General features: G+C 42.0%; 3 protein-coding genes across 3 annotated transcripts; all 3 read left to right on the plus strand.

The window, feature by feature from the left end:
* Nucleotides 1–23,220: 23,220 nt before the first annotated feature.
* LOC121143089 (olfactory receptor 6C4-like) lies at nt 23,221–24,270 on the plus strand. The gene has a single exon (XM_040754296.1). It carries the CDS (start codon nt 23,221–23,223, stop codon nt 24,148–24,150), a length of 930 nt encoding a protein of 309 aa, XP_040610230.1. The 3' UTR covers nt 24,151–24,270.
* A 4,222-nt stretch (nt 24,271–28,492) lies between these two features.
* LOC121143090 (olfactory receptor 6C4-like) lies at nt 28,493–29,640 on the plus strand. Its single transcript, XM_040754297.1, has one exon. It carries the CDS (start codon nt 28,493–28,495, stop codon nt 29,420–29,422), a length of 930 nt encoding a protein of 309 aa, XP_040610231.1. The 3' UTR covers nt 29,423–29,640.
* A 9,477-nt stretch (nt 29,641–39,117) lies between these two features.
* On the plus strand, nt 39,118–40,053 carry LOC121143352 (olfactory receptor 6C4-like). Its single transcript, XM_040755213.1, has one exon. It carries the CDS (start codon nt 39,118–39,120, stop codon nt 40,051–40,053), a length of 936 nt encoding a protein of 311 aa, XP_040611147.1.
* The last annotated feature ends 32,036 nt before the right edge of the window (nt 40,054–72,089 follow it).

Below are 72,089 nucleotides of genomic sequence, written 5' to 3' on the forward strand. Positions count from 1 at the left end.
ATGCCAGAATACTAACAACAGGACTCAGTTCTCTTCTTCCATAAAGTGGGTCACAGGGACAGGAAAGAAGTCATCAGGCTTGGAATAAATTGTCTGTGGTGGTTCAAAAGAAAATGCGGATCCAGAAGACCAGCCCACACAGGAAAGACATCAGCCCTTCCAGGCCCCAAACACTGGCAAGCCAAGCTTCAGGTGAGATTGGGTCTCCGGCAGGGACACCCCCCATCCCCTGCCCAACACACATCCCCTCAATCTTCCAGGGCTGCTCCTGGCATCCAGAAGACCGGCCCACACAGGAAATCCCTTCCAGGCCCCAAACTCCAGTAAGCCCAGCTTCAGCTTAAGCTTCAGTGTCAGCATCCTGAGCTACAGCTTCAGGAAGGAAGGAGACCAGTGGAGATGGAAAGACCCCTACCAGCACCCACCGGAAGAAGAGATGGGAAGAAGACAGAATAAGAGCTCACTCAACAATAGAAAGACCAACATGACTCCACCAGAATCTAGGGAACTAACACCAGCAAGACCTGTAAAGCACTGCATAGACAAGGCAGAGGAGACAATCCTTAAAAATTATTTTTGAAGATGATAGAGACCCTCAAAGAAGAAACAATGAAATCCCTTAAAGAAATAGAAGAAAAAACAAACAAAAAAATCCATGAAATGGGGGAAAAATTCAAGAAATAAACAAATGTCTCAAGGAATCTAAAGAGCACCATGAAAAAACAACCAAACAAATGAAGGAAACAACACAAACAGTTGAAGGATTGAAAGCTGAAATAGAAACGATAAAGAAAACACAGAAGGAGGGGAAGCTGGAAATAGAAAAGCTGGGTAAACAATCAGGAACTACAAGTTGCAAGTATCACCAATAGAATACAAGAGATAGAAGAGAGAATCTCAGGTGTTGAAGATTCATTAGAGGATATACAGTCGTCAACCAAAGAAAATCTCAAAACCAACAAATCCTTAACACAAAATATCCAGGAAAGCAGGAAACGAGAGGAGGCTGGGAGTACAGGGAAGTAGCTGTCCCTCCAGCAGCATCAGGTAAACAGGCCGGCTTCCCGGCCTGTTCCAGAGCCTGCAGATCACATGGGAACTGCACAGAGCTCCCAATCCCGGCTGGAGCCAAGCACCCCAGACTCCAGATCTTCTCTTCCACCAACGAGACCAGGAAACTAGAGGAGGCTGGGAGTACAGGGAAGTAGCTGTCCCTCCGGCAGCATCAGGTAAACAGGCCGGCTTCCCGGCCTGTGTTCCAGAGCCTGCAGATCGCCTGGGAACTGCACAGAGCTCCCAATCCCGGCAGGAGCCAAGCACCCCAGACTCCAGGTCTTCTCTCCAACCAACGAGTCCAGGAAAGGAGAGGAGGCTGGGAGTACAGGGAAGTAGCTGTCCCTCCGGCAGCATCAGGTAAACAGGCCGGCTTCCCGGCCTGTGTTCCAGTGCCTGCAGATCGCCTGGGAACTACGCAGAGCTCCCAATCCCGGCGGGAGCCAAGCAACCCAGACTCCAGATCTTCTCTCCCACCAACGAGACCAGGAAAATAGAGGAGCCAGGGAGACCAGGGGAGTAGGTGTTCCGGATCAGGTACAACAGGACCCAGCATAGGGTCCAGGGGACCAGGTAGGAGGCTAAGCGCCCCAGATTCCTGTTCTTCTTCTCCACCCACGGACCACCATTTAGACAAGGTATAGAAGAACCAACAGATTATTGGACTTGCTAGCACCCATCAAAAGGGAACTCTGGTCCCCAGACCAGTAAGGGGCTCTTTCTGCACCCACTAGAAGAAGAGATGGGAAAGAGACAATACAAAAACACAGTCAGCAACAGAAAAACAAATATGACACCGCCAGATTCTAGAGACTCCACACCAGCAAGACCCCAACATTCCAATCCGAAGGAAGCAGAAGAGAACGACCTTAAAAGCACTTGCATGAAAATGATAGAGGCCCTAAAAGAGGATATTGGAAAATCCCTCAAAGAAATGGAAGAAAAAACAAACCAAAAAATGCAAGAAATGGAAGAAAAAACAAACCAAAAAATGCAAGAATTGGAAGAAAAAACAAACCAAAAAAGGCACGAAATGGAAGAAGAAATGAAGCAAAAAATTCAAGAAATGGAAGAAAAAACAAAGCAAAAAATGCAAGAATTAGAAGAAGAAACATACCAAAATAGGCAGGAAATGGAAGAAGAAACAAAGCAAAAAATGCAAGAAATGGTAGAAAAAACAAAGCAAAAAATGAAAAAAATGGAAGAAGAAACAAACCAAAAAAGGCAGGAAATGGAAGAAGAAACAAAGCACAAAATCCAAGAAATGGAACATAAAGCAAACCAAAAAATGCAAGAAATGGAAGAAAGAACAAACCAAAAAGTTCATAAAAGGCAACAAACGGACGAACAGATAAACAGAAAATTGCAAGAAGCAATGCAAACGCTGCAAGGGTTGAAAACTGAAATAGAGACATTAAAAAAAACACAATCTGAAGAAAGGCAGAAAATAGAAAAGCTGGACAAACAGTCAGGCACTACCAATACAAGCATTACCAACAGAATAGAAGAGATAGCAGAGAGAATCTCAAGTGTTGAAGATACACTAGGAGAAATGGATTTATCAACCAAAGAAAACCTTAAATCCAACAAATCCTTAACACAAAACATCCAGGAATTATGGGACACCATGAAAAGACCAAACCTAAGAATAATAGGTATAGAAGAAGGAGAAGAAATCCACCTCAAAGGGGCAGAAGGCATATTCAACAAAATCATAGAAGAAAACTTTCCCAACCTTAAGAAAGACATGCCAATGAAGGTACAAGAAGCCTACAGAACACCAAATAGAGTGGACCACAAAAAAAAATCCCCTCGCCACATAATAATCAAGACCCCAAACATACAGAATAAAGAAAGAATATTAAGAGCAGCTAAGGAAAAAGGTCAAGTAACATATAAAGGCAGACCTATCAGAATTACACCTGATTTCTCCATGGAAACTCTGAAAGCCAGAAGGTCCTGGATAGATATTCTACCTACACTAAGAGACCATGGGTGCCAGCCCAGACTACTATACCCGGCAAAGCTCTCAATCACTATAGACGGAGAAAACAAGATATGCCATGACAAAACTAGATTCAAGCAATATGTGTCCACTAACCCAGCCCTACAGAAAATTTTGGAAGGAAAACTCCAACCCAAGGAAGCTAACTACAACCAGAAAAACATAAGCATTAGAGAACCCCTCTCTACCAACAGCCAAAAGAACAAAGGGGTGAAATTCCACCCATAATTCCACCAACAACAACCATCGCAAATCGAAGAAGGATGAGCAATCAATGGTCATTAATGTCCCTCAATATTAATGGCCTTAACTCACCCATAAAAAGACACAGACTAGCAGAATGGATTCGAAGACAGAACCCTTCCTTCTGCTGCATACAAGAAACACACCTCACCCTCAAAGACAGACATTACCTGAGAGTTAAAGGTTGGGAAAAAATTTTTCAATCAAATGGACCCAAGAAACAAGCTGGGGTAGCAATCCTAATATCTAACAAACTAGACTTTAAAATAAAATCAATCAAAAGAGATAAAGGAGGTCATTACATACTCATCACAGGTGAAACTCACCAAGATGAAGTGTCTATCCTGAACATCTATGCCCCCAATACAAAGGCATCCACATTCGTTAAAGAAACATTATTAGAACTTAAATCTCATCTAAAGCCCCACACAGTTATAGTAGGAGATTTCAACACACCACTCTCACCACTAGACAAGAATACCAGACAGAAACTCAACAAAGAAGCAAAGGGTCTAATAGAAGTAATGACCCAACTGGGATTAACAGATATCTATAGAACATTTCATCCACATAAAAAAGAATATACCTTCTTCTCACCACCACATGGAACCTTCTCAAAAATCGACCACATACTTGGCAACATATCAAACCTCAGCAGCTACAAAAAAATTGGAATAATTCCATGCATCTTATCAGACAACCATGCCTTAAAATTAGAATTCAACAACAACACAAATTGCAGAAAACCTACAAACTCATGGAAATTGAATAATGCTCAACTACACCATCCCTGGGTCAAAGAGGAAATAAAAAAAGAAATTAAAGACTTCCTCGAATTCAATGAGAATGAAGACACAACATACCCAAACCTATGGGACACCTTGAAAGCAGTACTACGGGGGAAGTTCATAGCACTAAGTGCTCACATGAAGAAACAGGAAAACAGTTATACCAGAGAATTAACATCACAGCTAAAAGCTCTAGAACACAAAGAAGCAAACTCCCCCAGGAGGAGTAGACGCCAGGAAATAATCAAATTGAGGGCTGAAATCAACAAAGTAGAAACCAGGAAAACAATACAAAGAATCAATGCAACGAAGAGTTGGTTCTTTGAGAAAATCAACAAGATAGACAAACCTTTGTCCAAACTTACCAAACAGCAGAGAGTGAACACGCAAATTAACAAAATCAGAAATGAAAAGGGGGACATAGCAACAGACTCTGAGGAAATCCAGAGAATCATTAGATCATACTTTGAAAACCGGTACTCCACAAAATTCGAAAATTTAAAGGAAATGGATGACTTCCTGGACAGCTATCATTTGCCAAAACTAAATCAAGAACAGATAAGCAATTTAAATAGACCTATAACCCCTATGGAAATAGAAGCTGTCATCAAAAGTCTCCCAACCAAAAAAAGTCCAGGTCCAGATGGCCTCAGTGCAGAATTCTACCACAAATTCAAAGAACAGCTTATACCAATTCTTCTCAAAGTGTTCCACACAATAGAAGCAGAAGGGTCTTTGCCAAACTCTTTCTATGAGGCTTCAATAACCTTGATCCCCAAGCCACACAAAGATACAACCAAGAAAGAGAACTTCAGACCAATATCCCTCATGAACACTGATGCAAAAATACTCAATAAAATACTGGCAAATCAGATCCAAGAACACATCAAAACAATCATTCACCAAGATCAAGTAGGTTTCATCCCAGGGATGCAGGGATGGTTCAACATACGAAAATCCATCAACGTAATCCAACATGTAAACAAGCTGAAAAACAAAAATCACATGATCATCTCACTAGATGCTGAAAGCCTTTGACAAAATCCAACACCCCTTCATGATAAAGGTCTTGGAGAGATCTGGGATAACAGGGACATACTTAAACATATTAAAAGCCATATACAGTAAACCAACAGCCAACATCAAACTAAATGGACAGAAACTCAACGCAATTCCTCTAAAATCAGGAACAAAACAAGGCTGTCCACTCTCTCCATACCTTTTCAACATGGTACTTGAAGTTCTAGCTATTGCCACACGACAACAAAGGGGGCTCAAGGGGATACAAATTGGGAAGGAAGAGGTCAAACTTTCACTGTTTGCAGACGATATGATAGTTTACATCAATGACCCAAAGAACTCTACCAGGGAACTCTTACAGCTGATTAACACCTTCAGCAAAGTGGCAGGCTACAAGATCAACTCAAGAAAGTCAGTAGCCCTATTATATACAGATGATAAAAGGGCTGAAAGAGAAATCAGAGAAACATCACCCTTTACAATTGCCACAAACAACATAAAATACCTTGGGGTAACGCTAACCAAACAAGTGAAAGACCTGTATCGTAATAACTTTGAATCTTTAAAGAAAGAAATTAAAGAAGCCCTCAGAAAATGGAAAGATCTCCCATGCTCTTGGATAGGTAGGATCAATGTAGTAAAAATGGCAATCCTGCCAAAAGCAATCTACAGATTCAATGCTATCCCCATTAAAATCCCAGCACAATTATTCACAGACCTTGAAAAAACAATAATCAATTTTGTATGGAAAAACAAAAGACCCAGGATAGCCAAAACAACCCTGTTCAACAAGGCAACGTCCGGAGGCATCACCATCCCTGACCTCAAGCTCTATTATAGAGCTATAGTCCTGAAAACAGCTTGGTATTGGCACAAAAATAGACAGGTAGACCAATGGAATCGAATTGAAAATCCGGGTATTAACCCACACACGTACAAACATCTGATCTTTCACAAAGAAGCTAAAAATATACAATGGAATAAAGAAAGCATCTTCAACAAATGGTGCTGGCATAATTGGAGACTGGCATGTAGAAGAATGCGGATCGATCCATGTTTATCGCCATGCACAACACTTAAGTCCAAATGGATCAAAGACCTCAACATAAATCCAGCCACACTGAACCTCATAGAAGAGAAAGTGGGTGGTACCCTTGAACGAATTGGTACAGGAGACAGCTTCCTGAACATAACACCAGTAGCACAGACAGTGAGATCAACAATTAATAAATGGGACCTACTGAAACTGAGAAGCTTCTGTAAGGCAAAGGACATAGTCAGCAAGACAAAAAGGCAGCCCACAGAATGGGAAAAAATATTCACTAATCCCAAATCTGACAGAGGGTTGATCTCCAAAATTTACAAAGAACTCAAGAAGCAAGTCTCCAAAACAGCAAAGGACCCAATTAAAAAGTGGGCTGAAGAGCTAAATAGAGAGTTTTCAATAGAGGAGTCTAAAATGGCTGAGAGGCACTTGAGAAAGTGCTCAACATCCTTAGCCATCCGGGAAATGCAAATCAAAACAACTCTGAGATACCACCTCACTCCTGTCAGAATGGCTAAAATCAAAAACACAAATGACAATTTATGCTGGAGAGGATGTGGTGAAAGGGGGACACTCCTCCATTGCTGGTGGGAGTGCCAACTGGTTCAGCCACTTTGGAAAGCAGTATGGAGATTCCTCAGAAAAATGGGAATAAACCTACCACAAGACCCAGCAACTCCACTCTTAGGCATATATACAAAAGATGCCCATTCATACAACAAAGATGTCTGTTCCACTATGTTCATAGCAGCTTTATTTGTAATAGCCAGAACTTGGAAGCAACCTAGATGTCCCTCACCCGAAGAGTGGATAGAGAAAATGTGGTACATCTACACAATGGAGTACTATTCAGCAGAAAAAAATAATGGAATCATGAGATTCGCAGGCAAATGGATGACACTAGAAGAAACCATCCTGAGTGAGGTAACGCAGTCACAAAAAGAGAAACATGGCATGTACTCTCTCATATATGGATTTTAGACATAGATCTGGGGAGTGCCAGCCTACAATCCTATGGCCAGAGAGTCTGGGAAACAGAAACTACATTTAGTGGCTGGTTAAGTACTGAGCTGAACTCAAGAAAGCCAGTATCAGAGAGGGAGGACTGATGATCAAAGGGATTAAGACTGGGCTGGTTTAAACCCCAGAAACAGCTGACCAGACAAAGGTTAACTCTTGAATCCCAGGCATCAGCCTGGGAATCCAGCATGGGACTGATCAAGACCCCCTGAATCTGGGTGACAGTGAGGAGGCCTAGGTAATCTATTGAGCCTTGGGCAGCAGATCAGTACCCATACCAAGTATACACACAGACTTTGGACTCCCATAGAAAAATGTGAGGTGCACTCTCACCCCGAACTCTTGGGGAAGGGTATAGGCCCTGCCCTATATGAAATGACAGACTATGGACACCCCCATGGAGGGCCTCACCCTCCCTGGGGGAATGAGGGGATAACGGGGGGGGGGATGAGGGGAGGGCACGGGAGGAGGGGAGGGAAAAGGAGAGGGACCTGGAACTGACTTGTGAAGCAACCTTGTTTCTTATCTAAATTTTAAAAAAAAGAATAAAAAAAATATCCAGGAAATATGGGACACCGTGAAGAAGCCAAACCTGAGAATAATAGGTATAGAAGAAGGTGAAGATATAAAACTCAAAGGTACAGAAAACATATTCAACAAAATCATAGAAGAAAACTTCCATAACCTAAAGAAAGATATGCCTATGAAAATACAAGAATCTTGCAGAACACCAAATAGGCTAGACCAGAAAAAGAAGTCACCTCACCATATAATAATCAAAACATCAAACCTACAGAATAAAGAGAAAATATTAAGAGCATCTAAAGAAAAAGGTCAAGTAACATACAAAGGCAGACCTATCCGAATTATACCTGACTTCTCAATGGAAACGATGAAAGACAGAATATCCTGGATACATGTCCTACAAACACTAAGGGAACTAGGATGCCAGCCCAGACTACTATATCCAGCAAAGCTTTCAATTACCATAGATGGAGAAGACAAAATATTCCATGACAAAGCCAGATTTAAACAATATGTATCCATGAATCCAGCTCTACAGAAAGTGCTGGAAGGAAATCCTATATCCAAGGAAGATAACTACACTCACAAAGACACAGGCAATATATAATCCCACTTTACAAAACACCAAAAGAATAAGGGAGGAGAAACTACACAAAATAACTTCACTAACAATAAATCAAGCACAAACAAGAATCATCAATCAATGGTCATTAATATCACTCAATGTCAACGGCTTCAACTTGCCTATAAAAAGACACAGACTAACAGAATGGATACAAAGACAGAATCCTTCCTTCTGCTGCATACAAGAAACACATTTCAATATCAAAGACAGATGTTATATCAGACTAAAGGGTTGCAAAAAGATCTTCCAATCAAACGGTCCCAAATAACAAGCGGGTGTAGCAATCCTAATATCTAACAAACTAGACTTAAAATTAAAATCAATCAAAAGAGATGAAGAAGGACACTTGATATTCATCAAAGGAAAAGTACATCAAGATGAAGTCTCAATTTTTAACATCTACGCCGAAATACAAAAGCACCTACATTCATGAAAGAAACATTACTAAAGCTCAAAATGCACATAAAATCTCACACACTAAGCCGGGTGGTTGTGGCGCACGCCTTTAATCCCAGCACTCGAGAGGCAGAAGCAGGTGGATCTCTGTGAGTTCGAGGCTGGGCTGGACCGATAGCCTCCAAAACAATACAGAGAAACCCTGTCTGGAAAAACCAAAAAAAAAAATCTCGCACACTAATAGTAGGAGACTTCAACACTCCACTCTCACCGCTAGACAGGACCTCCAGACAGAAATTAACAAAAGAACTAATAGAAGTTATGAACCAACTGGGTTTAACAGACATCTATAGAACATTCCACCCAAACACAAAGGGATACACCTTCTTCTCGGCGCCACATGGAACCTTCTCTAAAATTGACCACATAATAGGAAACATAGCAAATCTCCACAGATACAAAAAAAATTGAATAACCCCTGTATCTTTTTTTATCATTTTTTATTTTAATTTTAAATAGCTTGTTTTACATGTCAATCCCAGTTCCCTCTCCCTCCCCTCCTCCCGCACTCCCCTTCCCCCCTCCCTCCCACCCTATTGCCAAATCCTTCCACATAGGGGATATCTAGAGTCTGTCATTTTACTCTTGGTAGGGTCAAGGCACTCCCCTAAGAGTCCAGGCTGAGAGAGCATCTCTCTTTGTGCTATAGGCACATGAAGACAGTTTGTATACCAGGGATAGACACTGATCCACAGCTCAGGGCCCCATAGGTTGCCCAGGCCTTCTCACTGACACTCACATTTGGGGGGTCCAGATCAGTCCCATGCTGGACTCCCCACTGTCGGTCTGGGGTCCAAGAGCACTCCGCTGTTCAGATCAGCTGTCTCTGCTGGTTTTGCTAGCCCATTCTTTGCCAATTTGCTCATCACTCCTCTCTCTCTGTCACTGGGTTCCTTGGGTTCAGATCAGTGCTTAGTTGTGTGTTTGCCTCTGCTTCCATCAGTCACAGGATGAAGGCTCCCAGATGGTTATAGACATCAAGTTCATTATCAGGGATGGGCATTCGAGGTGATCCCTCCACTATTGCTTAGCTTGCCAATTGGAGTTATCCCTTTAGATCACTCGAGGTCGCTCTGGTGCCTGATCTGTATTCGATCCTATGATTCCCTCTTCCCCCTATTATACCCCCACCCCCTCAACTTCCTGTGCCCCCATGACCTACTCCCTTCCTCTTTACCCCCTCTATTCTTCCCAGGTGCCACTCCCCCCCACCCCTCGCGGTGTTCCCCATCGGAGGACCTTGTCTCCATCCTCTTCTCTTGGGAACTATGCATATATGCATATCTTTTAGGTTCTTTCCTGTTTCCCAGACTCTCTATCTGTGGAAGTGCAGACTGGCACTATCCTGATCCATATCTAGAATCCATATATGAGTGAGTACATACCGTGTTTGTCTTTTTGCGACTGGGTTACCTCACTCAGGATGATTGCTTCCAGTGCTATCCATTTCCCTGCGAATTTCAAGATTCCATTGTCTTTTTCTGCTGAGTAATACTCCATTGTGTAAATGTACCACATTTTCTCTATCCACTCTTCAGTTGAGGGGCATCTAGGTTGCTTCCAGGTTCTGGATATTACAAACAATGCTGCTATGAACATAGTGGAGCAGATGCCCTTGTTGTATGAACCTGCCTCATTTGGATAAATGCCTAAGAGTGGAATTGCTGGGTCTAGTGGTAGATTAATTCCCATTTTCCTGAGGAATCTCCATACTGATTTCCAAAGAGGCTGTATGAGTCGGCACTCCCACCAGCAGTGGAGGAGTGTTCCTCTCTCTCCACATCCTCTCCAGCATAAATTGTCTTCGGTGTTTTTGATTCTAGCCATTCTGACAGGAGTAAGATGGTATCTCAGAGTTGTTTTGGCTTGCATTTCCCTGATGGCTAAGGATGTTGAGCACTTTCTTAAGTGTCTCTTGGCCATTTTAGCCTCCTCTACTGAGAATTGTCTATTTAGCTCTGTACCCCACCTTTCAAGTGGATCCTTTGGTGTTTTGGAGACTTGTTTCTTGAGTTCTTTGTAAATTTTGGAGATTAGCCCTCTGTCAGATGTAGGGTTAGTGAATGTCTTTTCCCATTCTGTGGCCTGCCTTTTTGTCTTTTTGACTGTGTCCTTTGCCTTACAGAAGCTTTTTAGTTTCAGAAGGTCCCATTTGTTAATTGTCGATCTCAGTGCCTGTGCCACTGGTGTTATGTTTAGGAAGTGGTCTCCTGTACCAACTCGTTGAAGAGTATCTCCCACTTTCTCTTCTAAAAGTTTCAGTGTGGCTGGATGTATGTTGAGATCTTTGATCCATTTGGACTTAAGTTTTGTACAAGGCGATAAACATGGATCTATCTTCAGTCTTCTGCATACCAGTACCCAGTTATGCCAGCACCATTTGTTGAAGATGCTTTCTTTTTTTCCACTGTACAGTTTTAGCTTCTTTGTCAAAAAGCAGGTGTTCATAGGTGTGTGGGTTAAAATTAGGGCTTTCGATTCGGTTCCATTGGTCTACCTGCCTATTTTTGTGCCAATACCAAGCTGTTTTCAGGACTATAGCTCTATAATAGAGCTTGAAGTCAGGTATGGTGATGCCTCCTGAAGTTCCTTTATTGTATAGGGATGTTTTGGCTATCCTGGGCCTTTTGTTTTTCCATATAAAGTTGATTAATGTTCTTTCCAGGTCCTTGAAGAATTGTGATGGAATTTTGATAGGGATTGCATTGAATCTATAGACTGCTTTTGGCAAGATTGCCATTTTTATTATGTTGATCCTACCAATCCAAGAGCATGGGAGATCTTTCCATTTTCTGGTATCTTCTTTGATTTCTTTCTTCAAAGACACAAAGTTCTTGATATACAGGTCTTTCACTTCCTTGGTTAACATTATCCCCAGATATTTGATGCTGCTTTTGGCTATTGTAAAAGGTGATGTTTCTCTGATTTCTTTCTCAGTCACATCATCATCTGTATATACTAGGGCCACTGATTTTTTTGAGTTTACCTTGTATCCTGCCACATTGCTGAAGGTGTTTATCAGCTCTAGGAGTGACCTTGAAGAGTTTTTTGGATCACTTATGTAAACTATCATATCATCTGCAAATAAAGAAAGTTTGACTTCTTCTTTACCTATTTGTATCCCCTTTATCTCCTTTTGTTGTCTTATTGCTGTAGCTAGAACTTCAAGTACAATATTGAAGAGATATGGAGAGAGTGGACAGCCTTGTCTTGTTCCTGATTTTAGAGGAATTGCTTTGAGTTTCTCTCCATTTAGTTTGATGTTAGCTGTTGGTTTACTGTATATTGCTTTTATTATATTCAGGTACGTTCCTGTTATCCCTGATCTCTCTAGGACCTTTATCATGAAGGGGTGCTGGATTTTGTCAAAGGCTTTTTCAGCATCTAGTGAGATGATCATGTGGTTTTTCTTTCACAGTTTGTTTATATGGTGAATTACATTGATAGATTTTCTGATGTTGAAGAATCCCTGCATTCCTGGGATGACGCCTACTTGATCATGTTGGATGATTTTTCTGATGTGTTCTTGAATCCGGTTTGTGAGTATTTTATTGAGTATTTTTGCATCAATGTTCATGAGGGAAATTGGTCTATAGTTCTCTTTCCTAGTTGTGTCTTTGTGTGGCTTGGGTATCAAGGTAATTGTAGCCTCGTAGAAAGAGTTTGGCAGTGAGCCTCCTGCTTCTATTGTGTGGAATACTTTGAGGAGTATTGGAATGAGCTCTTCTTTGAATTTATGGTAGAATTCTGCACTGAAGCCATCTGGTCCTGGGCTTTTTTTTTTTGTTTGGGAGACTTTTGATGACTGCTTCTATTTCATTAGGGGTTATAGGTCTGTTTAGATTGTTTATCTGTCCTTGATTTAGTTTTGGCAAGTGATGTCTATCCAGGAAATTGTCCATTTCCTTTAAATTTTCGAATTTTGTGTAGTACAGATTTTCAAAGTATGCCCTGATGATTCTCTGGTTTTCCTCAGAGTCCGTTGTTATGTCCCCTTTTTCATCCCTGATTTTGTTAATTAGCATGTTCTCTCTCTGTCTTTTGGTTAGTTTGGACAGAGGTTTGTCTATTTTGTTGATTTTCTCAAAGAACCAACTCTTTGTTTCATTGATTCTTCTCAGTGTTTTTCTGGTTTCTACTTGATTGATTTTTGCCCTCAATTTGATTATTTCCTGGTGTCTGCTCCTCCTGGGGGAGTTTGCTTCTTTTTGTTCTAGAACATTCAGCTGTGCTATTAATTCTCTAGTATGACTGTTCTCCAGTTTTTTCATGTGGGCACTTAGTGCTATAAACTTTCCTCTCAGCACTGCTTTTAAAGTGTCCCATAAGTTTGTATATGTTGTGTCTTCATTCTCATTGAAATCGAGGAAGTCTTTAATTTCTTTTTTTATTTGTTCCTTTACCCAGGGATGGTGCAATTGTGCATTGTTCAATCTCCATGAGTTTGTAGGGTTTCTGCGATTTGTGTTATTGTTGAATTCTAATGTTAATGCATGGTGGTCTGATAAGATGCAGGGAGTTATTCCAATTTTTTTGTATCTGTGGAGATTTGCTATGTTTCCTATTATGTGGTCAATTTTAGAGAAGGTTCCATGTGGTGCCGAGAAGAAGGTATATCCCTTTGTATTTGGATGGAATGTCCTATAGATGTCTGTTAAACCCAGTTGGGTCATAACTTCTATTAATTCTTTTGTTTCTTTGTTAAGTTTCTGTCTGGAGGTCCTGTCTAGTGGTGAGAGCGGAGTGTTGAAGTCTCCTACTATTAGTGTGTGTGATTTTATGTGCATTTTGAGCTTTAGTAATGTTTCTTTCACGAATGTAGGTGCCTTTGTATTTGGGACGTAGATGTTTAAAATCGAGACTTCGTCTTGATGTATTTTTCCTTTGATGAATATGAAGTGCCCTTCTTCATCTCTTTTGATTGATTTTAATTTGAAGTCTAATTTGTTAGATATTAGGATTGCTACGCCTGCTTGTTTCTTGGGGCCGTTTGATTGGAAGATCTTTTCCCAGCCCTTTACTCTGAGATAACGTCTGTCTTTGTTGTTGAGATGTGTTTCTTGTATGCAGCAGAAGGAAGGGTTCTGTCTTCGTATCCATTCTGCTAGTCTGTGTCTTTTTTTAGGCAAGTTGAGGCCGTTGACATTGAGGGATATTAATGACCATTGATTGGTGATCCTTGTTTGCGCTTGATTTATTGTTAGTGAAGTTATTTTGTGTTGTTTCTCCTCCCTTTTTCTTTTAGTGTTTTGTAAAGTATGATTATATATTGCCTGTGTCTTTGTGAATGTAGTTATCTTCCTTGGATCTAGGTTTTCCTTCTAGCATTTTCTGTAGATCTGGATTCATGGATACGTATTGTTTAAATCTGGCTTTGTCATGGAATATTTTGTTTTCTCCATCTATGGTAATTGAGAGCTTTGCTGGATATAGTACTCTGGGCTGGCATCCTTGTGCCCTTAGTGTTTGTAGGACATCTGACCAGGATCTTCTGGCTTTCATCGTTTCCATTGAGAAGTCAGGTGTAATTCGGATAGGTCTGCCTTTGTATGTTACTTGGCCTTTTTCTTTAGCTGCTCTTAATATTTTCTCTTTGCTCTGTAGGTTTGATGTTTTGATTATTATATGGCGAGGTGACTTCTTTTTCTGGTCAAGCCTATTTGGTGTTCTGTAAGATTCTTGTACTTTCATAGGCATATCTTTCTTTAGGTTAGGGAAGTTTTCTTCTATGATTTTGTTGAATATGTTTTCTGTACCTTTAAGTTGAAGTTCTTCACCTTCTTCTATACCTATTATTCTCAGGTTTGGCTTCTTCATGGTGTCCCATATTTCCTGGATATTTTGTGTTAAGGATTTGTTGGTTTTGAGATTTTCTTTGGTTGACGACTCTATATCCTCTAATGAGTCTTCAACACCTGAGATTCTCTCTTCTATCTCTTGTATTCTATTGGTGATACTTGCATCTGTAGTTCCAGACCATTTACCGAGCTTTTCTATTTCCAGCATCCCTTCATTCTGTGTTTTCTTTATCGTTTCTATTTCAGCTTTCAATCCTTCAACTGTTTGAGCTGTTTCCTTAATTTTCTTGGTTGTTTTTTCTTGGTGCTCTTTAGATTCTTTGAGAGATTTGTTTATTTCTTGAATTTTTCCCCCATTTCATGGATTTTTTTGTTTGTTTTTTCTTCTATTTCTTTAAGGGATTTCCTCGTTTCTTCTTTGAGGCTCTCCATCATCTTCATGAAATAATTTTTAAGGTCTGTCTCCTCTTCTTCATCTATGTAGTGCTTTTCGGGACTTGCTGGTGTTGGATCCCTGGATTCTGGTGGGGTCATGTTGGTGTTTCTATTGCTGAGTGATCTCTTATTCTGTCTTCTTCCCATCTCTTCTTCCAGGGGGTGCTGGTGGGGTCTTTCTGTCTCCACTGGTCTCCTTCCTTACTGCGGGCTGAAGCTGGGCTCCCTGGAGTTGGGGTCTTGGAGGGGCTGATCTCTTTCCTGTGTGGGCGGCTCTTCTGGCAGCCGGGGGCGTCCCCGAAGATGGAGGGGGATGGGTGATGGGCGGGCGGTCCCAGCCGGAGACCCAATCTCACCTGAAGCTGGGCTCACTGGGTTGGGGTCTTGGAGGGGCTGATCTCTTTCCTGTGTGGGCGGCTCTTCTGGATGCCGGGAGCAGCCCAGAAGATCGTGGGGGGATGGGTGATGGGCAGGCGGTCCCCGCTGGAGACCCAATCTCACCTGAAGCTGGGCTCCCTGGGGTTGGGGTCTTGGAGGGGCTGATCTCTTTCCTGTGTGGGTGGGTCTTCTGGATGCCGGGAGTAGCCAAGAAGATCGCGGGGGGATGGGTGATGGGTGGGCAGTCCCCACTGGAGACCCAATCTCACCTGAAGCTGGGCTCCCTGGGGTTGGGGTCTTGGAGGGGCTGATCTCTTTCCTGTGTGGGCGGCTCTTCTGGCAGCCTGGGGCGGCCCCGAAGATGGAGGGGGATGGGTGATGGGCTGGCGTTCCCAGCAGGAGACCCAATCTCACCTGAAGCTGGGCTCCCTGGGTTGAACCCCTGTATCTTATCAGATGACCACGCATTAAAATTAGAACTCAACAATAACACAAATAACAGAAATCCTACAAACTCATGGAAATTGAACAATAAACAATTGCACCATACCTGGGTAAAGGAAGAAATAAAAAAAGAAATTAAAGACTTCCTGAAATTCAATGAGAATGAACACACAACATACACAAACTTTTGGGACACTTTGAAAGCAGTGCTGAGAGGAAAGTTTATAGCACTAAGTGCCCACATGAAGAAACAGGAGAACAGTCATACAAGAGAATTAATAGCACAGCTGAATGTTCTAGAACAAAAAGAAGCAAACTCCCCCAGGAGGAGCAGACACCAGGAAATAATCAAATTGAGGGCAAAAATCAATCAAGTAGAAACCAGAAAAACACTGAGAAGAATCAATGAAACAAAGAGTTGGTTCTTTGAGAAAATCAACAAAATAGACAAACCTCCGTCCAAACTAACCAAAAGACAGAGAGAGCATGCTAATTAACAAAATCAGAAATGAAAAAGGGGACATAACAACGGACTCTGAGGAAAACCAGAGAATCATCAGGGCATACTTTGAAAATCTGTACTACACAAAATTCGAAAATTTAAAGGAAATGGACAATTTCCTGGATAGACATCACTTGCCAAAACTAAATCAAGGACAGATAAACAATCTAAACAGACCTATAACCCCTAATGAAATAGAAGCAGTCATCAAAAGTCTCCCAAACAAAAAAAAAAGCCCAGGACCAGATGGCTTCAGTGCAGAATTCTACCATAAATTCAAAGAAGAGCTAATTCCAATACTTCTCAAAGAACTGCACACAATACAAGCAGGAGGCTCACTGCCAAACTCTTTTTATGAGGCTACAATTACCTTGATACCCAAGCCACACAAAGACACAACTAAGAAAGAGAACTATAGACCAATTTCCCTCATGAACATTGATGCAAAAATACTCAATAAAATACTCGCAAACTGGATTCAAGAACACATCAGAAAAATCATCCACCATGATCAATTAGGCTTCATTCCAGGAATGCAGGGATGGTTCAACATTAGAAAATCTATCAATTTAATCCACCATATTAACAATCTGCGAAAGAAAAACAACACGATCATCTCACTAGATGCTGAAAAAGCCTTTGACAAAATCCAGCACCCCTTCATGATAAAAGTCCTAGAGAGATCAGGGATAACAGGAATGTACCTGAATATAATAAAAGCAATATACAGTAAACCAACAGCTAACATCAAACTAAATGGAGAGAAACTCAAAGCAATTCCTCTAAAATCAGGAACAAGACATGGCTGTCCACTCTCTCCATATCTCTTCAATATTGTACTTGAAGTTCTAGCTACAGCAATAAGACAACAAAAGGAGATAAAGGGGATACAAATAGGAAAAGAAGTCAAACTTTCACTATTTGCAGATGATATGATAGTTTACATAAGTGACCCAAAAAACTCTTCAAGGTTACTCCTAGAGCTGATAAACACCTTCAGCAATGTGGCAGGATACAAGGTAAACTCAAAAAAATCAGTGGCCCTAGTATATACAGATGATGAAGTGACTGAGAAAGAAATCAGAGAAACATCACCTTTTACAATAGCCAAAAGCAGCATCAAATATCTGGGGATAGTGTTAACCAAGGAAATTAAAGACCTGTATATCAAGAACTTTGTGTCTTTAAAGAAAGAAATCAAAGAAGATACCAGAAAATGGAAAGATCTCCCATGCTCTTGGATTGGTAGGATCAACATAATAAAAATGGCAATCTTGCCAAAAGCAGTCTATAGATTCAATGCAATCCCTATCAAAATTCCATCACAATTCTTCAAGGACCTGGAAAGAACATTAATCAACTTTATATGGAAAAACAAAAGGCCCAGGATAGCTAAAACATCCCTATACAATAAAGGAACTTCAGGAGGCATCACCATACCTGACTTCAAGCTCTATTATAGAGCTATAGTCCTGAAAACAGCTTGGTATTGGCACAAAAATAGGCAGGTAGACCAATGGAACCCAATCGAAAGCTCTAATTTTAACCCACACACCTATAAACACTTGATTTTTGACAAAGAAGCTAAAACTGTACAATGGAAAAAAGAAAGCATCTTCAACAAATGGTGCTGGCATAACTGGGTACTGGTATGCAGAAGACTGAAGATAGATCCATGTTTATCGCCTTGTACAAAACTTAAGTCCAAATGGATCAAAGATCTCAACATACATCCAGCCACACTGAAACTTTTAGAAGAGAAAGTGGGAGATACTCTTCAACGAGTTGGTACAGGAGACCACTTCCTAAACATAACACCAGTGGCACAAATGGGACCTTCTGAAACTAAAAAGCTTCTGTAAGGCAAAGGACACAGTCAAAAAGACAAAAAGGCAGGCCACAGAATGGGAAAAGATATTCACTAACCCTACATGTGACAGAGGGCTAATCTCCAAAATTTACAAAGAACTCAAGAAACAAGTCTCCAAAACACCAAAGGATCCACTTGAAAGGTGGGGTACAGAGCTAAATAGACAATTCTCAGTAGAGGAGGCTAAAATGGCCAAGAGACACTTAAGAAAGTGCTCAACATCCTTAGCCATCAGGGAAATGCAAGCCAAAACAACTCTAAGATACCATCTTACTCCTGTCAGAATGGCTAAAATCAAAAACACCGAAGACAATTTATGCTGGAGAGGATGTGGAGAGAGAGGAACACTCCTCCACTGCTGGTGGGAGTGCCGACTCATACAGCCTCTTTGGAAATCAGTATGGAGATTCCTCAGGAAAATGGGAATTAATCTACCACTAGACCCAGCAATTCCACTCTTAGGCATATATCCAAATGAGGCAAGTTCATACAACAAGGGCATCTGCTCCACTATGTTCATAGCAGCATTATCTGTAATAGCCAGAACCTGGAAGCAACCTAGATGGCCCTCAACTGAAGAGTGGATAGAGAAAATGTGGTACATTTACACAATGGAGTATTACTCAGCAGAAAAAAACAATGGAATCTTGAAATTCGCAGGGAAATGGATAGCACTGGAAGAAACCATCCTGAGTGAGGTAACCCAGTCGCAAAAAGACAAACATGGTATGTACTCACTCATATATGGATTTTAGACATGGATCAGGATAGTGCCAGTTTGCACTTCCACTGATAGAGAGTCTGGGAAACAGGAAAGAACCTAAAAGATATGCATATATGCATAGTACCCAAGAGAAGAGGATGGAGACAAGATCCCCTGAATGGATGTGGAACACGGCGAGGGGTGGGGGGGAGTGGGACCTGGGAAGAAGAGAGGGGGTGAAGAGGAAGAGAGTTGGTCATGGGGGAAAAGGAAGTTGAGGGGGTGGAGGTAGAATAGGGGGAAGAGGGAATCATAGGATCGAATACAGATCAGGCACCAGAGCGACCTCGAGTGATCTAAAGGGATAACACCAATTGGCAAGCTAAGCAATAGTGGAGAGACCACCTCGAATGCCCATTCCTGATAATCAACTTGATGTCTATAACCATCTGGGAGCCTTCATCCTGTGACTGATGGAAGCAGAGGCAAACACACAATTAATCACTGAACTGAACCCAAGGAACCCAGTGACAGAGAGAGAGGAGTGATGAGCAAATTGGCAAAGAATGGGCTAGCAAAACCAGCAGAGACAGCTGATCTGAACAGGGGAGAGCTCTTGGACCCCAGACTGACAGTGGGGAGTCCAGCATGGGACTGATCTGGACCCCCCAAATGTGAGTGTCAGCGAAAAGGCCTGGGCAACCTATGGGGCCCTGAGCTGTAGATAAGTGTTTATCCCTGGAATACAAACAGACATTGTGTGCCCATAGCACAAAGAGGGATGCTCTCTCAGCCTGGACTCTTAGGGGAGTGCCTGGACCCAACCCTGAGTGAAATGACAGACTCTAGATATCCCCTATGTGGAAGGAATTGGCAATAGGTTTGGAGGCTGAGGGAATATAGAAGGGTGCGGGAAAAGGGGAGGGAGAGGGAACTGGGATTCAAATGTAAAACAAGCTATTTAAGATTAAAATAAAAAATGTTTAAAAAGAGAAAATGGTTTAGGTGTAAAACTTCAAATTCATCGAGATATAATAGATAATGAGCATTTTCTCCAAATAAGCCAAATAAAATGAACTGGATATTGGGAATGTAAAAAAAATTCCCCCCAAAGGGATTGGCACTATTAATAGGTATGACTTTGTTGGAGTGGGTTTGGCCTTGATGGAGGACATATGTCACTGTAGGGATGGCTTTGAGGTATCCTTTGCTCAGGGGCTTTGGTATAAGGAAATTGTTTTACCAAAAAAAACAACTTCATGTAAAAATCAATAAATATGCATTTGTACACTGTTTAAGTTCAGTTCCTGGAAGCCAACACTCCCAGCTGCCAGAAACTAAATTACATCTTGGAATGACCCTCTTTCTTCAAGTGACCAACATGGAACACCTGACAAATGACACCTAATTCTATCCCATTCTACTCACAGATAAACATCAGGCATTTTCAGAGAGGCTTACTCCTGGAGCAGATGGGAACAAATACAGCCAAACATTACACAGAGAGAAAGCGACCTTAGAACACCGAGCTCTAATGAGATGTCTCCATCCAATCCCTCCGCTCAGAGCTCAGGGAATCCCATGGAAGAGGATCCAGGAAATGAGGGGACAGAGGACACCGGAAGAACAAGGCCCTAAAACACGTGAGCAAAGGCCATATGAACTCAGAAACACTGCAGAAACAATTAGGGCCCACGTGGGTCTGCACCAGGTCCTCTGCATATATACTGTAGCTCTTGGTCTAATGCTTTTATGGGACTCCTGACTGTGTGAACAAATGGGTCTCTGATGCTTGTGCCTTCTCTTCAGGCTCTTTTAATTTTCTGTTGACTTGTCTAGTCCAACTTCAGTAACAGTTTTATCTTATCTTTTGCTTGGTTATGATTTGTTGTTATCTCTTAAAAGCCTGTTTTCTAATGAGACAGAATGGAAGTAGGTTCTGAAGAGAGAGGGGATGGGTAGGAATAGAGGGAGGAAAACTGTGTTGAGATTATATTGTATGAGAAAATGAGACAAGAATCTGTGTTTAATAAGAAGAAAAATTGGGAAAAAGAAAAAAGAACCTACTTCTTCAAGATTCTAACATAGAATGACAGTCAGCTGAGACATCCATCCTCATGGACTGAACAACTACTGGGTTCTTGGCTTTCTGTTGGGAGAAGGCCACTGTTAGAACAATCAGCCTACAGCCTTTAAACCAGTCTAATATATCCACTTGTGTGTCTGTTGCTCACACACACACACACACACACACACACACACACAACACACACAACACACAAAACACTTCCCGTTCTCCCACTGCCATGGTTTTTGCTTCAGTTCCCACAAGGCTATTACTCTGACTCATACACAGAGGTAGCTTTCTCCTGGGTCTGTTTGGAGCATCTTCCCTAGTTACCTGTTAGACTTAATTCCCAGTACTATTTTTTGAGAGAAGTTAATTAACATTTCCTGAGCCTGAGTCTCAAGGTGATCACTTATCATCCTCCGAGGGTCTCCACTGTGTAAACAGAAAGTGTGTTACTGGATCTGATATAAAGTTGGAAAGAAGCCCATGACCGCCCTTCAGACCAAATACAAGCAGGCACTCTTAAGAGTTGATGGTTCCTGCATCTTGTTGCTTTACATAAGGCAGCATCCTCAGGAACTACAGGTCCAGTCTATGTGACCCAATGATAGGGGCAGAATGTGACTGGTTTCAGTCAAGAAAACTAGAAACGATCAGACAACCTCCCCGGAAGCCTGCATCTGTGCTTTGTCAGAAAGGAGGGCACATGTTAGTATTCGGGAAGGAATGTTCTACTGTGTTCCAAATTCCATCCACACCTGACCTCTCCATTCTGATTCACAACACCAAGAATCCAGAAGCTTGCATCTGTGCTTTGTGAGAAATCAGGGTAAAGGTTAGTATTAAAAACTTTCAGTTTTAGTATTAGTTGCTACTCCAACTTCCATCCATGCCCAACCTCTCATTTCTGACTCACCCCACCTAACATCCAGAGGCAAATCCCTGTGTCACAAAGTGAGTAGGTCCACCCTCCCTCAGGACTGAGGCCATCTGAACAAGACTGGCTACTGCCCTGTCTGCAACTTTTGGTATTAAAAACCACACTTTGGCTTGTTTTGAACGTTTTTAACAGTCAAGGTAACCATGAAGTAAAAATGAAAGTCTTACATCCTTTACACAGAACCATCCCGGCCACTGGGATTCTTCCAAACGCTAGTCTGCGCACACAAAGATAGAATCACACTGTGGAGGGGAAGGGACAGCTTGTCTATTTTAATGATGTAGTCATATCTAAGTCATGAATTCCCCGTGTTATTCCACAATAGAAACAATTACAATTTTGTCATTTGCCTGCTTGTATAATTTTATTGTTTTCAATATTTTATTACTGTAATGAGGAAATGAAAATATTTGCACAATGAATCATGTGTGCTTGTGTTGGGTTAGATAGGAACATGAAGTTTTGAAAGATAAAGCAGTGAAATTCTTCAGAAGCTGAAAGCTAATGAATAGAAAGTGTTCAAGAAACCCAGATACCGCAAGAAAACCTTTCCAGAGTCTCCTCCAACGGAGTAACAAACACAAAAGGAGCATGATGGGGAGCCCAGGAAATCCTTACAAAAAATACTGACAATCTGGGGTAACAACCCCATTATGATAAAAATAAAACAAAACAAAGGAAATTCATACAGAATTCAATATTTAAAGGTTTCTGTGATCTCTGTCTTAGGCACAAAACCTAAAGCGTGCATGCACGCACACAAGCGCACACACACACACACACACACACACACAACACACACATACACACACACACACGAGGGAGAGAGACAGACAGACAGACAGACAGACAGACAGACTTCATCCTGCACTCCACGGGGGGTTGTTAGCAAATGGAGAAACAAAATAAAACAGGTGGAGAATGTGTTGGAGACCGCAACAACAGAGTAAATCATCAAGACAGTAAGGATGGGGGAAGTTGGTGGGGTCTACTACATCTTCTGAGATTTGATGTAAGAATAAGGTATAAAAATTGAAATTGAAAAAGATGCACCCAAGAAAGTGCAGGAGTCCATAGCATTGCCCTCAGCAATGCCTTACGGCACACATTCTAAGACAGCCTTTGTGAAGGGCAAGATTGAAACGAGCAGACATTATGTTTGGATCATGCCAAACAGATGGATTTCCTAAAAACAATTTTTAGTGGAAATCTGAGACCTCCTCTCTGTAATGCTAAACTCTGTTTGCCTTCATCATCCATTTCTCTGTTTCTCAAATTCACAAGGTAAAAAAGTTGGTGATGAAAAATCAAACTTTCACTGAGTTCATTCTGCTGGGACTCACAGACACCCCTGAGCTTCAAATATGTGTCTTCCTGTTCCTCCTCCTCACATACATTCTCAGCATTGTGGGGAATCTGACCATCATCGTCCTCACACTGATGGATTCCCACCTCCAGACACCCATGTACTTCTTCCTCAGGAACTTCTCCTTCCTCGAAATCTCCTTCACATCCACGTTTACTCCTCGAATGCTCTTCAGCATCTCTACAGGAATTAAGACCATCAGCTTTGCCGGCTGCTTCACTCAGTACTTCTTTGCCATCTTCTTCGGAGCCACTGAGTTTTACCTTCTGACCGCCATGTCCTATGACCGCTATGTGGCCATCTGCAAACCCCTGCACTACACCACCATCATGAGCAACAGGGTGTGCACCATGCTGGTCCTCTGCTCTTGGCTGAGTGGGTTCCTAATCATCTTAGTCCCAATCATCTTGACCAGTCAGTTGGATTTCTGTGCATCCAATGTACTCAATCATTATTGCTGTGACTACGGGCCCCTCATAGAAATAGCTTGTTCAGACACAAGGCTGCTGGAACTCTTTGACTTTGTCTTAGCAGCCATGACCTTGATAGTCACCCTGCTGCTGGTGATTCTCTCCTACACTCGCATCATCAGGACGATTCTGAAGATCCCTTCTGCACAGCAGAGGAAGAAGGCCTTTTCCACATGTTCTTCCCACATGGTTGTCATCTCCCTCTCCTATGGAAGCTGCATCTTCATGTACATAAAGCCTTCAGCAACAGAAGGGGTTGCCTTCAATAAGGGTGTTGCTGTCCTCAATACCTCAGTTGCCCCTTTACTGAACCCATTCATTTACACACTAAGGAATAAACAGGTCAAGCAGAGCTTCAAGGACATCACCAGGAAGATTGTCAGCCTTCAGTGAGTTGGATGACCTCAGAATAAAGGAAGAGTCTGGGATATTGTCATCAAGGCCTCCCAACAAAAACTCAAGGCCAGTCTCTCCTTCTTGTAATAGAATCAACTCAGACACATTTACCATGAAGACATTTCAACATCACCCCAGAGACTCAGTGACTAAAGGCACTTGCCACCAAGCCTGAAAACCTGAGTTCCACACCTGGCACTAACATCATAGAAGAATTGATTCCAGCCAAGTGTTCTGACACTTCCAGTCACAAGCTGTTACACATGAGCATATGTGCACACTCACACAAATACAAACACAAATACATATATACACCACATATACACACACTCCCTCACATACAAACACACATATACTCATAAACAACACAAATACTTATGTTCAACTATGAACAGTATTTCTAATAAAATAGAAAATTCTTATGTAATAGCTTCAAATTTTAGATATTTGTTTACTTTAAAATTTTTATTCTATTACCTGTTATTTATTTACTCTCTCTTTATCCCACATCTGCACATATGTATGTGTGTGTGTGTGTGTGTGTGTGTGTGTGTGTGTGTGTGTGTGTGTGTGTTGATAGGTAGGACCATATATAACGGAGCACATGTGAACACCAAAGAGAAATTACAGGTGGTGTAATTTATGAAAAGCATTGTTCAAGAGAAAGATACTATGCGACAGGGTTCAAGCAGAAGGTTTTCTTTTAACTAGGGAAAGGGATCATAAAACAGAGAGTAGGAAGAGGGGAAGACCAACCTCTGGAGACAGAAACAGCAGGAGAGAAGAGATAGGAAACGGCGAGAGGGAGGAAAGGGTGATAAAGAGAGGGAACAGACAGAGAGGGAGAGAAAGAGAGAGAGAAAGATGGGAGAGAGGTAGGGCCCTTTTAAAAGGGAATATAGTGAATTGCACGGGTGGTGCTCTTAGATGCTGTAGCTGAGAGCCGGCTTATCCTGTCAGAACCCCAAGGACAGGCCAGTACAGACTCCACAATACTAACAACAGGACTCAGTTCTCTTCTTCCATAAAGTGGGTCACAGGGACAGGAAAGACGTCATCAGGCTTGGAATAAATTGTCTGTGGTGGTTCAAAAGAAAATGCCTCCCAAAGTGATTGGCACTATTAATAGGTATGACTTTGTTGGAGTGGGTTTGGCCTTGATGGAGGACATATGTCACTGTAGGGATGGCTTTGAGGTATCCTTTGCTCAGGGGTTTTGGTATAAGGAAATTGTTTTACCAAAAAAAAACAACTACATATAAAAATCAATAAATATGCATGTGTACACTGTTTAAGTTCAGTTCCTGGAAATCAACACTGCCAGCTGCCAGAAACTAAATTACATCTTGGAATGACCCTCTTTCTTCAAGTGACCATCATGGAACACCTGACAAATGACACCTAATTCTATCCCATTCTGCTCACAGATAAACATCAGGCATTTTCAGAGAGGCTTACTCCTGGAGCAGATGGGAACAAATACAGCCAAACATTACACAGAGAGAAAGCGACCTTAGAACACCGAGCTCTAATGAGATGTCTCCATCCAATCCCTCCGCTCAGAGCTCAGGGAATCCCATGGAAGAGGATCCAGGAAATGAGGGGACAGAGGACACCGGAAGAACAAGGCCCTAAAACACGTGAGCAAAGGCCATATGAACTCAGAAACACTGCAGAAACAATTAGGGCCCACGTGGGTCTGCACCAGGTCCTCTGCATATATACTGTAGCTCTTGGTCTAATGCTTTTATGGGACTCCTGACTGTGTGAACAAATGGGTCTCTGATGCTTGTGCCTTCTCTTCAGGCTCTTTTAATTTTCTGTTGACTTGTCTAGTCCAACTTCAGTAACAGTTTTATCTTATCTTTTGCTTGGTTATGATTTGTTGTTATCTCTTAAAAGCCTGTTTTCTAATGAGACAGAATGGAAGTAGGTTCTGAAGAGAGAGGGGATGGGTAGGAATAGAGGGAGGAAAACTGTGTTGAGATTATATTGTATGAGAAAATGAGACAAGAATCTGTGTTTAATAAGAAGAAAAATTGGGAAAAAGAAAAAAGAACCTACTTCTTCAAGATTCTAACATAGAATGACAGTCAGCTGAGACATCCATCCTCATGGACTGAACAACTACTGGGTTCTTGGCTTTCTGTTGGGAGAAGGCCACTGTTAGAACAATCAGCCTACAGCCTTTAAACCAGTCTAATATATCCACTTGTGTGTCTGTTGCTCACACACACACACACACACACACACACACACACACACAACACACACAACACACACAACACACAAAACACTTCCCGTTCTCCCACTGCCATGGTTTTTGCTTCAGTTCCCACAAGGCTATTACTCTGACTCATACACAGAGGTAGCTTTCTCCTGGGTCTGTTTGGAGCATCTTCCCTAGTTACCTGTTAGACTTAATTCCCAGTACTATTTTTTGAGAGAAGTTAATTAACATTTCCTGAGCCTGAGTCTCAAGGTGATCACTTATCATCCTCCGAGGGTCTCCACTGTGTAAACAGAAAGTGTGTTACTGGATCTGATATAAAGTTGGAAAGAAGCCCATGACCGCCCTTCAGACCAAATACAAGCAGGCACTCTTAAGAGTTGATGGTTCCTGCATCTTGTTGCTTTACATAAGGCAGCATCCTCAGGAACTACAGGTCCAGTCTATGTGACCCAATGATAGGGGCAGAATGTGACTGGTTTCAGTCAAGAAAACTAGAAACGATCAGACAACCTCCCCGGAAGCCTGCATCTGTGCTTTGTCAGAAAGGAGGGCACATGTTAGTATTCGGGAAGGAATGTTCTACTGTGTTCCAAATTCCATCCACACCTGACCTCTCCATTCTGATTCACAACACCAAGAATCCAGAAGCTTGCATCTGTGCTTTGTGAGAAATCAGGGTAAAGGTTAGTATTAAAAACTTTCAGTTTTAGTATTAGTTGCTACTCCAACTTCCATCCATGCCCAACCTCTCATTTCTGACTCACCCCACCTAACATCCAGAGGCAAATCCCTGTGTCACAAAGTGAGTAGGTCCACCCTCCCTCAGGACTGAGGCCATCTGAACAAGACTGGCTACTGCCCTGTCTGCAACTTTTGGTATTAAAAACCACACTTTGGCTTGTTTTGAACGTTTTTAACAGTCAAGGTAACCATGAAGTAAAAATGAAAGTCTTACATCCTTTACACAGAACCATCCCGGCCACTGGGATTCTTCCAAACGCTAGTCTGCGCACACAAAGATAGAATCACACTGTGGAGGGGAAGGGACAGCTTGTCTATTTTAATGATGTAGTCATATCTAAGTCATGAATTCCCCGTGTTATTCCACAATAGAAACAATTACAATTTTGTCATTTGCCTGCTTGTATAATTTTATTGTTTTCAATATTTTATTACTGTAATGAGGAAATGAAAATATTTGCACAATGAATCATGTGTGCTTGTGTTGGGTTAGATAGGAACATGAAGTTTTGAAAGATAAAGCAGTGAAATTCTTCAGAAGCTGAAAGCTAATGAATAGAAAGTGTTCAAGAAACCCAGATACCGCAAGAAAACCTTTCCAGAGTCTCCTCCAACGGAGTAACAAACACAAAAGGAGCATGATGGGGAGCCCAGGAAATCCTTACAAAAAATACTGACAATCTGGGGTAACAACCCCATTATGATAAAAAATAAAACAAAACAAAGGAAATTCATACAGAATTCAATATTTAAAGGTTTCTGTGATCTCTGTCCTAGGCACAAAACCTAAAGCGTTCACCCATGCACGGGTGCACACACACACACACACACACACACACACACACACAACACACACGAGAGAGAGAGAGAGAGAGAGAGAGAGAGAGAGAGAGAGAGAGACTTAGAGTGAGACAGACAGACAGACTTCATCCTGCACTCCACGGGGGGTTGTTAGCAAATGGAGAAACAAAATAAAACAGGTGGAGAATGTGTTGGAGACCGCAACAACAGAGTAAATCATCAAGACAGTAAGGATGGGGAAAGTTGGTGGGGTCTACTACATCTTCTGAGATTTGATGTAAGAATAAGGTATAAAAATTGAAATTGAAAAAGATGCACCCAAGAAAGTGCAGGAGTCCATAGCATTGCCCTCAGCAATACCTTAGGGCACACATTCTAAGACAGCCTTTGTGAAGGGCAAGATTGAAACGAGCAGACATTATGTTTGGATCATGCCAAACAGATGGATTTCCTTAAAACAATTTTTAGTGGAAATCTGAGACCTCCTCTCTGTAATGCTAAACTCTGTTTGCCTTCATCATCCATTTCTCTGTTTCTCAAATTCACAAGGTAAAAAAGTTGGTGATGAAAAATCAGACTTTGACTGAATTCATTCTGCTGGGACTCACAGACACCCCTGAGCTTCAAATATGTGTCTTCCTGTTCCTCCTCCTCACATACATTCTCAGCATTGTGGGGAATCTGACCATCATCGTCCTCACACTGATAGATTCCCACCTCCAGACACCCATGTACGTCTTCCTCAGGAACTTCTCCTTCCTCGAAATCTCCTTCACATCCACGTTTACTCCTCGAATGCTCTTCAGCATCTCTACAGGAATTAAGACCATCAGCTTTGCCGGCTGCTTCACTCAGTACTTCTTTGCCATCTTCTTCGGAGCCACTGAGTTTTACCTTCTGACCGCCATGTCCTATGACCGCTATGTGGCCATCTGCAAACCCCTGCACTACACCACCATCATGAGCAACAGGGTGTGCACCATGCTGGTCCTCTGCTCTTGGCTGAGTGGGTTCCTAATCATCTTAGTCCCAATCATCTTGACCAGTCAGTTGGATTTCTGTGCATCCAATGTACTCAATCATTATTACTGTGACTACGGGCCCCTCATAGAAATAGCTTGTTCAGACACAAGGCTGCTGGAACTCTTTGACTTTGTCTTAGCAGTCGTGACCTTGATTGTCACCCTGCTGCTGGTGATTCTCTCCTACACTCGCATCATCAGGACGATTCTGAAGATCCCTTCTGCACAGCAGAGGAAGAAGGCCTTTTCCACATGTTCTTCCCACATGGTTGTCATCTCCCTCTCCTATGGAAGCTGCATCTTCATGTACATAAAGCCTTCAGCAACAGAAGGGGTTGCCTTCAATAAGGGTGTTGCTGTCCTCAATAACTCAGTTGCCCCTTTACTGAACCCATTCATTTACACACTAAGGAATAAACAGGTCAAGCAGAGCTTCAAGGACATCACCAGGAAGATTGTCAGCCTTCAGTGAGTTGGATGACCTCAGAATAAAGGGAGAGTCTGGGATACTGTCATCAAGGTCTCCCAACAAAAACTCAAGGCTAGTCTCTCCTTCTTGTAAAAGAATCATCTTAGACACATGTACCTTGAAGACATTTCAACATCACCCCAGAGACTCAGTGACTAAAGGGAGGGCTTTGAGGTCTCCTTGTTCAAGTTTCACTCAGTGTGGTGAACAATTCACTTCCTGTTGCCTGAAGATCAAGATGTACAACTCTCAGCTACCTTTTCCAGCACTGTGTCTGCCTGCATGCTACCATGTCCCACAATGGTGGTAATGGACTAAACCTCTGAAACTGTAAGCTAGCCCAATTAAATGTTTTCCTTTATAAGAGTTGCCATGCTCATTATGTTTCTTCACAGCATTAGAAACAGTAATTATGACGGTGTCTTTATCCTCTAAGCCATCTCTCTAGGCCTGTGTCTTTTTTAAATGTACCTGGAAAGGTAAAAGATGTACATTCTCTGTGTTGCATTAGCCCTGGGGTTGCCTACATCTAAAATGGAAAACTAGCTGACACACTCTCCAAAATGAAGGAAGCAGTGGCAGGTGGATCTCTGTAAGTTCAAGACCAGCCTAGTCTATAAAGTGAATTCCAAGCCAGCCAAGGCTACATAGTTGGGGGAAAAAATACAAATGATATGGATAACCATAGATGTAAATTTCCTGATAATTTCCAACACAGTATATGGTTCTCTTTTTTTCACTTTACTCCTATAAACCTGAACCTGTCAGTCAAATGTGTAAATATAAGCCATCGTCACGACATCTAAACTTTTAAACTTCTGTCAGTGTCATAAGCACAAACCATGACATTCAATAACTGAGAACCAGAGCCACTGAGTGTGCCAGGCACATTGCTATGCTACCTATCACAGATCCTCACACAACCATTATCCAAAGCAGTGACAAGAAACTAGGAGTCCAAGGGAAAGGTCAAAGAGCAGATATATATGACTGTCAAGCACTTTCTAAAGTTTTCCAGGTTCTATGCCAAAAATATTCACATTGCCAGAGGGGCTTCCTGGAGCCAGATACTAGGAATCAGGAGAAAAGGCCAAAGTCCAGGCATCCACAGGTCATGGTTCCATAGACATATGTTTGCAATTTTCTACAACCCAGAGATGAATGTGAGAGTAAAGCCTCCCAGGCACCACAAGTCAAGCCTCTCCTTATGCCATCTCCAGACTTGTCCTTTTATGGAATGTGAGTGTTCAATTATGGATTTGCGGGTCAGTCAATAGAGTGAAAACCAAATTACAGTGAGTGAGGTGACTCAGACCCAGAAGAAGAAGCTCTGAATGTTTTCTCTTTTACCTTCAAATCCTTAGATGTCGGCATTTAACCAAGCACCTCTGTGGAACTCATATTACTAGAGACTGGGCGTTAGATGGGAATGAGACATCTTTTTTGGTTGTTAGCCATAATTCTTATTTGAACTTTTTTATTACATTAATTTTAAATAGCTTGCTTCACATGTCAATCCCAGTTCCCTCTCCCTCCCCTCTTCCCACACCCCTCATATAATCCCCCCCAGCCTCCTACCAAATCCCCACTTCCTTCCACTAGGGGATATCTAGAATCTGTCATTTCACTCAGGGCAGGGTCCAGGCACGCCCCTAAGAGTCCAGGCTGAGAGAGCATCCCTCTTTGTGTTATGGAAACATGAAGTCCATTTGTATGCCAGGGATAAACACTGATCCACTCACTGCCCGGGGCCCCATAGGTTGTCCAGGCCTCCTCACTGACTCTCACACTCAGGGAATCTGGATCAGTCCCATGCTGACCTCCAGCTGTTGGTCTGGAGTCCAAGAGCTTCCCTTGTTCAGATCAGCTGTCTCTGCTGGTTTTGCCAGCCCATTCTTTGCCAATTTTCTCATCGCTCCTCTCTGTCACTGGGTTCCATGGTTTCAGTTCAGTGTTTAACTGTGGGTGTTTGCCTCTGCTTCCACCAGTCACTGAATGAAGGTTCCAGGATGGCATTGTAGACATCAAGTTCATTATCAGGAATGTGCATTGAAGATGGTCTCTCCACTATTGCTTAGCTTGCCAGTTGGTGTCATCCCTTTAGATCACTAGAGGTCTCATTGGTGCCAGATCCCTCTTCTCCCTATTTTATCCCCCACTCAACCTTCCTGTTCCCCCATGACCTACTCTCTCTTCCTCTTCTCCCCCTCTCTTCTTCCCAGATCCCACTCTGCCCCCAAACCCGCACCGTGTTCCAAATCTGTTCAGAAGATCTTGCCTCATTCCTCTTCTCTGGGGTACCATGAATATCTCTCTTAGGTTCTTTCCTGTTTCCCAGACTCTCTGTCTTTGGAAGTGCAGACTGGCACTATCCTGATCCATGTCTAAATCCATATATAAGTGAGTACATACCATGTTTGTCTTTTTGTGACTGGGTTACCTTACTCAGGATGGTTTCTTCTAGTGCCATCCATTTACCTGCGAATTTCAAGATTCCATTGTTTTTTTCTGGTGAGGAATACTCCATTATGTACCATATTTTCTCTATCCACTCTTCAGTTGAGGGGCATCTAGGTTGCTTCCAGGTTCTGGCTATTACAAATAATGTTGCTATGAACATAGTGGAACAGACATCCTTGTTGTATGTATGGGCATCTATTGGGTATATGCCTAAGAGTGGAATTGCTGGGTCTTGTGGTACATTGATCCCCATTTTCCTGAGGAATCTCCATACTGATTTCCAAAGTGGCTATACGAGTTGGCACTCCCAGCAGCAGTGGAGGAGTGTTCCCCTCTATCCATATCCTCTCCAGCATAAATTGCCTTCAGGGTTTTTTATTTTAGCCATTCTGACAGGAGTAAGATGGTATCTCAAAGTTGTTTTGATTTGCATTTCCCTGATGGCTAAGGATGTTGAACACTTTCTCAAGTGTCTCTCAGCCATTTTAGACTCCCCTATTGAGAATTCTCTATTTAGTTCTGTACCCCACCTTTTAATTGGATCCTTTGGTGTTTTGGAGACTTGCTTCTTGAGTCCTTTGTAAATTTTGGAGATTAGCCCTCTGCTAGATGTGGAGTTAGTGAATATCTTTTCCCATTCTGTGGGCTGCCTTTTTGTCTTGTTGACTGTGTTCTTTGCCTTACAGAAGCTTCTTAGTTTCAGGAAGTCCCATTTGTTCATTGTCGATCTCAGTGTCTGTGCTAGTGGTGTTATGTTCAGGACGCGGTCTCCTGGACCAACTCGTTGAAGAGTATCTCCCACTTTCTCTTTTAAGAGTTTCAGTGTGATTGAATTTATGCTGAGAACTTTGATCCATTTGGATTTAAGTTTGTGCAAGGCGATAAACATGGATCTATCTGTAGTTTTCTGCATGCCAACACCATTACGCCAGCACCATTTGTTGAAGATGCTTTCTTTTTTCCATTGTATAGTTTTAGCTTCTTTGTCAAAAATCAAGTGTTCATAGGTGTGTGGGTTAAAATCAGGGTTTTCAATTTGGTTCCATTAGTCTACCTGCCTATTTTTGTGCCAATACCAAGCTTTTTCAGGACTATAGCTCTATAATAGACCTTGAAGTCAGGTATGGTGATGCCTCCTGAAGTTCCTTTATTGTATAGGGTTTTTTGGCTATCCTGGGCCTTTTGTTTTTCAATATAAAGTTGATTATTGTTCTTTCAAGGTCTGTGAAGAATTGTGCTGGTATTTTGATAGGGATTGCCTTGAATCTATAGACTGCTTTTGGCAAGATTGCCACTTTTATTATGTTGATTCTACCAATCCAAGAGCATGGGAGATCTTTCCATTTTCTGGTATCTTCTTTGATTTCTTTCTTCAAAGACACAAAGTTCTTGATATACAGGTCTTTCACTTCCTTGGTTAACATTATCCCCAGATATTTGATGCTGTTTATGGCTATTGTAAAGGTAATGTTTCTCTAATTTCTTTCTCAGCCACTTTATCATTTGTATATAATAGGGCTAGTGATTTTTTGAGGTAACCTTGTATCCTGCCACTTTGCTGAAGGTGTTTGTCAGCTCTAGGAGTTCCCTTGCAGAGTTTTTCGGGTCACTTATGTAAACTATCATATCATCTGTAAATAGTGAAAGCTTGACTTCTTCTTTTCCTATTTGTATCCCTTTGATCTCCTTTTGTTGTCTTATTGCTCTAGCTAGAACTTCAAGTACAATATTGAAGAGATATGGAGAGAGTGGACAGCCTTGTCTTGTTCCTAATTTTAGAGGAATTGCGTTGAGTTTCTCTCCATTTAGTTTGATGTTACCTATTGGTTTACTGTATATTGCTTTTATTGTGTTAGGTATGTTCCTGTTATCCCTCATCTCTCTAGAACCTTTATCATGAAGGGGTACTGGATTTTGTCAAAGGCTTTTTCAGCATCTAATAAGATGATCATGTGATTTTTCTTTTGCAGTTTGTTTATATTGTGGATTACATTGATAGATTTTCTAATGTTGAACCATCCCTGCATTCCTGGGATGAAGTCTACTTGATCATGGTGGATTATTTTTCTGATGTGTTCTGGAATCCGATTTGTTAGTATTTTATTGAGTATTTTTGCATCAATGTTCATGATGGATATTAGTCTATAGTTCTCTTTCTTAGTTGTGTCTTTGTGTGGCTTGGATACAAAGGTAATTGTAGCCTGGTAAAAAGAGTTTGGCAGTGAGCCTCACGCTTCTATTGTGTGGAATACTTTGAGGAGTATTGGAATTAGCTCTTCTTTGAATTTCTGATAGAATTCTGCACTGAATCTCTCTGGGCCTGGACTTTTTTTGATTGGGAGACTTTTGATGACTGCTTCTATTTCATTAAGGGTTATAGATCTGTTTAGATTGTTTATCTGTTCTTGATTTAGTTCTGGCAGGTGATATCTATCCAAGAAATTGTCCATTTCCTTTAAATTTTCGAATTTTGTGGAGTACAGATTTTCAAAGTATGCCCTGATGATTCTCTGGATTTCCTCAGTGTCCATTGTTATGCCCCCCTTTTCATTTCTGATTTTGTTAAATAGCATGCTTGCTCTCTGTCTTTTGGTTAGTTTGAACAGAGGTTTGTCTATTTTGTTGATTTTCTCAAAGAACCAACTCTTTGTTTCATTGATTCTTCTCAATGTTTTCCTGGTTTCTACTTGATTGATTTCAGCCCTCAATTTGATTATTTCCCGGGGTCTGCTCCTCCTGGGTGAGTTTGCTTCTTTTCGTTTTAGAGCATTCAGCTGTGCTATGAATTCTCTTGTGTAACTATTCTCCAGTTTCTTCATGTGGGCACTTAGTGCTATGAAGTTTCCTCTCAGCACTGCTCTCAGAGTGTCCCATAAGTTTGGATATGTTGTGTCTTCATTATCATTGAATTCCAGGAAGTCTTTAATTTCTTTTTTTATTTCTTCCTTACCCCGGATGGTGCAATTGTGCATTGTTCAAGTTCCATGAATTTGTAGGGTTTCTTCAATTTGTGTTATTGTTGAATTCTATTTTTAATGCATGGTGGTCTGATAAGATACAGGGGGTTATTCCAATTTTTTTGTATCTGTGGAGATTTGTTATGTTTCCTATTATGTGGTCAATTTTAGAGAAGGTTCCACGTGGCGACTAGAAGAAGGTGTATCCCTTTGTGTTTAGGTGGAATGTTCTATAGATGTCTGTTAAACTCAGTTGGGTCATAACTTCTATTAGTTCTTCTGTTTCTTTGTTAAGTTTCTGTCTGAAGGTCCTGTCTAGCGGTGAGAGTGGAGTGTTGAAGTCTCCTACTACTAGTGTGTGAGATTTTATGTGCAATTTGAGCTTTAATAATGATTCTTTCATGAATGTGGGTGCCTTTGTATTTGGGGCATAGATGTTCAAAATTGAGACTTCATCTTGATGGACTTTTCCTTTGATGAATATGAAATATCCTTCATCTCTTTTGATTGATTTTAATTTGAAGTCTAGTTTGTTAGATATTAGGGTTGCTACACCTGCTTCTTTCTTGGGTACGTTTGATTGGAAGATCTTTTTCCAACCCTTTACTCTGAGGTCACGTCTGTCTTTGATGTTGAGATGTGTTTCTTGTATGCAGCAGAAGGATGGGTTCTGTGTTCATATCCATTCTGCTAGTCTGTGTCTTTTTAAGGCAAGTTGAGACCGTTGACATTTAGGGATATTAATTGATGATTCTTGTTTGTGCTTGATTTATTGGTAGGTTCTCCTCCCTTGTTCTTTTCGTGTTTGGTAAAGTGGGATTATCTACTGCCTGTGTCTTTGTGAGTGTAGTTATCTTCCTTGGATCTAGATTTTCCTTCCAGCACTTTCTGTAGAGCTGGATTCATGGATACATATTGTTTAAATCTGGCTTTGTCGTGGAATATTTTGCTTTCTCCATCTATGGTAATTGAAAGCTTTGCTGGATATAGTAGTCTGTGTTTGGCATCTTTGTTCCCTAAGTGTTTGTAGGACATCTGTCCAGGATCTTCTGGCTTTCATCGTTTCCATTGAGAAGTCAGGTGTTATTCGGATAAGTCTGCCTTTATATGTTACTTGGCCTTGTTCTTTAGCTGCTCTTAATATTTTCTCTTTATTCTGTAGGTTTGATGCTTTGATTATTATATGGCAAGGTGACTTCTTTTTCTGGTCCAGCCTATTTGGTATTTTCTCGTAAGATTCTTGTATTTTCATAGGCATATCCTTCTTTAGGTTAGGGAAGTTTTCTTCTATGATTTTGTTGAATATGTTTTCTGCACCTTTGAGCTGTATTTCTTCACCTTCTTCTATACCTATTATTCTCAGGTTTGGCTTCTTCACGGTGTCCCATATTTCCTGGATATTTTGTGTTAGGGATTTGTTGGTTTTGAGATTTTCTTTGGTTGATGACTGTATATCCTCTAATGAGTCTTCAACACCTGAGATTCTCTATTCTATCTCTTATAGTCTATTGGTGATACTTAGATCTGTAGTTCCTGATCATTTATCCAGCTTATCTATTTCCAGCATCCCCTCGTTCTGTGTTTTCTTTGTTGTTTCTATTTCAGCTTTCAATCCTTCAACTGTTTGAGTTGTTTCCTTCATTTGTTTGGTTGTTTTTTCTTGGTACTCTTTAGATTCTTTAAGAGATTTGTTTATTTCTTGAATTTTTTTGGTTTGCCTTTTCCCCCATTTCATGTACCTTTTTGTTTGTTTTTTCTTCTATTTCTTTAAGGGATTTCCTTGTTTCTTCTTTGAGGGTCTCTATCATCTTCATAAAATAATTTTTAAGGATTGTCTCCTCTGCTTTGTCTATGTAGTGCTTTTCAGGTCTTGCTGGTGCTGGATCTCTAGATTCTGGTGGAGTCATGTTGGTCTTTCTATTGCTGAGTGATATATATATATATATATATATATATATATATAGAGAGAGAGAGAGAGAGAGAGAGAGAGAGAGAGAGCTGTTGTTGGCTGTTGGAAGGGAAACAATTTTCTTCAGCATTGTTGTACCTGGTAGGATGACCATGACTCATTGGATGGCTTCAAACTCATATTCGTATAGCCAGCTGACTGGACTCAGTGCATTATAAAAAAAAACAAAGAAAGAAATGAGGACATGGAGTTGGGAGGGGAGTGTGGAAGGATGGAGTCCAGGAGGACTTAGAAAAGAAAAGTGTGGGGTGAATATGATTGAACTGCTAGGTTCAAATGGTCCTCCAAAATGGCAATGCTAGCAACAATGTTCTAAACAGAAGGACTTTGGCTAGGTAAACAAAAGGATTATTATTGATTCTGAATTGATGCTAATTCCAACTGATGCTATGTAATTCATGGAGTTTCAGCATAAGTCCATCTTACAGAAAGTCCAATATGTCCCTAAACTTACCCTATAGTCATTTCCCTAGTTCCAGGATGTACAATTGGGAAAGATATACTCAGAAGTTGTTAGAATTCCCACATTGACTCCCTGACCTGTGGAATGGGGCTATTGTGGTTGAAAAGGCCAAATGGTAGGTATTGGAGTTGCCACTACCAGGGATAATAGTTAATCAAAAAAGCAAGATACTTAGAAGTACTTAGTCCTTGAATAAATCATTGTAGAAAACAGTGATTGTTTTCTTTATGTATAGAGTTGTTTTTCTGAAGGAACTTTACACCCTTGGCACAACTTTGGTCACAAGATGGTCCTCGCATGCCTGGGGTATCTTGCATTATTGGGTACTGCAAAGAAAACATAATAAGGACTAAAGTTACAGGGATGTGATACTTTCCTTCAGAAATCACATAGATTAGATCAGGGGCTTTGGTATGAGGAACTTGTTTTACGCAAAAAAAAAAAAACTTTGTGTGAAAATCAAAGATATGCCTTTGTCATGACCTTGATAGTCACCCTGCTGCTGGTGATTCTCTCCTACAGCATGGGACTGATCCAGACGCCCCCCCAATGTGAGTGTCAGTGAGAAGGCCTGGGAAACCTATGGGGCCCTGAGCAGTGGATCAGTATCTATCCCTGGAATACAGTCTTCGTGTGCCCATAGCACAAAGAGGGATGCTCTCTCAACCTGGACTCTTCGGGGAGTGACTTGAACCTACCCGGAGGGAAATGACAGACTCTAGATATCCCCTATGTAGAAGGAATTGGCAATAGGGTGGGAGGTTGAGGGGGAAGGGGGGTACGGGAGGAGGGGAGGGAGAGGGAACTGGGATTGACATGTAAAACAAGCTATTTAAAATTAAAATAAAATAAAAAACCACTCTAATATAACCACTGTGTGTGTGAGAGCACACACACAAACACACACACACACACACACACACACACAAAAAACACTTCCCTTTCTCCCACTGCCATGGTTTTTGCTTCAGTTCCCACAAGGCTATTACTCTGACTCATACATAGAGGTAGCTTTCTCCTGGGTCTGTTTGGAGCATCTTCCCTAGTTACCTGTTAGACTTAATTCCCAGTACTATTTTTTGAGAGAAGTTAATTAACATTTCCTGAGCCTGAGTCTCAAGGTGATCACTTATCATCCTCCGAGGGTCTCCACTGTGTAAACAGAAAGTGTGTTACTGGATCTGATATAAAGTTGGAAAGAAGCCCATGACCGCCCTTCAGACCAAATACAAGCAGGCACTCTTAAGAGTTGATGGTTCCTGCATCTTGTTGCTTTACATAAGGCAGCATCCTCAGGAACTACAGGTCCAGTCTATGTGACCCAATGATAGGGGCAGAATGTGACTGGTTTCAGTCAAGAAAACTAGAAACGATCAGACAACCTCCCCGGAAGCCTGCACCTGCGCTTTGTCAGAAAGGAGGGCACATGTTAGTATTCGGGAAGGAATGTTCTACTGTGTTCCCAATTTCATCCACACCTGACTCTATTCTGACTCACAACACCAAGAATCCAGAAGCTTACATCTGTGCTTGTGAGAAATCAGGGTAAAGGTTAGTATTAAAAACTAAGTTTTAGTATTAGTTGTTACTCCAACTTCCATCCATGCCCAACCTCTCATTTCTGACTCACCCCACCTAACATCCAGAGGCAAATCCCTGTGTCACAAAGTGAGTATGTCCAACCTCACTCAGGACTGGGGCCATCTGAACAAGACTGGCTACTGCCCTGTCTGCAACTTTTGGTATTAAAAGTTGGAAATATGAGACCTCCTCTCTGTTTGTGGTGTGAAGCTCTGTTTGCCTTCATCATCCATTTCTCTGTTTCTCAGCTTCACAAGAAAAGTTGGTGATGAAAAATCAGACTTTGACTGAATTCATTCTGCTGGGACTCACAGACACCCCTGAGCTTCAAATCTATGTCTTCCTTTTGCTCCTCCTCACATACATTCTCAGCATTGTGGGGAATCTGACCATCATCATCCTCACACTGATAGATTCCCACCTCCAGACACCCATGTACTTCTTCCTCAGGAACTTCTCCTTCCTCGAAATCTCCTTCACATCCACGTTTACTCCTCGAATGCTCTTCAGCATCTCTACAGGAATTAAGACCATCAGCTTTGCCGGCTGCTTCACTCAGTACTTCTTTGCCATCTTCTTCGGAGCCACTGAGTTTTACCTTCTGACCGCCATGTCCTATGACCGCTATGTGGCCATCTGCAAACCCCTGCACTACACCACCATCATGAGCAACAGGGTGTGCACCATGCTGGTCCTCTGCTCTTGGCTGAGTGGGTTCCTAATCATCTTAGTCCCAATCATCTTGACCAGTCAGTTGGATTTCTGTGCATCCAATGTACTCAATCATTATTGCTGTGACTACGGGCCCCTCATAGAAATAGCTTGTTCAGACACAAGGCTGCTGGAACTCTTTGACTTTGTCTTAGCAGCCATGACCTTGATAGTCACCCTGCTGCTGGTGACTCTCTCCTACACTCGCATCATCAGGACGATTCTGAAGATCCCTTCTGCACAGCAGAGGAAGAAGGCCTTTTCCACATGTTCTTCTCACATGGTTGTCATCTCCCTCTCCTATGGAAGCTGCATCTTCATGTACATAAAGCCTTCAGCAACAGAAGGGGTTGCCTTCAATAAGGGTGTTGCTGTCCTCAATACCTCAGTTGCCCCTTTACTGAACCCATTCATTTACACGCTAAGGAATAAGCAGGTCAAACAAGCTTTCAATGATGTGGTCAGAAAAATCGTGCATCTTCATTCATTTTAGTGGCCTCAAAATAAAAAGAAATGTTGGTGATATTCGGAATATGCCTCCTCTTTGTTGAAGTGATTCCTCATGTAAGCTGGGTGTGAGATGGTGTCAGCTAGTCTGTTTCAAACTAGTTCAAGAATTTTCTGATATCTACCTTTAAAGAATGAAAAAGGCAGAAAAGTATACTGGTAGAACATATACAGAATACAAGTTAAAACTATTTTGTTTGTCATAAATTGGAGGATCAGCCTAATGACTGTATTATTCCCATCATCATCTCTTAACTTCTCAGTTATCAAAATTGCAAATACACTGTGTCAGAAACTGTGACCTCTTTCTCAGAAGAGAATATTACACCATGTAGAGAATTCTTTTCTAGAGTACTATTGTTTGAGTTTTAAACAATTCCATTTCTACTCTTCTTACTCTGATAATTCTTAATTTCGCTTCTCTGGTTGAGGGGATGGTTCAACAGTTAAAGTGCTTGCTTTGAAAACATGAGGACCTGGGTTTAGATTCCCAGCACGTATGTACTAACTGGACATGTGGCTTAACCATAACATACAAAAAGGGGTCAAAGACAAGCTGTTTCCAGATATTCACTGGTCATTGACCTAAAATGTAAGCAATAGCTTCAGTGAGAAATCCTGTCTCAGATAATAAGGTGGCAAACAATTGAGGAAAGATACCAGATATCAACATCTGGCCTCCACACTACCGTAGATTGGCAAGTGCACCCTCTCTCTCACACACACCACATGTACACACGCATGCCCACGAGCGTGCACACACACACACACACCACAGATACAACACACATATAACACACATGCACAAACATACAACACACACAATTTTTAAGATATCTCTTTAAAGATACATAGATACCTTGGAAAGTCATTTCCTATTATACAGCATTGGGTTTCACGAGTACTCCCAAGAACATTTCTGGCTATTCTCTGAGAACAAAATGAAAACTGCTGTGATGGAATTATCTGGACTCTTTTTAAAGGAAGACACAGAAAAAGAAGAATCTTGGACAATATTGACAGTAATTGAAATCTGCTAAGACACAGATTTAGATGAGACATTTAAAGATTATTTCTGGAGAGATTGGGATAAGAATGTAGGATGTTTTGCCATGTTCTACTATCTCCACAATAATAAGCATTCAAGGACCCTTGGGTGCGCTTTGACCCTGACAATCATTGTAATCATAGCAGCCTGAGTTCCTGTATAAGCAAAGCCATCTGGCATGTAATACTTCAGGTCCTGTTACCTCCATGGCCACTCCCCTCACCATTATCCTGTGTGAATGAAAGCCATCCCTGAACCTTGGTGGTTCTGGAACCTTCTCAAAAGCATCAACCTCCTGGGTAAAGGTAGGACCTAACAAGGGCCAAACATTTTAGTGCTCTTATATATCCATTGTGTCACTCTTTACTCAGCCTCTTTGTTCATCTCTTTATCGTTATTCATTGAAATTAAGGTATTACCATATCACTAAACATTCAGAATCAGTTTTTCTAAATTCTAAGTGCAACCTCAGTCCTTTCTCAAGTGTTAGACCCATATTTTGAGAAAATGCTCCTGAATAAATGCTAGCCTAACTAGTGTTCCATGGTGAACTCCTAATTAAAACCTAATCGCAAGATCATACCTCTGACTCCTGCTGGTAAAAATCAGAATACAGGCTCATTCTTCATTTACTAAAGCCTATGTCTCTAACTAGATTATAAAGGTTTTGACCCTAATGTAGCATTCCCACATACACAAGACATTTTGTATTCATTGATAACTGTTTTTAAAATGATTGCTTTTGAAGTGACAGCACACTGGAGGAGGCCAGAGAGAAAAGAAGGGGGACTCAGACACAAATTTCCATGGGAATACAATCTTAATATTATTCCTGCATTCCTGCAGAATTACCTCCCCATTTGCTGCAAGTGTGGATCCTTTTCTTGAAAATATATAGGTCATTATTGCTTTGAACTCTTTGTTGCCTTTTAGGAGGTTGTCAGACACTTGAGCACTGATGTCTCTGGGCTGGTGAATCTCACAGATAGCAAATCATTATACAGAAAGGAAAGGCTTGCATACCAGAGCTTCTCTAAACAGGTGACCCAAAACCATAGTTCCTAAATCACTGGGCGAATACCATACTCTTTCTTGTTCATTGTGAGGAAATAATAACTCAAAACCCCTTTTTTAACATATTCACTTTATATGTCAATAGGCTTCATAAAAATGTTTTCATATTCATGCACCCATATTGACTCAGGGTTTCTATGACTGTGAAGAGACACTATGAGCACAGAAACTCCTATAAAGGAAAACATTTAATTAAGATAGTGGCTTACTGTCTTCACAGTAGTAAAAACTCAAACTAAGACAGTCCCCATAGTTTAGCACAGACTCAACAATGTTTAAAAGTTCAAAGTCTCTTCTGAGATTCCTGTGTTCTCTTAACTGTAATCCCCTATAAAATTAAAATCAGAAAACAGATCACATACTTCCAACATATAATGGCACAGGAATTGCCATTCCAAAACACAGGGAAGGGAGCACAGCAAAGAAATACTGGACCAAAGCAAAACTGAAAACCAGCTAGGCAAACTCCAAACTCTGCATCTCCATGTCTGGCACCAAAACTCTCTTCAGGTCTCCATCTCCTTTCATCTTTGTTGACTGCAACACACTTTTTTCTGTTGGACTGGTTCTACTCCTTGTTAGAAGCTTTCTTCTACAGGTATCTCACAGCTCAAGCATCTTCAACATCTTGGGGTCTCCAAGGCAGTCCAGGCTTCACCTTCAAAACTTCACACAATGGGCTCTCTAGGCATCTATCCAAGGACACCCCTGATATATGCCCGGACTCAGCAGCTTTCAGGAGCCAAAGAGAAAAACTCCATAACTCCCTTTCTTCTATCCTTAAAGCCAGAACCATGTGGCTGAACCTGCCAAATTCTGCTGCTTACCAGGGCTGGAACATGGTGCCATTGTTCAATTACACCTTCATCAATTTTCTGTTTTCAGTGGTTTCCTTCACTGCCTAAGCTTGCCTGGCCTAAAACTGGATCTGTAGACCAGGCTGACCTTGAACTCAGAGATCTTTCAATTATATCTTCACCAACTTTCTGTTTTTGATGCTTACCTTCACTCCTAAACTTGGCTGTCCTGGAACTTGCTCTGTAGACCAGAGATCAACCAGTTTCTGGCTCTGAACTGCTGGGATTAAAGGTGTCCACCACCACATCCTTTAATTCCTTTTCACAAATTGGAAATTTAACAGTGTGGGATCTCGTCCTGACGTCACCACTCCCTTTATTCAATCTCTTATTCTGCATTTCCTGTGAGAAATAAAACAAAATTTCCAGTCCTCTGAAGGGAATTCCTGGACACCCTTCACTGGGAATATAGAACCTTAAAATGAAGGAGATGCTCCACAGAAGAGGTGCCCGGAGCTGCCCGGGCTGCCTCTGTGTCACTCCCTTTCTCGATCACCATCTCTCTGTCTGGATCTCATTCCCACTCCCTTTTCAACATGTTTTCCTTTCCCGAAGGCAAAGTTGTGTTCCTAGGTTAAGCAAGCGCGGTTTGTGCCACAGTATAGTTTCAGTTTGGACAGGGACAGTAGTAGTAGCTAGCAAATTCATTGCACCGTCCATTCAAAAACTCTTTTTTTATCATTTTTTATTTTAATTTTAAATAGCTTGTTTTACATGTCACTCCCAGTTCCCTCTCCCTCCCCTCCTCCCGCACTCCCCTTCCCCCCCCCACCCTATTGCCAAATCCTTCCCCATAGGGGATATCTAGAGTCTGTCATTTTACTCTTGGTAGGGTCCAGGCACTCCCCTAAGAGTCCAGGCTGAGAGAGCATCCCTCTTTGTGCTATAGGCACACGAAGACAGTTTGTATACCAGGGATAGACACTGATCCACAGCTCAGGGCCCCATAGGTTGCCCAGGCCTTCTCGCTGACACTCACATTTGGGGGGTCCAGATCAGTCCCATGCTGGCCTCCCCACTGTCGGTCTGGGGTCCAAGAGCACTCCCCTGTTCAGATCAGCTGTCTCTGCTGGTTTTGCCAGCCCATTCTTTGCCAATTTGCTCATCACTCCTCTCTCCGTCACTGGGTTCCTTGGGTTCAGTTCAGTGATTGTGTGTTTGCCTCTGCTTCCATCAGTCACAGGATGAACGCTCCCGGATGGTTATAGGCATCAAGTTCATTATCAGGGATGGGCATTCGAGGTGGTCCCTCCACTATTGCTTAGCTAGCCAATTGGTGTTATCCCTTTAGATCACTCGAGGTCACTCTGGTGCCTGATCTGTCTTCGAACCTATGATTCCCTCTTCCCCCTATTCTACCCCCACCCCTCAACTTCCTTTCCCCCATGACCAACTCTCTTCCTCTTCACCCCCTCTCTTTTTCCCAGGTCCCACTCCCCCCCCACCCCTCAGCGTGTTCCCCATCCATTCAGAGGATCTTGTCTCCATCCTCTTCTCTTGGGTACTATGCATATATGCATATCTTTTAGGTTCTTTCCTGTTTCCCAGACTCTCTATTTGTGGAAGTGCAGACTGGCACTATCCTGATCCATGTCTAAAATCCATATATGAGTGAGTACATACCATGTTTGTCTTTTTGCGACTGGGTTACCTCACTCAGGATGGTTTCTTCCAGTGCTATCCATTTCCCTGCGAATTTCAAGATTCCATTGTTTTTTTCTGCTGAGTAATACTCCATTGTGTAAATGTACCACATTTTCTCTATCCACTCTTCAGTTGAGGGGCATCTAGGTTGCTTCCAGGTTCTGGCTATTACAAACAATGCTAGTATGAACATAGTGGAGCAGATGCCCTTGTTGTATGAACCTGACTCATTTGGATAAATGCCTAAGAGTGGAATTGCTGGGTCTAGTGGTAGATTAATTCCCATTTTCCTGAGGAATCTCCATACTGATTTCCAAAGAGGCTGTATGAGTCGGCACTCCCACCAGCAGTGGAGGAGTGTTCCTCTCTCTCCACATACTCTCCAGCATAAATTGTCTTCGGTGTTTTTGATTCTAGCCATTCTGACAGGAGTAAGATGGTATCTCAGAGTTGTTTTGATTTGCATTTCCCTGATGGCTAAGGATGTTGAGCACTTTCTTAAGTGTCTCTTGGCCATTTTAGCCTCCTCTACTGAGAATTGTCTATTTAGCTCTGTACCCCACCTTTCAAGTGGATCCTTTGGTGTTTTGGAGACTTGTTTCTTGAGTTCTTTGTAAATTTTGGAGATTAGCCCTCTGTCAGATGTAGGGTTAGTGAATCTCTTTTCCCATTCTGTGGCCTGCCTTTTTGTCTTTTTGACTGTGTCCTTTGCCTTACAGAAGCTTTTTAGTTTCAGAAGGTCCCATTTGTTAATTGTCGATCTCAGTGCCTGTGCCACTGGTGTTATGTTTAGGAAGTGGTCTCCTGTACCAACTCGCTGAAGAGTATCTCCCACTTTCTCTTCTAAAAGTTTCAGTGTGGCTGGATGTATGTTGAGATCTTTGATCCATTTGGACTTAAGTTTTGTACAAGGCGATAAACCTGGATCTATCTGCAGTCTTCTGCATACCAGTACCCAGTTATTCCAGCACCATTTGTTGAAGGTGCTTTCTTTTTTCCATTGTACAGTTTTAGCTTCTTTGTCGAAAATCAAGTGCTCATAGGTGTGTGGGTTAAAATTAGGGCTTTCGATTCGGTTCCATTGGTCTACCTGCCTATTTTTGTGCCAATACCAAGCTGTTTTCAGGACTATAGCTCTGTAATAGAGCTTGAAGTCAGGTATGGTGATGCCTCCTGAAGTTCCTTTATTGTATAGGGATGTTTTGGCTATCCTGGGCCTTTTGTTTTTCCATATAAATTTGAATAATGTTCTTTCCAGGTCCTTGAAGAATTGTGATGGAATTTTGATAGGGATTGCATTGAATCTATAGACTGCTTTTGGCAAGATTGCCATTTTTATTATGTTGATCCTACCATTATGTTGATCCTACCAATCCAAGAGCATGGGAGACCTTTCCATTTTCTGGTATCTTCTTTGATTTCTTTCTTTAAAGACACAAAGTTCTTGATATACAGGTCTTTCACTTCCTTGGTTAACATTATCACCAGATATTTGATGCTGTTTTTGGCTATTGTAAAAGGTGATGTTTCTCTGATTTCTTTCTCAGTCACTTCATCATCTGTATATAATAGGGCCACTGATTTTTTTGAGTTTACCTTGTATCCTGCCACATTGCTGAAGGTGTTTATCAGCTCTAGGAGTGACCTTGCGGAGTTTTTGGGTCATTTATGTAAACTATCATATCATCTGCAAATAGTGAAAGTTTGACTTCTTCTTTTCCTATTTGTATCCCCTTTATCTCCTTTTGTTGTCTTATTGCTGTAGCTAGAACTTCAAGTACAATATTGAAGAGATATGGAGAGAGTGGACAGCCTTGTCTTGTTCCTGATTTTAGAGGAATTGCTTTGAGTTTCTCTCCATTTAGTTTGATGTTAGCTGTTGGTTTACTGTATATTGCTTTTATTATATTCAGGTACATTCCTGTTATCCCTGATCTCTCTAGGACCTTTATCATGAAGGGGTGCTGGATTTTGTCAAAAGCTTTTTCAGCATCTAGTGAGATGATCATGTGGTTTTTCTTTCGCAGATTGTTAATATGGTGGATTACATTGATAGATTTTCTAATGTTGAACCATGCCTGCATTCCTGGAATGAAGCCTAATTGATCATGGTGGATGATTTTTCGGATGTGTTCTTGAATCCAGTTTGCGAGTATTTTATTGAGTATTTTTGCATCGATGTTCATGAGGAAAATTGGTCTATAGTTTTCTTTCTTAGTTGTGTATTTGTGTGGCTTGGGTATCAAGGTAATTGTAGCCTCGTAGAAAGAGTTTGGCAGTCAGCCTCCTGCTTCTATTGTGTGGAATACTTTGAGGAGTATTGGAATTAGCTCTTCTTTGAATTTCTGGTAGAATTCTGCACTGAAGCCATCTGGGCCTGGACTTTTTTTGTTTGGGAGACTTTTGATGACTGCTTCTATTTCATTAGGGGTTATAGGTCTGTTTAGATTGTTTATCTGTTCTTGATTTAGTTTTGGCAAGTGATATCTATCCAGGAAATTGTCCATTTCCTTTAAATTTTCAAATTTTGTGGAGTACAGATTTTCAAAGTATGCCCTGATGATTCTCTGGATTTCTTCAGAGTCCGTTGTTATGTCCCCTTTTTCATCCCTGATTTTGTTAATTAGCATGCTCTCTCTCTGTCTTTTGGTTAGTTTGGACAGAGGTTTGTCTATTTTGTTGATTTTCTCAAAGAACCAACTCTTTGTTTCATTGATTCTTCTCAGTGTTTTCCTGGTTTCTACTTGGTTGATTTCAGCCCTCAATTTGATTATTTCCTGGTGTCTGCTCCTCCTGGGGGAGTTTGCTTCTTTTTGTTCTAGAACATTCAGCTGTGCTATTAATTCTCTAGTATGACTGTTCTCCAGTTTTTTCATGTGGGCACTTAGTGCTATAAACTTTCCTCCCAGCACTGCTTTCAAAGTGTCCCATAAGTTTGTGTATGTTGTGTCTTCATTCTCATTGAAATCGAGGAAGTCTTTAATTTCTTTTTTTATTTGTTCCTTTACCCAGGGATGGTGCAATTGTACATTGTTCAATCTCCATGAGTTTGTAGGGTTTCTGCGATTTGTGTTATTGTTGAATTCTAATGTTAATGCATGGTGGTCTGATAAGATGCAGGGGGTTATTCCAATTTTTTTGTATCTGTGGAGATTTGCTATGTTTCCTATTATGTGGTCAATTTTAGAGAAAGTTCCATGTGGTGCCGAGAAGAAGGTATATCCCTTTGTATTTGGGTGGAATGTTCTATAGATGTCTGTTAAACCCAGTTGGGTCATAACTTCTATTAGTTCTTTTGTTTCTTTGTTAAGTTTCTGTCTGGAGGTCCTGTCTAGCGGTGAGAGCAGAGTGTTGAAGTCTCCTACTATTAGTGTGTGAGATTTTATGTGCATTTTGAGCTTTAGTAATGTTTCTTTCACGAATGTAGGTGCCTTTGTATTTGGGGCGTAGATGTTTAAAATTGAGACTTCGTCTTGATGTATTTTTCCTTTGATGGATATGAAGTGCCCTTCTTCATCTCTTTTGATTGATTTTAATTTGAAGTCTAATTTGTTAGATATTAGGATTGCTACGCCCGCTTGTTTCTTGGGGCCATTTGATTGGAAGATCTTTTCCCAGCCCTTTACTCTGAGATAATGTCTGTCTCTGATGTTGAGATGTGTTTCTTGTATGCAGCAGAAGGAAGAGTTCTGTCTTCATATCCATTCTGCTAGTCTGTGTCTTTTTATAGGCGAGTTGAGGCCGTTGACATTGAGGGATATTAATGACCATTGATTGGTGATCCTTGTTTGTGCTTGATTTATTGTTAGTGAAGTTATTTTGTGTAGTTTCTCCTCCCTTTTTCTTTTGGTGTTTTGTAAAGTGTGATTATATATTGCCTGTGTCTTTGTGAATGTAGTTATCTTCCTTGGCTCTAGGTTTTCCTTCTAGCATTTTCTGTAGAGCTGGATTCATGGATACGTATTGTTTAAATCTGGCTTTGTCATGGAATATTTTGTTTTCTCCATCTATGGTAATTGAGAGCTTTGCTGGATATAGTAGTCTGGGCTGGCATCCTTGTTCCCTTAGCGTTTGTAGGACATCTGACCAGGATCTTCTGGCTTTCATCGTTTCCATTGAGAAGTCAAGTGTAATTTGGATAGGTCTGCCTTTGTATGTTACTTGGCCTTTTTCTTTAGCTGCTCTTAATATTGTCTCTTTGCTCTGTAGGTTTGATGTTTTGATTATTATATGGCGAGGTGACTTCTTTTTCTGGTCAAGCCTATTTGGTGTTCTGTAAGATTCTTGTACTTTCATAGGCATATCTTTCTTTAGGTTAGGGAAGTTTTCTTCTATGATTTTGTTGAATATGTTTTCTGTACCTTTAAGTTGAAGTTCTTCACCTTCTTCTATACCTATTATTCTCAGGTTTGGCTTCTTCACGGTGTCCCATATTTCCTGGATATTTTGTGTTAAGGATTTGTTGGTTTTGAGATTTTCTTTGGTTGACGACTCTATATCCTCTAATGAGTCTTCAACACCTGAGATTCTCTCTTCTATCTCTTGTATTCTATTGGTGATACTTGCATCTGTAGTTCCAGACTGTTTACCGAGCTTTTCTATTTCCAGCATCCCTTCATTCTGTGTTTTCTTTATCGTTTCTATTTCAGCTTTCAATCCTTCAACTGTTTGAGCTGTTTCCTTAATTTTTTTGGTTGTTTTTTTCTTGGTGCTCTTTAGATTCTTTGAGAGATTTGTTTATTTCTTGAATTTTTCCCCCATTTCATGGGTTTTTTTGTTTGTTTTTTCTTCTATTTCTTTAAGGGATTTCCTCGTTTCTTCTTTGAGGGTCTCCATCATCTTCATGAAATAATTTTTAAGGTCTGTCTCCTCTTCTTCGTCTATGTAGTGCTTTTCGGGTCTTGCTGGTGTTGGATCCCTGGATTCTGGTGGGGTCATGTTGGTGTTTCTATTGCTGAGTGATCTCTTATTCTGTCTTCTTCCCATCTCTTCTTCCAGTGGGTGCTGGTGGGGTCTTTCCGTCTCCACTGGTCTCCTTCCTTCCTGCAGCTGAAGCTGGGGATGCTGAAGCTGGACTCGCTGGGGTTGGGGTCTTGGAGGGGCTGATGTCTTTCCTGAAGCTGGACTCGCTGGGGTTGGGGTCTTGGAGGGGCTGATGTCTTTCCTGAAGCTGGACTCACTGGGGTTGGGGTCTTGGAGGGGCTGATCTCTTTCCTGAAGCTGGACTAGCTGTGGTTGGGGTCTTGGAAGGGCTGATGTCTTTCCTGTGTGGGCGGGTCTTCTGGATGCTGGGAGCGGCCCCGAAGATCGAGGGGGATGGGTGATGGGCGGGCGGTCCCCGCCGGAGACCCAATCTCACCTGAAGCTGGACTCGCTGGGGTTGGGGTCTTGGAGGGGCTGATGTCTTTCCTGTGTGGGCGGGTCTTCTCTCAAAAACTCTTATACTGTGACAGGAATTCCAGTGCAACTTCCAAAGAGGAACTACAAAGAAAGGGCGAGGGGCTGAAGGCTTACAAGTGTGTATAAGGAAGAATCTGAATTCTCCAGGTGTGGCCTCAATAGTCTAGACACAAGTAAGTGGGTGAGTGGCTCCCTCTAGTGGGGCATAACATGCTTGCAATATTACACCATGAAATACAGTTTTTAAAAATAATAAATATAAAATCTTTTATTTTTACTTAAATTAGAAACAAGCTTGCAAATCAAAACAACTCTGAGATACCATCTCACTCCTGTCAGAATGGCTAAAATCAAAAACTCCAATTACAGTGTATGTTGGAGAGGATGTGGTAAAAGGGGAACACTCCTCCAAAGCTGGTGGGAGTACTGACTTGTACAGCCACTTTGGAAATCAGTATGGAGATTCTTCAGGAAAATGGAAATCAGTCTATCACAAGATCCATAAATTCCACTCTTAGGCATATACCCAAAAGATGCCCATTCATACAACAAGGATGTCTGTTCCACTGTGTTTATAGCAGCATTATTTGTAATAGCCAGAACTTGGAAGCAACCTAGATGCCCCTTGACTGAAGAGTGGATAAAGAAATTGTGGTATATTTACACAATGGGGTACTATTCAGCAGAAAAAAAAACAATGGAATCTTGAAATTTGCAGGCAAATGGGTGGCACTAGAAGAAACCATCTGGAGTGAGGTAACCCAGTCACAAAATGAGAAACATGGCATGTACTCTCTCATATATGGATTTTAGACATAGATCTGATAGTGCCAGCCTACAATCCCATGGCCAGAGAGTCTGGGAAACAGAAACTTCATCCAGTGACTGATGAAAGCAGAGGCAGATACCCACAGACAAACACTGAACTGAACTGGACTCCAGTGTCAGAAAGAGAGAATTGATGGGAAAAGGGGTTAAGACTGGGCTGATTTAACCCACATAAACAGCTGACCTGAACAAGGGGAAGCTCTTGGACTCCAGATTGATGGCTGTGTGGAAAGCATGGGACTACCCAGACCCCCTGAATGTGGGTGTCAGTCAGGAGGCCTAAGTAATCTATGGGGCTTTGGGTAGTACAAATAGACTTTGAGTGCCCATGCCACAATATGGGAGGCTCTCTCAGCCGGGACTCTTGAGGGAGGGCCTAGGCCCTGCCCTGAATGAAATGTCAGTTACTGAAGATCCACCATAGAATGCCTCACCCTCCTTGGTGATTGGAGTGGATATTGGGTGGGGAACTGGGGGACCTGGTGCGGAGGGCGGGCGAGGAGGGGAGGGAGAAGGAGCTGGGATTGACATGTGAAACAAAATTGTTTCTAACCTAAATAATAATAATAATAAAAGAATAATTTGAAAAAAAGAAATAAGTTCGCCAACCCCCCCTCAGATCCCCATTACAATCACCTCTTAACTTTCCAGGGAGGTTGAGGCTTCCATCTCCAAATTCAGTCATGTCATCCCAAGCAGGGCCTAGGCCCTCCCCGTGGGAACATGACCCTAATGAAAAAGCCTATTTCCCTGTGGCAAGAAGCCATCTGGCAGCAGTAACTGCAGAGAAAAACATGTTTACTAAGAACGGGCCGTTCCTTCCATTCCCGGAACAAGGGAAGGGCCCCCAGAACAGCCTGACCGCTCCCTGAGGCAGGATGCCATCCCTGCTTCCCCCCTTTTTCCTGGATCTGGTACTGTGGTATAAAAGCCTGTTTTGGAGTTCAATAAAGAGTCTTCTTGCTAGCCTACTTAAGGATGGTGCAGTTAATCCCGACATCCTCCGCAGGAATCTTGGGCCATTGTTGTGCGGGTGCAGCAGTTGGAGGTCCCACCAAGATCCCAAAAGTGAGTAAGCGGACGGGGTCATCCCTAGTGCCAGCCGGGACGTATTGGGGAAACCAAATAGAAATAAAAAATGGGGAATTCACCAGGAAACGCTGAGTTGCGATATCAATTGAAGAAACTTTTAGAAGAACAGGGCACCGTGATTAAGACAAAGACCCTAAAAGGCTTCTTAACATCTATAGAGAGGGCTAGTCCATGGTTTGTGATAGGAGGAGGACTCAACATCCCGGACTAGGAGGAGGTCCGAAGGGACCTGCAACAGTTTCTGGAAAGAGAGGGCCCAGATTCATTGCCCCCTCCACCTATTCTCTTTGGAGATTCATTAAAGGTGCCCTCTTGAGTGATAAGGTCTGCCTGTGCCAAGTCATCCAGGCAACTAAAGAGGTTCTCTCTGGTATCCAAGAAACTGAAACTAAAGCGTCAATTTTCTCAGATACTGGTGATGAACAATCCACTGATAAATCCAAAGATGGTCAGGACATGGATGGAAAGGACAGAAAGCCCCCGAAAGATTTGGGGCACGTCCCAAAGATGGGGCTGTCATCTCTATCTGTCCCTGTCCGATTTTGAAAATGATAGCACTCGTGATTCGGACTCTTCAGAATCCGAGGAGGAACAACTACTCGCAGAAATCACAGCCCTTAAGAAGGAGCTGTGTAAAGCTAAATTGAGAGACAAAAGCAAAAAGTCCGAGGGCCCCCGTATCTAGGGAAACGGAAGGCCTCCAATTTCACATGCTGGCCTGAGCAATGGCCAATGGATGGCCCAAAAGGAGGGGTTCAATGCTGCCCCATGGTGGCTCCTGTCTTGGAGATTCTGGATCCTAACAATTCTGGCCAGGTGATTTGGCGCCATGACCCCCTGGCCTTCAAGGACTTAAAACAGTTGAAGGAGGCTATGCTGAATTATGGGTCTCAGGCCCCCTTTACCCTCTCTCTGGTGGAATCCTTCATGTCTTAATTTGACCCCCAGCGACTGGCAACAGCTCTGTCACGTGGCCCTCTTGGGAGGAGATTTTCTAATTTAGAGTGGGGAGTTTCAGGATAGGTGTGCTCAGACAGCACAAAGAAATGCCCAGGCAGGACAGCCACAAAGAAATGTGGAAATACTCACTGGAAGTGGCCAATACAGCACTCTCCAACAATAGGAACAGCCTTAAGATTTTCTCAATCCACCCTCCAACTGAGGGCGATCTCTCAGGTTCCCCTTTCTTTCTCCACCTTGGTGTCAGGCAGAGGCCTGGAGATTTAATCCAGAAGATATTAAATATTTTTAATAAAGCAGAGATTCCCCTTTAGGAGGGGAAAACTCAGAATGTTTAGTTTCTGATTTTTTTAAACTCTCATTGGCAGCAGCCACTCCCAAAGTATTATTGGTGCTATAAAAAGTGATGAACGAAGCAGCTGTTGCAGCAGCAGCATCAAGTACAACAGGCCAGCTTCTGGGCCTGTGTTCCAGTACCTGGGGATCGCCTGGGAACTGCACAGAGCTTCCAATACCGGCAGGAGCCAAGCACCCGAGACTCCGGGTCTTCTCTCCCACCAACGAGAACAGGAAACCAGAGGAGCCAGGGAGTCCAGGGAAGCAGCTGTTCCAGCAACAGCATCAGGTACAACAAGCTGGCTTCTGGGCCTATGTTCCAGTGCCTGCGGATCGCCTGGGGACTGCACAGAACTTCCAATCCGAACGGGAGCCAAACACCACAGACTCCAGGACTTCTCTCCCACCAACAAGACCAGGAAACCAGAGGAGCCAGGGAGAGCAGGGGAGTACCTGTTCCTGCCGCAGGATCAGGTACAACAGGATCCATCAAAGGGTCCAGGGGACCAGGTGGGAGGCTAAGCACCCCATATTCCTGTTCTTCTCCACCCACAGGACCAGAATGAGGACAAGGAATAGAAGAACCACCAGATTATTGGACTTGCTAGCACCCACCAAAAGGGAACTCTGGTCCCCTAACCACCAGAGCAATAAGGGGCTCTTTATGCACCCACTAGAAGAGAGATGGGAAAGAGACAATACAAAAACACACTCAGCAACAGAAAAACAAATATGATACCACCAGATTCTAGAGACTCCACACTAGCAAGACTCCAACATTCCAATGCAAACGAAGCAGAAGAGAATGACCTTAAAACCACTTTCATGAAAATAATAGAGGCCCTAAAAGAGGATATAGGAAAATTCCTCAAAGAAATGGAAGAAAAACCAAACCAAAAAAATGCAAGAAATGGAAGAAAAAACAAATCAAAAAGGCAGGAAATGGAAGAAGAAATGAAGCAAAAAATGCAAGAAATGCAAGAAAAAACAAAGCAAAAAATGAAAGAAATGGAAGAAGAAACAAACCAAAAAAGGCAGGAAATGGAAGAAGAAACAAAGCAAAAAAATGCAAGAAATGGAAGAAAAAGCAACCAAAAAATAAAAGAAATGGAAGAAAGAACAAACCAAAAAATTCATAAAAGGCAACAAATGGACGAAAAGATAAACAGAAAATTGCAAGAAGCAATGCAAACACTGCAAGGGTTGAAAACTGAAATAGAGACAATAAAAAAACATAATCTGAAGAAAGGCAGGAAATAGAAAAGCTGAGCAAACAGTCAGGTATTACCGATACAAGCATTACCAACAGAATAGAAGAGATGGAAGAGAGAATCTCAGGTGTTGAAGATACACTAGGAGAAATGGATTCACCAACCTAAGAAAATCTTAAGTCCAACAAATCCTTAACACAAAACATCCAGGAAATATGGGACACCATGAAAAGACCAAACCTAAGTATAATAGGTATAGAAGAAGGTGAAGAAAACCACCTCAAAGGGGCAGAAAACATATTCAACAAAATCATAGAAGAAAACTTTCCCAACCTTAAGAAAGACATGCTAATGAAGGTACAAGAAGCTTACAGAACACCAAATAGAGTGGACCACAAAAAAATCCCCTCACCACATAATAATCAGGACCCCAAATATACAGAATAAAGAAAGAATATTAAGAGCAGCTAAGGAAAAAGGCCAAGTAACATATAAAGGCAGACCTATCAGAATTACACCTGGCTTCTCCATGGAAACTCTGAAAGCCAGAAGATCCTGGATAGATATTCTACCAACACTAAGAGACCATGGATGACAGCCCAGGCTACTATACCCGGCAAAGCTCTCAATCACTATAGATGGAGAAAAAAAGATACTCCATGACAAAACTAGATTCAAGCAATATGTATCCACTAACCCAGCCCTACAGAAAGTTTTGGAAGGAAAACTCCAACCCAAGGAAGCTAACTACAACCAGAAAAACAGAGGCATTAGAGACTCCCACTCTACCAACAGCCAAAAGAACACAGGGATGAAATTCCACGCATAATTCCACCAACAACAACCATTGCAAAACGAAGAAGGATGAGCAATCAATGGTCATTAATATCCCTCAACATTAATGGCCTTAACTCACCCATAAAAAGACACAGGCTAGCAGAATGGATTCGAAGACAGAACCCTTCCTTCTGCTGCATACAAGAAACACACCTCTCACCCTCAAAGACAGACATTACCTGAGAGTTAAAGGTTGGGAAAAAATTTTTCAATCAAATGAACCCAAGAAACAAGCAGGGGTAGCAATCCTAATATCTAACAAACTAGACTTTAAAATAAAATCAATCAAAAGAGATGGAGGAGGTCATTACATACTCATCACAGGTGAAACCCACCAAGATGAAGTGTCTATCCTGAACATCTATTCCCCAAATACAAAGGCAACCACATTCATAAAAGAAATATTATTAGAATTTAAATCACATCTAAAGCGCCATACAGTTATAGTGGGAGATTTCAACACACCACTCTCACCACTAGACAGGAATACCAGACAGAAACTCAACAAAGAAGCAAAGGGTCTAATAGAAGTAATGACCCAACTGGGATTAACAGATATCTATAGAACATTTCATCCACATAAAAAAGAATATACATTCTTCTCACCACCACATGGAACCTTCCCAAAAATCGACCATATACTTGGCACCATATCACACCTCAGTAGCTACAAAAAAATTGGAATAACTCCATGCATCTTAACAGACCACCATGCTTTAAAATTAGATTTCAACAACAACACAAATTGCAGAAAACCTACAAATTCATGGAAATTGAATAATGCTTAACCGCACAATTCCTGGGTCAAAGAAGAAATAAAAAAAGAAATTAAAGACTTCCTCGAATTCAATGAGAATGAAGACACAACATACCCAAACCTATGGGACACTTTGAAAGCAGTGCTACAGGGGAAGTTCATACAACTAAGTACCCACAGGAAGAAACTGGAGAACAGTTATACTAGAGAATTAACAGCACAGCTGAAAGCTCTAGAACACAAAGAAGCAAACTCCCCCAGGAGGAGTAGATGCCAGGAGATAATCAAATTGAGGGCTGAAATCAATAAAGTAGAAACTAGGAAAACAATACAAAGAATCAATTCAAGGAAGAGTTGCTTCTTTGAGAAAATCAACAAGATAGATAAACCTTTGTCCAAACTTACCAAACAGCAGAGAGTGATCATGCAAATTAACAAAATCAGAAATGAAAAGGGGGACATAACAACGGACACTGAGGAAATCCAGAGAATTATCAGGTCAAACTTTGAAAACCTGTACTCCACAAAATTCAAAAATTTAAAGGAAATGGACAATTTTCTGGATAGATATCACTTGCCAAAACTAAATCAAGACCAGATAAACAATCTAAACAGACACATAACCCCTATGGAAATAGAAGCAGTCATCAAAAGTCTCCCAACCAAAAAAAGTCCAGGTCCAGATGGCCTCAGTGCAGAATTCTACCAGAAATTCAAAGAACAGCTTATACCAATTCTTCTCAAAGTATTCCATGCAATAGAAACAGAAGGGTCTTTGCCAAACTCTTTCTAAGAGGCTTCAATAACCTTGATCCCCAAGGCACACAAAGACACAACTAAGAAAGAGAACTTCAGACCAATATCCCTCATGAATATTCATGCAAAAATACTCAATAAAATACTGGCAAATTGGATCCAAGAACACATCAAAACAATCATTCACCACGATCAAGTAGGTTTCATCCCAGGGATGCAGGGAGGGTTCAACATATGAAAATCCATCAACGTAAACCACCATATAAACAAGCTAAAAAACAAAATCACATGATCATCTCACTAGATGCTGAAAAAGCCTTTGAGAAAATCCAACACCCCTTCATGATTAAGGTCTTGGAGAGATCTGGGATAACAGGGACATACTTAAACATAATAAAAGCTATATAGAGTAAACCAACAGCCGACATCAAACTAAATGGACAGAAACTCAACGCAATTCCTCTAAAATCAGGAACAAAACAAGGCTGTCCACACTCTCCATACTTTTTCAACATGGTCCTTGAAGTTCTAGCCATTGCCATATGACAACAAAGGGGGACCAAGGGGATACAAATTGGGAAGGAAGAGGTCAAACTTTCACTGTTTGCAGACGATATGATAGTTTACATCAATTACCCAAAGAACTCTACCAGGGAACTCTTACAGCTGATTAACACCTTCAGCAAAGTGGCAGGCTACAAGATCAACTCAAGAAAATCAGTAGCCCTACTATATACAGATGATAAAAGGACTGAAAAAGAAATGAGAGAAACATCACCCTTTACAATTGCCACAAACAACATAAAATAACTTGGGGTAACACTAACCAAACAAGTGAAATACCTGAATCCCAAGAATTTTGAATCTTTAAAGAAAGAAATTAAAGAAGCCCTCAGAAAATGGAAAGATCTCCCACACTCTTGGATAGGTAGGATCAATGTAGTAAAAATGGCAATCCTGCCGAAAGCAATCTACAGATTCAATCAATCGCCATTAAAATACCAGCACAATCCTTCACAGACCTTCAAAGAACAATAATCAATTTTGTATGGAAAAACAAAAGACCCAGGATATCGAAAACAACCCTGTTCAACAAGGCAACGTCCAGAGGCATCACCATGCCTGACCTCAAGCTCTATTATAGAGCTATAGTCCTGAAAACAGCTTGGTATTGGCACAAAAATAGACAGGTAGACCAATGGAATCGAATTGAAAACCCGGATATTAACCCACACATGTATGAACATCTGATCTTTGACAAAGAAGCTAAAAATATACAATGGAATAAAGAAAGCATCTTCAACTAATGGTGCTGGCATAACTGGAGGCTGGCATGTAGAAGAATGCGGATCGATCCATGCCTATAGCCATGCACAAACCTTAAGTCCGAATGGATCAAAGACCTCAACATAAATCCAGCCACACTGAACCTCTTAGAAGAGAAAGTGGGTGGTACCCTTGAACGAATTGGTACAGGAGACAGCTTCCTGAACATAACACCAGTAGCACAGACAGTGAGATCAACAATTAATAAATGGGACCTACTGAAACTGAGAAGCTTCTGTAAGGCAAAGGACACAGTCAGCAAGACAAAAAGGCAGCCCACAGAATGGGAAAAAATATTCACTAATCCCACATCTGACAGAGGGTTGATCTCCAAAATTTACAAAGAACTCAAGAAGCAAGTCTCCAAAACAGCAAAGGATCCAATTAAAAAGTGGGCTGCAGAACTAAATAGAGAGTTTTCAATAGAGGAGTCTAAAATGGCTGAGAGGCACTTGAGAAAGTGCTCAACATCCTTAGCCATCCGGGAAATGCAAATCAAAACAACTCTGAGTTACGAGCCCACTCCTGTCATAATGGCTAAAATCAAAAACACCAATGACAATTTATGCTGGAGAGGATGTGGTGAAAGGGGAACACTCCTCCATTGCTGGTGGGAGTGCCAACTGGTTCAGCCACTTTGGAAATCAGTATGGAGATTCCTTAGAAAAATGGGTAAAAACCTACCACAAGACCCAGCAACTCCACTCTTAGGCATATATCCAAAAGATGCCCATTCATACAGCAAAGATGTCTGTCCCACTATGTTCATAGCAGCATGATTTGTAATTGCCAGAACTTGGAAGCAACCTAGATGCCCCTCAACCGAAGAGTGGATAGAGAAAATGTGGTACATTACACAATGGAGTACTATTCAGCAGAAAAAAACAATGGAATCCTGAGATTTGCAGGCAAATGGATGACACTACAAGAAACCATCCTGAGTGAGGTAACGCAGTCACAAAAAGAGAAACATGGCATGTACTCCCTCATACATGGATTTTAGACATAGATCTGGGGAGTGACAGCCTACAATCCCATGGCCAGAGAGTCTGGGAAACAGAAACTTCATTCAGTGGCTGATGGAAGAAGAGGCAGACTCCCTCAGTTAAGTACTGAGCTTAACTCAAGAAAGCCAGTAACAGAGAGGGAGGACTGATGACCAAAGGGATTAAGACTGGGCTGGTTTAACCCCCAGAAACAGCTGACCTGACAAGGGTTAACTCTTGAATCCTAGGCATCAGTCTGGGAATCCAGCATGGGACTGATCAAGACCCCCTGTATGTGGGTGTCAGTGAGGAGGCCTAGGTAATCTATTGAGCCTTGGGCAGTAGATCAGTATTCATCCCGAGTATGCACACGGCCTTTGAACTCCCATCCAACAATGTGAGGTGCACTCTCCCCCTGAACTCTTGGTGGAGGGTCTAGGCCCTGCCCTGTATGAAATGACAGACTATGGACACCCCCATGGAGGGCCTCACCCTCCCTGGGGGAATGAGGGGATAATGGGGGAGGTTGGAGGGAGGGCACGGGAGGAGGGGAGGGAAAGGGGAGGGACCTGGTACTGACTTGTGAAGCAACCTTGTTTCTTATCTAAATTTAAACTGAAAAACAAAATTTAAAAAAGTGATGAACAGGAAACTAGAATGACTAACTGGCGTCAAAATGGGGGGGATCCTCACCAGCGCCCATACTTCCCTTACCTGAGTGTTCAGCGATGGTTGGACCATCTTTATCATGGTGAGCATTCCCAGGATCGGGAGTAGTATCGGGGTCAACATGCCTGATGCACCATTCGTGGACCCAAATGGGCTTCTCACTTCGTGGAGGGAAAACGCAAACAGCCCCTCGGATCCTAGCTAGTAGTGGAATGTGTGGCTGCCATTTTCCTGTAATCAAGTCCTTCCATCTGACCCATCGCAAAGACTGGGAGGGACAAATTATTACTGTCTATGGTCAAATATTTTAAAATGTAAAGTATGGTAGATAACTGGATATTGGTGGAGGTAACATAGTCCCTCTCTTTTATTTTCTTAAAATATTGTTTGAGAGTGGCATGGGTGTGCTCCACAATGGCCTGTCCCGTGGGGTTGTGAGGAATACCAAAAGAATGGACAATGTGATGTTCCCTGAAAAAGGCAGCAAAGCAATTGCTGACATAAGCAGAGCCATTGTCTGTTTTTAGGGCATCGGGAACACCCATGTAAGCAAATAACATCTTTAATCTTCTCTCCTGAGTGGAGAGAGGCGAAAATCAGTTTAGAATACGTATCCACAAAGACATGCATATATTTTAATTTCCATGCCTGCGGCAGGTGAGTGGCATCCATTTGCCAAAGATGGTTGGCCCTGAGGCCCCAAGGATTTACCCCCTCATTGGGAGAATTATGAAAAAGGGCACAATCAGGGCACTGAGAGGTAATCTGCGTAGCCATGGATAAGGGGCACCCAGTGTGAAATTTAATGGAGCGGGCATTTAGATGATACCACTCATGGAGCTGGTGGGCAAGCTGCTCCTGAGTGAGTAAGACCCTAGGGATGGGTCAAGGAGTCAGCAAATTGATTGCCCTGGGCAAGAAGTCCTGGAAGGTTAGTATGTGCATGAACAAATCCCACATAAGCAGGGTAGATGCGCTGCCCAATAAGATGTTGCAGCTGAAATAATAAAGAACGAACCTGAGAGGTTGGAAGAACATATGGAGAAGTTTCTAAAGGTCTAACAATGTTGGCAACATAAACATTATCAGTATATAAATTAAATGGCTCACCCTCAAACATTTAGAAGGCCATCAAGCAGGCAAACAACTCAGAGCCTTGTGCTGACACCTGCCCTATGGGTATCCTCTTCTGCACCTGAGAAGAAACTACCACCGCGAAACCCTTGGAGGAGCCGTCTGTAAAGACTGAGCGAGCTCCAAATATAGGGTTCTCCTTTAAAATCTTGGGAAAAAAATTACAGGGTGTTGTTCAAAAAAAGACATCAAGGGGCTATTGGGATAATGGTTATCAAACTTGGCACCTGTAGATGTAATAAACAGGGTCCACCCATCATCGAAGGTCTGTAGATGTTCCACCTCCCCCTTATCATAAGGAAGGATAATTTTATCAGGACTCTTTCCAAAGGTTTGGATGCTAAACTTGTGCGCTTTCAGATCATAGTAGGGGGCCACTACCTTCTTAGGGGAGGCTGACAAATGTATCCAGTAAATAGGACCAGTCTGCCAAAACACAGCAGTGGGCAAAAAGCTAGATGAAAGTACAACCAGAACAAGGGGCTTGCTCTATACTTTTTAACAACAATTGTAGGGCATCTCGGCCTCTGGGGTAATCTGTCTAGGGGAATTCAGAGCAGGATCTCCAGGAAGAATATCATAAAGGGGTTTAAGGGCTGCAGTTTTAATAGAAAGAGAAGGGCTAATCCACTGCACGTCTCCCAAAAATCTCTGCCAATCATGAAGCGTTTTTAAATTTGAACAATCAATTTGGAGTCTTTGGGGCTGGAGGCCAGTTTGTTGAATTTGATGACACAAATAAGTATAAGGGGTCTCTTTAGGATCTTTTCTGGAGCCAAAATAAATCTGTGGGCCTCCAGGAGCTCTTGTAGCTCTGCAAAGCCTATGTAACATTGCCTTCCTTCAGCTGCAGCCAAAAGAATTTCATCCATGTAGTGGATAATGTAAAGATCAGGGAACTTACATCTGAGGAGATCTAAACAGGCAGCTACATAAATTTGGCATATAGTTGAACAGTTAGCCATCCCTTGGGGGAGCACCGCCCATTGGAAGCAAAGGGCAGGCTCCCTAAAATTAATCGCAGGAAGGTTAAACGTAAACTAAGGACTATCTTGAGAATGCAGGGGAATGGAAAAGAAGCAATCCTTCAAATCAATGACAATCAAATGCCAGTCTCTAGGAATGGCCATAGGCATGGGCAAGCCAGGCTGGAGCGCCCCCATAGGCTGCATGGTCGCATTCATGGCCCTCGGGTCTTGTAGTAACCTCCATTTCCCTGAAGATTTTTTAATTACAAATATCAGGGTACTCCACAGGGATGTGGAGGGGACCAAATGACCCACCTCAAAATTGTTCTTGAACTAGCTGATGAGCCGCCTGAAGTTTCTCTGCTGGTAAGGGTCACTGTTCCACACATACCAGATCATCCGATAGCCATGTGATGGGTATGGGGGCTGGCGGCGCAACAGTGACCCTCATCAAAAATGACCAAAACCCTTCCTATTCCCTGGAGCCCTGGTCTCCAAAGGGAGGGTTGCCACTGGGCAAACCTCTCCCTGTTCTAGTTTACCTAGTCCCCTCTCTGGACTCCAGCCCATCCCTTGCATCATCTGGGGGGCCCTGCTTTTGGACTTGGGTGCCTGGGTGGTGAGGACCACTCCCATTAAGCATCTCCACATTTCTCTGGGGCTGTCCAGCCTGTGCATTTCTTTGAGCTGTCTGGCTGCATTTTTCTTGAAACTCACCTCTCCAAATCAAATAATGTCCCCCAGAGAGAGCCTCTCGACAAAGCTTCTGCCAATCACTAGGTGTCAAGTTAAGAGACACAAAAGATTCCATTAAGGAAAGTGTAAAGGGAGCTTGCACTCCATAATTTAGAGTTGCCTATTTAAGTTGTTTTATGTCTTTGAAACTTAAAGGGTCATGATGCCAAATGGCCTGCCCGGAATTGTTCAGGTCTGGAGCTTCCATTACCGGGGCCACCACCGGGCAGTATTGGACCCCTCCTTTAGGTCTTCCCTCAAGGTCCAAGAAGGATTGGGTCTTATCATAGGAGGAGTCCCTTTTTTCAGAGTATGGAGGAGGGTTTCTCTCCCTGTCCTGTCTTTTCTTAATTCGAGTCTTTTTTAGTGCTTTTTTAAGGGCCGAGATCTCAGCAAATAACCATTCCTTCTCAGACTGTGACAAGTCAAAGTCTGAGCTACTTTCATTTTCTAGGTCTGACAGAGAAGGATATAACCAATTCTGACCGGAGTCCTTCTTTTTGGGTTGTGCCCCGAGATCTCTACCCATTTTGTTGTTGTTGTTGCTGCTAAAAGACTCCTCATCCTCATTAACAATGGAGCCTCTAGTTTCAGGCAGGGTCTCTTCAGATGATTCATCCTTACTCTCTGCCCCTTAACTCAGGGAGGCTTGAGTCTCAGTCTCTTGTAACTCTAAAAAACCTCTTTTGTGGCCTGAACTACCTGGCAGTGGCGAACCTTATCTGTCAAAAGTGCACCCCTCACTAATCTCCATAAGGAGAATGTGGATGGGGGCAAGGACTCAGATCCCTCTTTTCATAAAAGTCTATGAAGATCACGGTGAACCTCCTCCCAATCTGGGATATTTAAGCTTCCCCCAGTAATGAACCATGGACTCGCTTGTTCAATCGATTTTAGAAAGCCTTCTAGGGTTTTAGCCTTGACTGTAATCCCCTGTCCTTCAAGTAACCTTTTTACTTGATATTGTAATTCAAGCTTCCCGGAACTATTCTTTTCTTATCCTCCCCAATCCGTCCCTAGCTGGCAAAAGGGACAACCCTGTCCACTTACCTCGCTTTCATGATCTCAGTGGGACCTCCAATTGCTGTGACCGCTATGCAGCCTGTATCCAAGAATGTGCAGAGGGTGTCGGGATTGATGACACAGAGACCAGTCGGCGGTGCAAGGAAAACTTTAAGCAGGCCCCAAGAAGGCTCAAGAAAACTTCCCAAGAAAGTCTTCCCTCAAGAAAAGCTTCCACTCCCTTCCTTACCCCTGGTGGTTTCGCTCTGACCCCAGAGGCGTTGGTGGGTGGGTCAGGAAGAGATGGTTAGTCTTTGGAAAAGGTCAAGGGCAGGGTGTTCCCATGGATGAGCCCTTTTCAGGAACTTATTGCTCCGGTAAACATTTCTTATGGACACCGGATTCTTTTCAGTAAACATGTTTTTAGTTTACTGCTCCCAGGATGATGGGGAAGTGGGCCTCCGGCCAAAGTCTTTTGCTCCCACAATTGGAGACTTCTCCATATGTTCTTCCCACCTCTCAGGTTCGCCCCCTCTTAGTTAGGTTTCAGCACTTCCTTTGGCAATGAAGAGATCCTGCTTTTGTGGGATGCATACGTACCCATACTGGACTTCCGGGACCCCTTGCCCAAGGAAATCAGGTTGCAGATTCTTTAACTAGATCCCCAATGGTTATGTTTACAGAAGAACAGCATGCTCTCCACCTTCACGAGCAGTATCATTTAAATGCTCGTTCTCCTAAGTTTCATACTAATTGTCCATTTCCTGTTGCCTCCCAATGTCCAGACTGTGCCCCTTATTAAAATAATTCCCCTAATGAGGGAGTGAATCCCCGAGGACTAAAGGCTAATAATCTCTGACAGATGGAAGTCACCCATCTCCCTCAGAGAGAAAAACTGAAATATATGCATGTTTCAGTGGATACATATTCCAAGGTAGTTTTTGCATCCCTACATTCGGGAGAAAGAATTAAGGATGTTATTTCCCATTGCCTGCAGGCTTTTGCCTATATGGGTGTTCCTGACATTTTAAAAACAGACAATGGACCTGCGTATGCTAGTTATCACTTTGCGGCCTTTTATAAAGAGTATCAAATTAATCATTCCATTGGCATCCCACATAATCCTACGGGACAAGCCATTGTGGAACGAATTTATGCTACCCTTAAACAATATTTTTATAAAATAAAAAAGGGGGAATATAGGCCCTCCCCGAATGCCCAATAATCCACCATATTATATATTTTAAAATTTTTGATTATAGATAAAAATAATTTGTCAGTCATGGAAAGGCGTTGGAATAAACCTTCCCAAATGTTGGGATGGGTCAGATGAAAGGATTTAATTACAGGATTATGGCAGCCCCCTACTCCTCTGTTAGCTAGGGTTCAAGGGGCTGTTTGTGTTTTCCCTCCAGGGAAAGAGAAACCCATTTGGGTACCGGATCAATATGTTCATCCGTGGACACTGATCCTGATATCCCTTCTCCAACTGTGATCCAAGGAGGGATGAACGGTATAGGCACTGGTGAGGAATCCCCCAATATTGATGCCAAAATTGTTCCCTGTCCAACTGCTGGCTCCCGACGGATTCCAGCACGATGGTGGTCAGAATTCCAGCTCTCGTGCCCCTAGTGGCTGAGGATCATCATGAGGGACAGGAACTTATCCTCTACAGACAGCAGAGGGACTTCGGCATTACTGCAGTGGTTGTTGCTGCTATTGTTATCTCAACGACCGCTGCCACCATTGCCAGAATTGCTGTTGCTCAATCTGCCGCCAATGTAGATACCATCAATTTCCTCGCTGGCAGAGTCAGCGAGGCCCTGGCCATGCAAAATACTCTGAACTCTCACATTCAATTTGGAATTCTTAATCTAAATCAACAGACTGCCCTACTCCAAGAACAGATTAATGTTATGGTTGGTTCAGCAAGCCTCCTGTTCTCATTTTTATCATTCTGCTTATGTTACCTTGCTTGAGGTTCATGATGTTTCTGCTGAAGTGTCCCGCCTAAATAAGTTCTTGGCGGGACCTTGGAATGACACTTTTGTAAATGTCACCAATACTTTGGCTCACCAAATTGTAATGATAAATCAGACTAGGGTAAACCCTGTTTCTGTTGAAGGCTGGTGGAATGCTATGGCCCAGATCGGGGGTTGGGTACAGCATTTGGGGTGGCACATTGTCTCTGGGGATCTTGGGGCTGGTTGTGGCCAGGATCAGAGTCCTCGCATTGTGCATGCTCCAGCAAGTCTTCTCCCGCAGGGAGCAAATCGATCGGCAAGTTACTCAGTTTGGCTCATCGTGCTCTCAGAAGCCATGAGGTCTGGTTACAGATGCTCCAGAAGTGAAGGGTGCCAATGACGGGCAACTCATGGAGACATCTCCTGCCTAAGACAGGGGTTTCAGGGTGCCTCCATGATGGATAAGGGAAGGCGTTCTTTACCCGACCTAAGACAGGGCCCCTCATATAAAATAAAAAAGGGGGAATTTTGAGAACATGACCCTGATGAAAAAGCCTATTTCCCCGTGGCAAGAAACCATCTGGCAGCAGTAACCGCAGAGAAAAACATGTTTACTAAGAGCGGGCCATTCCTTCTGTTCCCGGAACAGGGGAAGGGTCCCCGGAACAGCCTGACCACTCCCTGAGGCAGGATGCACCCCCACTTCTCCCCTTTTTCCTGCACCTGGTGCTGTGGTATATAAGCCTGTTTTGGAGATCAATAAAGAGTCTAATTGCTAGCCTACTTAAGTGTGGTGCAGTTAATGCCGACGTACTCCACAGGAATCTTGGGTCATTGCTGCATGGGCATAGCACTCCCCCATTTGTCCAGGCTGAGAGAGCATCCCTCCATGTGGAGTGGGCTGCCAAGTCCATTCTTATGCCAGGAATAATGACCTGAAAACCCATAGATTGCGAGGCCTCCTCACTGACACTTAAATTAGGGGATTTGGATCAGTCCCATGATGGCCTCTCAGCCATCAGTCTGAGGTCTATGAGCTCCCCCTTGTTCAGGTCAGCTGTTTCTGTCGGTTTCACCAGCCAGGTCTTGACCCCTTTGCCCATCACTCCTCCCTCTCTGCAACTAGTTTCCAAGAGTTCAGTTCAGTGTTTAGCTGTGGGTGTCTGCCTCTGCTTCCATCAGTCACTGGATGAAGGTTCTAGGATGGCATATAAGGAAATCATCAAGCTCATTATCAGGGAGGGGCATTTAAGTTAGCCTCTCCACTATTGCTTAAATTGCCAGTTGCACCCTTGTAGATCTCTGGAAATCTCACTAGTACCAGATCTCCCCTCAAACCTATAATGACTCCTTCTATTATGGTATCTCATCCTGCTCTCCTCTATTCTTATCCTGACTCAACCTTCCTGCTCTCCCACATCCTCCTCTCCCCTCATCTTCTCCACCAGTCTTTCTCCCAGCTCCCTCTCCCCACCACCCATGTTCCCCATAAGCTCAAGACATCCTATCCAATGCCCCTTCTCCAACGTACAATGCATATCTCTCTTAGGGTCCTCCCTGTTTCCTAGACTCTCTGGCAGTGAGACTGTATGCTGACACTCCCATGATTCATGTCTAAAATCCATATATGAGTGAGTATATACCATATCTGTCTTTTTGTGACTGTGTTATCTTACTCAGTGTGGTTTCTTCTAGTGCCATCCATTTGCCTGAAATTGTCAAGATTGCATTTTTTCCGCTGATTAATACTCCACTGTGTAAATGTACCACATTTTCTCTATCCACTCTTCAGTTGAGGGGCATCTAGGTTGCTTCCAGGTTCTGGCTATTACAAATAATGTTGCTATGAACATAGTGGAACAGAGTCCTTGTTGTATGAATGCACGTCTTTTGGATATAAGCCCAAGAGAGGAATTTCTGGGTCTTGTGGTAGATTGAGTCCCACTTTCCTGAGGAATCTCCATACTGAATTCCATAGTAGCTGTATGAGTTGGCACTCCCATCAGCAGTGGAGGAGTGTTCCCCTTTCACCACATCCTCTCCAGCATGAATTGTCTTCGGTGTTTTTGATTTTAGCCATTCTGACAGGAGTAAGATGGTATCTGAGAGTTGTTTTGATTTGCATTTTCCTGATGGCTAAGGATGTTGAGCACTTTCTCAAGTGCCTCTCAGCCATTTTAGACTCCCCCATTGAGAATTCTCTATTTAGTTCTGTACCCCAGCTTTTAATTGAATCCTTTGGTGTTTTGGAGACTTGCTTCTTGAGTTCTTTTTAAATTTTGGAGATCTGCCCTGTCAGATGTGGGGTTAGTGAATACCTTTTCCCTGTCAAGTCTGCTGCGCGGCCTGTGTCCGAGAACGTGCGGAGGGTGTTGGGGATTGACAACACAGAGACTCGTTCAAGGATATAAAGAAAACTTTAAGCAGGCCCCAAAAAGGTTCAAGAAAACTTCCTAAGAAAGGCTCCCACCAGAGAAGCTTCTGCTCTCTCCTCTCCCCTGGCTGGTTCTGCTCTGACCCCAGAGGTGGATGTGGGTGGGTCTGAAGGTGCGGTTAGTCTTTGGACAAGGTCGAGGTCAGGGCGGTTTCCGTGGGCAGGCCTTTTCCAGGGACTTATTGCCCCGGACACTGTATTGTTCTTAGTAAATATGTTTTTAGTAAACATTGTCTTACAGCTGCCTACTCCCAGGCAGAAGAGGAAATGGGTCTCTGCTCAAGGTCTGGTGTCCCCACATTTCCCAATCTGTGGGCTGCCATTTTTGTCTTGTTGACTGTGTCCTTTGCCTTACAGAAGCTTCTCAGTTTCAGGAGGTCCATTTATTAATTGTCAATCTCAGTGTCTGTCCTACTGGTGTTATGTTCAGGAAGCTGTCTCCTGTACTAATTCATTCAAGGGTACCACCCACTTTCTCTTCTAAGAGGTTCAGTGTGTCTGGATTTATATTGAGGTCTTTGATCCATTTGGACTGAAGTTTTGTGCATGGAGATAGACATGGATCTATCTGCTGTCTTCTACATGCCCACATCCAGTTATCTTAGCATCATTTGTTGAAGATGCTTTCTTTTTCCATTGTACAATTTTAGTTTCTTTGTCAAAGATCAAGTATTTATAGGTGTATGGGTTAATATCAGAGTTTTCCATTTGATTCCATTGGTCTACCTGTCTATTTTGGTGCCAATACCAAGCTGTTTTCAGGACTATAGCTCCAGAAGAATGCTGGACGTCAGGTATGGTGATGCCTCTTGAAGTTCCTTTATTGTACAGGGTTGTTTTGGCTATCCTGTATCTTGTTTTTCCATAAAAAGTTGAGTATTATTCAAGGTCTGTGAAGAAATGTTCGGGGATTCTGATGGGGATTGCATTGAATCTGTAGATTGCTTTTGGCAAGATTGCCATTTTTTCTATGTTGATCCTACCTATCCAAGAGCATGGGAGATCTTTCCATTTTCTGCTATCTTCTTTATTTTCTTTCTTTATTGACTCAAAGTTCTTGTCATACAGGTCTTTCACCTGTTTGGTTAAAGTTACCCCAAGATATTTTATGTTGTCTGGGGCTATTGTAAAGGGTGATGTTTCTCTGATTTCATTCTCAGCCCTTTTATCGTCTGTATATTGTAGGGCTACTGATTTTGTTTTGTTTACAGTGGTCAGGAAGCCTCCCCTTGAATGTCTGGGCCAGAACCAAACATTACCTTCCCAGGAAGGACCAGGAAGGTTTGAACAACCTGAAGACTCTAGTGAGGTGCAGGATTTTTTCCACCCTGGTATTTGGTCTTGTCTTTGCCCACAGTCACTGATCTACCAGTGTTTGAGTGAAGGGCTGGTCACTTGGTCTAAGGATATTTTTCTTTCAGTTAATCTTGTATCCTGTCACTTTGCTAAAGGTATTTACCAGCTGTAGAAGTTCCCTGGCAGGGTTTTCAAGTCACTTATATTAACTATCATATCATCTGTAAATAGTGAAAGTTTGACTTCTTCTTTTCCAATTTGTATCCCCTTGATCTCCTTTTGTTGTCTTGTTGCTCTAGCTAGAACTTCAAGTACAATATTGAAGAGTTATGGAGAGAGTGGACAGCCTTATCTTGTTCCTAATTTTAGAGGAACCACGTTGAGTTCCTCTCCATTTAGTTTGATGTTGGCTGTTGGTTTAGTTTTTATTATGTTCAGGTATGTTCCCATTATCCCTGATCTCTCCAGAACCTTTATCATGAAGGGGTGTTGGATTCTGTCAAAGGCTTTTTCAGCATCTAGTGAGATGATCATGTGGTTTTTCTTTTGTGGTTTGTTAATATGGTGGATTACATTGATAGATTTTCATATGATGAACCATTCCTGCATCCCTGGGATGAAGCCTACTTGATCATGGTGGATTATTTTTCTGGTGTGTTCTTGCATTTGATTTGCCAGTATTTTATTGAGTATTTTCGCATCAATGTTCATGAGCAATATTGGTCTATAGTTCTCTTTCTTAGTTGTGTCTTTGTGTGGCTTGGGTATCAAGGCAATTGTAGCCTCATAAAAAGAACTTGGCAGTGAAACTTCTGTACTATTTTGTGAAATAATTTGAGGAGTATTGGTATTATCTGTTCTTTGAATTTCTGGTAGAATTCTGCACTGAAGCCATCTGGGCTTGGCTTTTTTTTTGGTTGGGAGACTTTTGATTACTGTTTTTATTTCATTAGGGGTTATGGGTTTGATTAAATTGCTTATCTCTTCTTGATTTTATTTTGGTGAGTTATATCTATCCAGGAAATTGTCCATTTCATTTAAATTTTCAAATTTTCTGGAGTACAGGTTTTCAAACTATGACCTGAAGATTCCCTGGATTTGCTCAGTGTCTGTTGTTATGTCCCCCTTTTTATTCCTGATTTTGTTAATTTGCATGTTTTCTCTGTCTTTTAGTCAGTTTGGATAAAGATTGGTCTATCTTGTTGATTTTCTCAAAGAACCAACTCTTTGTTTCATGGATTCTTTGTATTGTTTTGTTTGTTTCTACTTTATTGATTTCAGCCTCAGTTTGATTATTTCCTGGTGTCTACTCCTCTGGGGTGAGTTTGTTTCTTTTTCTTCTAGAGTTTTCAGTTGTACTGTTAATTCTATAATGTGACTATTCTCCAGTTTCTTCATGTGATCTCTTAGTGCTATGAACTTTCCTCTTAGCATTGCTTTCAAAGTGTCCCATAAGTTTGGGTATGTTGTGCCTTCATTTTCATTGAATTCTAGAAAGTCTTTAATTTCTTTCTTTATTTCTTCCTTTACCCAGGAATGGTGCAATTGCATGTTACTCAATTTCCATGAGTTTGTAGGTTTTCTGCTATTTGTGTTGTTGTTGAATTCTAACTTTAAAGGATTACTCCAATTTTTTGTACCTGTTGAGGTTTGCTATGTTCCCAAGCATGTGGTCAATTTTAGAGAAGGTCACATGTGACACTGAGAAGAAGGTATATTCTTTTGTATTTGGATGGAATGTTCTATAGATGTCTGTTAAGCCCAGTTGGGTCATAACTTCTGTTAGTTCCTTTATTTCTTTGTTAATTTTCTGTCTGATGATCCTGTCTAGTGGTCACAGTGGGGTGTTGAAGTCTCCCACTGTAACTGTGTGAGGTTTTATGTGTGATTTGAGTTTTAGTAATGTTTCTTTTACAAACATGGGTGCCTTTGTATTTGGGTCATAGATATTCAGAATTGAGACTTCTTCCTGATGGATTTTTCCTGTGATGAATATGAAATGACCTTCTTCATCTTTTTTGATTGATTTTAGTTTGAAGTCTAATTTGTTAGATACTAGGATAGTTACACCAGCTTATTTCTTGGGTCCATTTGATTGGAAAATCTTATCCTAACCCTTTACTCTGAGTTAATGTCTGCCTTTGAAGTTGAGGTGTTAAGAGAAGCTTTCCTTGAGAGGAGCCTTCCCGCCCGCCTGGTTCCAGATCCGCTTCAGTCCCAAATAAACATACAGGAGGCTATATTAATTATGAAGCTGTTGGCCTTGCTTGTTTCTTACTAGCTAGCTCTGACTTAAGTAATTACCCCATAATTGTTAATCTAAGTATGTCTCTTACCGGCGAGGTTTCCGGGCTTCCTACCCCAATGGCATTACATCTCGACTCTCTTGTGTTTCTCCTTCCCAGAATCCTCCTGGACTCCTAGCCCCACCTATCTAGATTCCTATAGGCTCAACAGTACTTTATTGACAAATAACAGGACTTCCCCCAACATTGAGGTATGTATCTTGTATGCAGCAGAAGGGTGAATTCTGTCTTCATATCCATTTTGTTAGTATGTGTCTTTTTATAGGCAAATTAAGACCATTAATATTGAGGGAAATTAAGGACTATCGAGTGCTAATTTTTGCTTGCTTTTGATTTGTTATTGGTGGTGTTATTGTTTGTGGATTTACTCTGCTTTTTCTTTTGGCTTTTGGTAAAGTGGGA

Source organism: Mesocricetus auratus, unplaced genomic scaffold (genome assembly GCF_017639785.1).
Source record: "Mesocricetus auratus isolate SY011 unplaced genomic scaffold, BCM_Maur_2.0 Super-Scaffold_100011, whole genome shotgun sequence".
Taxonomy (NCBI): domain Eukaryota; kingdom Metazoa; phylum Chordata; class Mammalia; order Rodentia; family Cricetidae; genus Mesocricetus; species Mesocricetus auratus.

What these genes read in the sequence shown, in the direction of transcription:
- LOC121143089 (XM_040754296.1), top strand. Translation starts at nt 23,221, where the DNA reads ATGAAAAATCAAACTTTCACTGAGTTCATTCTGCTGGGACTCACAGAC.
- LOC121143090 (XM_040754297.1), top strand. Translation starts at nt 28,493, where the DNA reads ATGAAAAATCAGACTTTGACTGAATTCATTCTGCTGGGACTCACAGAC.
- LOC121143352 (XM_040755213.1), top strand. Translation starts at nt 39,118, where the DNA reads ATGAAAAATCAGACTTTGACTGAATTCATTCTGCTGGGACTCACAGAC.